The 72089-nt window shown below is 42.9% G+C and overlaps 1 long non-coding RNA gene across 1 annotated transcript; it reads right to left on the bottom strand.

Annotated features, from left to right (window-relative positions):
• Positions 1 to 29710: 29710 nt before the first annotated feature.
• LOC140711765 (uncharacterized) lies at positions 29711 to 63784 on the bottom strand. The gene is made up of 3 exons (XR_012093057.1): positions 63669 to 63784; positions 32401 to 32581; positions 29711 to 31737 (listed from the first exon to the last, which is right to left on the bottom strand). It is a non-coding gene; the product is annotated as an uncharacterized lncRNA (long non-coding RNA).
• Between the last annotated feature and the right edge of the window lie 8305 nt (positions 63785 to 72089).

Genomic DNA, 72089 nt, shown 5'->3' with positions numbered 1-72089 from the left:
TGTGAAACTGCACGTATATAAGCAAATTGAAAAATTCACAACATAATACTTGTATAGTCGATGATGCAATAAGTATCAAAATGATATTGATATGATCAAATAACAAATAATACATGAAAAATGTCCCAAATTAAGAATACAGAAAATAGTCTAGCCCAACCCATACATACTGATTTCGTGACCCACTAACGAGATGTATTCTGAGGTTTGAAAAATACTAAGTCACAACCTGGAGGGATCAGTTTCTTCTTCCAGGTATCTAAAGCACTTAAAAATAACAAAACTGCATTTTAAAAAATCCAAAATTTAGAAACTCTACCCAAATAATGAGGTGCTAGGGAATTTATGAAACAGCTTCAAGCACTTTGGATAAAAAACACACTAGTTATGATGTTTGACAGTTTGGAGCACGATTATGTTTAGAAGCTCACTTACAATTTTCCTGTGCCCCACCACTATTTCCCTGCTACTTACTACATTTCCTCCTTCAGTTTGGATTCAGAGTTATCAAGTGTTATTTTCTCTGTAAAGACGAGAGTCAAACTGACTCTGACCATAAATTGTAGACATAACACTATAATAAACGATTCAGGTTTTCTACCGATGTTCTTTGCCTTTTCTCATGGATGAGTCATTTCTGTAAAATAGGCAGTACCCCTTCTGATGTCACTCATCTCCTCTAGAACCCTACTTAATTTTTAGCCTAACAAACTCCATCCAAACCAGCCACCCTGACCACAAATCTTTCCTTTTTGCCTCCCATGTAAAGTCTCCCTTGTGCCCTTGTGTGCTGTTAGCTGTGCCCACCTGACCGCTCGGGTTTGATTCTTCATTCTGCCCCTCCTGTTGTAAAGTTTATGGGGCCAGAAACAATAACCCCACCTTGACAAATAATACCAGAAATGCTAATAATGATGGTGATACATTGAATTCATGTTGTTCCTTCCTCCAGCACCTTGGGAGGTCCCAAGATGACAAAAATAGTACATACAAAAATTCTCACTATTGTAGACCAGAGGAAGTGGGGGAAGGAATTCTGCATTCTCTAAAATCTGAATTAATAAATTAATGAAACTTTAAAATCTGAACATATATAATAAGTAGTTCTGTTGGGTAAAAATAGTTTCTTTTAAGTATGATTAACAACGAAATTCAGGTTTAAAAATTGTTGAATAGAGCTCCTGAGGGACTTGCTTTCACATAAATAATGCTATATACCTAGCATTTCACTGTTGATTCCGAAACAATTTTCAATGCTTGTTTTTATGAATAGTAATGGAAATAACTAACTTTTATAAGATCAGACTGTTCCCATTTGAGTCTAACAACAGTGCATTATAATTATCCCACTTTACAAAGGAGGCAACTGACATCTTAAGAAGTAATCTGCCCAGAGGTGTACAGCTAATAAATTCTGGGACTCAAACTCTAATGTCAGAGGCACTTCTGTCCTTAACACCACTTCCTAAAGCCTTATTTATGTTATTAACTTGCTTTGAAATCCCTATAAAAGTAAGCTCAATTTCAAACTCTTATGTAAATCACTGGGAATTTGAAAAGAGATTGGTCAGATTTGGTGAAACGTTACCATAATTGCCTTGGGATATTGGAAATAAAGGAAGGAATTGCCAGGAACAGTTCCATCATTTCAGGCTTTGAGAACAATTCCCCTCTGGACCTTTATTTCCAACTCTTATAAATATTGCTGGACCAATTATTTGCAGGAGGCCTCTTGCTCCCACCTCACTTTGACTCAGAGGAGAGTCATTTGCAAAGTTTCAACCAAAGTGGAAGTGCCCTTTCTGAGTTACAGGCCTGAGAAAAATTAACGCGTTTGGGTTTGCTTGGGCATTTTTTGTTTTGTTTTGTTTTTAAAGTCAAGACTTTTTTTTTTTTTTCCCCGCTAGCTCCCCCGTAAGTCACAAATAGCTTTTCTTTCAAAGTTCAACCTTGTCAGGCTGTTAATCTTCCATGAGGAAAAGCACACGTGATAAGTTTATAAAGGTTTAGCTTTAAAATAAGGAAGTTATTAACTTTTCCATTCCTTTTTGGCCCCCTTCTCAATAGTTCTGGAAGTCTCTTGGACTGAAGAGGACAAATGAACCATTTTCTCTGTGACTGTTGGCTCATAGCTCTCTACTTTCTCCAGGAGAAAGTGTGCCCGGGGTATAAGAAGTCACCAGAGAGAGCAGAGCAGGACCGGAAAAGGGCAAACCTCAGAAATGCTGCTCTGAGGCTCACCAGACACCTGGGAGGGAGGTGGACTGGACATAATCTGGTTGGAGACTCTGAGGGGAATGCTACTCATATGGGCTGAAGACATAGTTGAGTCCTCAAATATTCCTTGGGCATATTATCTTTCAGAGGCATCATCCATCAGTTAACTAGGACATTGTAAGAAGTAGACTTTCAAGGCAGCTTCAGAAGGAGTATGAAAAAAGATGGAGGGCTTACATTCAGGAGATCTAATTTTGACTCTCAGCTCCACTTTAGACAGGTCAGCATGCCTGAGCAGGTGTTTTCTCACCTTTAAGAATCCCCACTTCTCAAGATTGTCATGAAAATAATCGCAGCATTGATTGGGTGTCTATTATGTGTCCAGCATTGTGTTGCATGTGTGTTTCTTATTTAATCCTCCCAGCAATCCTAGTAGGCGCCCACTATGATGATCCTCACTTTACAGACGAGGAAGCTGAAGTTTACAGATTAGATAACTGACTTTCAAGAGAACAGAGTTGGTTTTCCAACTGACACAGCTTAGGAGAGTTCCATTCACTTAGCCATGGAATTCACTGCCTCAAAAAAGGTAATGGATATGAAAGCATTTTGTAAATTCTAAGGGACTGCACAATAATGGTTACTTGTGTTGTCTTATCAATATGTGACATCCCGAGTGTAATTCCCAGCTCTCAAAGTGACCTCAAAACAAATCCAGTAGAGAAGGGGGAACCGTTAAACCACCAACTGGTGCAGTTGTTCTCACTTTAGCATGCCTCCAAATCACCTGCAGGAATTGTGGAAACACAAACTACTGAACCCCAAGCCCAAAGTTTATGATGCAGTCAGTCTGGGGTGGGGCCCCCAAATTTGCATTTCTAACACTTTCTCAGATGAAGTCAAGGTTGCTGGCCTGGACCACATTTTGAGAACCACTGGTATAGTGGTGCAAAGCTTCTGAGGGAGCTCAGAAGTCAGGCCTGCCCCTGCTGACTTAATGAGTTTGCTTACATCTTAATTTTTCTCACCTCCAAAATGTAAATACTGTCATTGAGACAGCCAGGTGGGAAGAGTTCCCTCGCAAAACTCCAACTGGCCTGTGGACTGGGGAGCATACCGGGAAGGAGCCACAGAAGTCCGCACCATTTGCGGTGGGGAGGAGCCTGGCCCCTCCTCTTCCTGTGTGGTACCCGGAATTCAATTTGCAAGGTGGGAAGTCTACGGGCAGGAAGCACACTCTCTCGCTCGCTAAGAGTCTCTGTTTCCCTTTTTTTTCCTTTTTGCCCAATAAATCCATTTTTCTCACTCTTCAAATTGTCTGTGAGCCTAAATTTTCATGGCCGTGTGACAAGGACCCCGCCTTTAGTTGAACTAAGGAAAAGTCCCACAACATTAATATCCACCTTGCAGACTTTCCATGAAGATGAATAGTATGACACATGCCAAGTCCGTAGGCTCTTATCTGGAACATGGGAAGCACTGTTGTGGCTGTTTGCATCCTGCTCTCGGCAGGCCCAGCTTTGTTTTCTTAGCAGTTTTCATACCAGATCGTGCAAGAGTTAAATAGACCATCTTAATTTTGCGTCTTTTAAAACCTGTACTTTCATTTTTCATTGAAAAGGCGATGAAGTACCACTAACATGTTGTATCAGTCAGGGTCCCAACAGAAAACAGATGGTATACTCAAAATAGGAACATTCTAGGAAGGTTTATAACAAAGGGACTGTTTACACTGTGTGGGTGTTGGGGGAACCACAAGGGACAGTACAGTAAGCTGGGGCTTAATTGCAGTTAAGCTGATAGCACCCCTAGGCCACAAGGAACAAGGAAGGGAAGAAGCAGTTATTAAGCCTGGTGAGAAAGAATTCTTTAGAGTTGGCTGCCTTGAAAGAAGCAGTGATCTTTAATCAGGGGACACAGCCAGCTCCAGGGTACTTGCCAGGAAGAGAGCCCAGGGTATTAACTCCCTGATCTCACTCTTCTTCCTCCTTCCGTTACCTGCCAGGGCTCCCTACTGACTAACTGCTCAAGCTAAAGGCCGTGGGAACAAGGGATGAATCCAGTATTGGTGTATTTACTTTCATTGTATTGATTGATTCTGACACCAACCCTATACTACAGATGAGGAAAGAGTCAGCCTAAGTTTAAGTAACTTGCCTCATGCCACACTGTTTGGGAATGGGTGGGTAATCAAACTCAGGTAGTTTCATTTCAGAGCCTGTCCACTGAGTGAGCTCAAGAAAGGGAGACCCAGGAGAAAAAGAAAAGAAATTGAGATGCATAATTTTGGTTAATATAACAATATTATCCACTGTGTATGGTGGATATTACACAGTTGTGTGATCTAGGGCCTCAGTGACCTCATCTGTCTTGTTAAGTTTAAAAACAAAAATAAAAGTGAACAATGCTCTCTCATTGCTACCATTACAAGTAGGTAAAACATGCATATGGTAATTGACAACATTGGCTATAATAGGACATTAGGATGATGAATGATATTCTTTTGATTTTCTCCATTTTCCGAAGTTCTAAAATATGGCCAGATTGAACTTATATCTTTTTAGCATAAAAGCAATCAAATAAAATTTTTAAAAATAAAGTAAAATGGAAGGTGAACCAGGCAATCTCCAAGTTTTGATGAATGTTTTATGAGCCTACAATCTTGATGTCAATCTCTCTATCTCCCCTCTTTTAATATTAAATTAATCCTACAAATATGAATAAAGTTTCACAGAATACATGCCAAGCCTGGGAGACTCACGCTTTAAGAAAACTCTGGTGGAGGGAGTGAAATGAGCCAAGTAAAGCACAATTGCAGTGATGCCCTCTGGAGTGGGAACAGTTACTTGTACCCTCCAGTTGCATCTGATCCATCTTCTGTAACATTTCCTTGACCTTTCTGAAGGTCATGGAGGTTTAGAAAGAGGCTGGGCAAAGCTTTGAATATGGGCAGATAATATGCTTTTGAGGCATCCCTGGAGGACATTGCCACTGGAGCATTCTCGAAATGAGAGTTGGAGTGTCCTGTAATGGGTATCCTGCTTGCTAGATGAGCATAAATGTAAATGGCTTAGAAAGAAAACCCTGAGAGGTCAGAGCATGACGTTTCAGAGATGGCCCACAAATAGGTCACAGATCTCCTACAGGCATGAGGTCACCTTTCACAGGAGTGTACTTGCAGGTGGGTCATGGAAAGCCAGACCCACTGCCTCTGTCCTGAAACAGCAAACTGCTCTGTAAGGACCATGTAAAGTCAAGTCTCTGCATTTCCATTTGTGATAACAGATGTCATAATTACAAATATGGAGACTAACATAAGTCTATCAATTCTTAATATAGTTATGGCATCTTTTCCTTACGTTCTAACTTGGACAAGTGACCACCCATGTCCAAAGGGACTTCACGGTATTCTTAGCAGAGAGATGATCTAATCTAGTAAATTACTCAATTTTCACTCAGCATCTCTTCAGGGCACTGAGTCGATGGCCACTCACTGACAATTTACTTTGTAACTCTTCTCAAACCATGTTTGCATAAGAATGCTAAATTCACTAAGGACAAGGAGAGTGTCTTCTACTTTTCAAAACTTGCAGAGTCCCTGGTGTAGGACTCTACATTTGGGGCAGACGGTGGGACTATAACCAGAAGTTACTAAATCTTGAACTTGAGTGAACTTCAGTGCCTCTCGCAAGAATCTATTCCTATGCTCCATAACGGACTTTATGTTTGTAATTTTGCATTTTTAAAAAGAGTCCCCCAAACTGTATAAATTTTAGACATCACATCCATTACACACCGAATCTACCTGGTGTGTAAATCTAAATATTTCAGACTGTTTGTCGGGGTAGGGTTTATATTTCAACTATGTTTAAATAGCAAAAGCCCAGGATATAGGCTCCCTTCATTTATTCAGGCTGATATAACAAAGTCCCCTAGACTGGGTGGCTTATAAACAACAGAAATTTAGTTCTCACACTTCTGGAGGTTGGAAGGCAAAGAATGAAGCACTGGCAGATTTGGTATCTGGTGAGGTCTCACTTACCGTCACAGCTGGTGACTTCTGGCTGGGTCCTCACATGTAGAATGAGTTCCTTTGAGCCTGTTTTATCAGGGCACTAATCTCACTCATGAGTGCAGAGCTTCCCGTATCTTCCCAAAGACCTCACCTCCAAATGCTATTCAATTGAGGGTTAAGTTTCAGCACATGAATCTGGAGAAACACAAACCTTCAGTGCATTGCACAGGCTTCTGCTCCAGATCTGTTTCCTATGCCTTCCCCACAACCTCACCAAGTAGTCAACGAATGGAATGAGAAGAGGAGCTTCGGTTACCTAAACAGTTTAACGCTGAAAACTGCCTATAGCAACAGACTGTCCGTTAGTAAGCAGGTGGGAAATATGGTCCAACTGAGCAGAGACAGTGAAGAATGGGGAGAGAGAAGGGATGCCCACCAGGTCCCGAGTTCAGCCCCGTGAGTGAGCCTAGCACGATGGTGAAGAAAGTGGGCTCTGGTGTGAAACAGCCTTACTCCTTACCAAGTCTGGAACCCTGTGCCTTGTTACTGAAGTCTCAGTTTCCTTATTTTAAAAAATAAGAATGAGAATGCTTACCTCTTGGGGTTTTTACAAAGGTAAAATGAGATAATATGTGTAAAATGCTCAGTGTGGTATCTGGCACATTATAAGTGGTCTATAAACAAGAGCATCTGCAATCATCACTAAACTAGATAAGACAAAAATAAGATCATCTCAGAGAAATGCGACATACCATGTGATATTTTACTTAGCACCTTATATTATATTACTCCTTTGCCCCCAACCCTTCTCATGTCTTTTATCAGTACAGCATAGTTATTATAACCTCATGACTATCTTATAAATAAAATAATATGCCATAGAATTAAGAAAAGAAACAAAAAACATCTTGCCCATGTTGACACAAAAAAACACAAATTATAAAATCAGAATAATAAATTATATTCCTAGGGAGCCCAAATAGTTCACGGTGCCAATAAAACTTATTTCAGCTTCTATTCGTTGAGCACTTATTACATACAAGAACTTTGCTAGACACTATGGGACAGTCAAAGATAAAAGAGATTCCCTACTCTCAAAGACTTTATAATACACTAGAAAAGATTTCCCAGAATGAGTTCTTTCCGTGGAATACTAGTTAAGAGATGTTACATTAAATAGGTATTTCGTGAACAAATTAAATTTCAGAAGCTTCAGATTAAACACAAGTATACAGGTTTTTTCACTATCCAGCCTCTCATAACCGTTGCCGTGCTGACATGCCTTGCAAAGCTCTAAGAAGAGAAAAACGACTACAGCACTTTGCAAATTTGTTTAAATTTCTTTTGTTGTTTTTGTTTGTTTGTTTTTTTGAGATGGAGTCTCGCTCTGTCGCCAGGCTGGAGTGCAGTGGCACGATCTCTGCTCACTGCAACCTCCGTTTCCTGGGTTTAAGTGATTCTCCTGCCTCAGCCTCCCGAGTAGCTGGGATTACAGGCACGTGACACCACCCCCAGTTAATTTTTATATTTTTAGGAGAGACTGGGTTTCACCATGTCAGCCAGGATGGTCCCGATCTCTTGGCTTCATGATCCACCCGCCTCGGCCTCCCAAAGTGCTGGGATTACAGGCGTGAGCCACATCGCCCGGACTTGTTTAAGTTTTGAACTCTACTAGCATCATATCTCATAGGTCTAGGGTTCCAGGAAAACACTTCGGGAAACAATGGAGTACATAACTAAAATAAATACACCAATGACTCTAGGACAGATTGAGTGAAGTTCGGTATGTAATAAGAGCTGAGTAGAAACAGCAAATATCCTAGTTAGTAAGATTCTGGAAAGGTGTCGGGGGAGACATGGTTTGAGATGGGCCTTAACGGATGGATCAAATGTTGTGCTATTGATACCCAGGCATGAGAATGCCTTGTAGCAAGGCTAACACAGACTGGGAGAGGCACAAGGCCAAGAGTGTGGAACAGGGGGTTGGCTCCATCAGACTAACTCAAAATACTTGCAGTCAATATGGGGGAGATAAAGTCTGAGAGAGAGAGTGAGCCATGGTGTGTAACAGCATGAAACCCACAGCAGAGTCGTTGGAAGTAACTGGGAGAGCTGATCAGAACTTTAGGAAGAAAATTCTGACAAAATGGAAAGACTAGATTGGACTGGGGAAAGTTAAGAAGTGAAGAAACCAAGCAAAGATTATGTTAACCTCAGCAAGAAGTCATCTGTCCTGAATCAAAGTGGTGACAGCTACATAATGCGGGCCAAAACATTTCAGAGAGAAATATTTTAGAGATAAAATCTTCAGTGATTTGAAATCTTCTGTACGTTTTATCGTATTGATGACATCTTCTTACAGTTGTAAGTGGTCAAGTTGTACTTACCAAGTTTCGGAGGTTGAACCCAACATATGTTATTCTCTGCCAGCGTGATGTCAACTAAGGGAATCTGATCAAGTTACCCATGGATAGGTATTTAAATTCTTACAATAGAAGACTTCACTGAAAGAGCCAGTGACACTGTCTGATAGATGATGACAGACTCCTCTGATCCCCACAAGGTGATTTATAGGTAAAATTGACCAGAAGGTAGAGCTGAAATTCAATACGCATTTCTCTTTCTTAACACCTTAGGTTGTTCGGACCTGTGAGGAGCACCGAAACATCGGTCACTTAGAATCCAAGGTTCTGCAACACTGAAACCATATTTAAAACTGCTCCCCACACCGTACACAAACAGGCCGTTAGAACAATGCAAGCCCCGGGTCTCTGCTCCCTTGCAGACTAATTGGACAACGTACAGCATGTGGTGTGTGAGTGCAATTGTTCAGAGGGGCAGCAGGCTCTCTCAGGTCTCCTGACCCGGACTGCACAGCCCAGAGGTTGTCACCCACTGCTGCCTCTGCTGAGTACGCGTGAACAGAGAGGCCTCGTACTTCATCCACCAGATGGAAACCTTGCTGCCCCATACTGTGGGTGGCAGATGTTTTCCTGCTTAATTGTTGAAGATTAAGATTTGCAAACCAAAAAGTAAAAATACTTCCCCCAGGCAATTATGGCCAATCAAATCACAGACTTTGGGAAGAAAGATGATGACTACTACAGCAATTCCTCACTTAACTTTGTCGATAAGTTCTCAGAAACTACAACTTTAGGCAAAACACCATCTAACAAAACCAATTTTACTGTAGGCCAATTGATATAAACAAGAGCAAAGTTCCTACGGCATATTTCTAGTCACAAAAACGTCACCGAACTTCTAAATAAAGACCCAAAACACTTCTAATAGTAAACATTGAAATACATGTGATCTATGCATTTCAGAAAGATCAGTACAAACAAGTAAGATACGTATTTACCCACCTTTTGGTGAATCAGTGAGTGTCGGCAGTCATAGTGGTGGTGAGTTAAATCCAGGAATAAATAAATGTTTGCAAACGGGAAATTGTCAGAGAACCTCCTACCATCATGCAGTTCAAAAATGATCAGAAACATGGTGGGCTCACTGAGCACTTTTATACGGCATCGTTTTATTGTCATGTATTTGTATTACTATCATAGACTTTATAAATTTTTATTGTATAATCATCGTATTCATTCATTCGTTCATTCATTCATTCATTTCCCAACCCACCTAGTCCAGTCCATCCAGTCCAAGGCACCAGGTGGGAGCCAGCCCCAGACAGACTGTTGTCCCATGGCAGGGTGTGCACTCACACACACACATGCTGAGACCACGTAGACACACCAGTGAGGCTATCAGGCACATCTCTGGGATTTGAGAGGAAGTCAAAGTACCCAGAGAAAACCCTTGCAGACATGGGGAGAACGTGCCAACTCCACACAGGATGGATTTCAACACTATAACAAAATGATATTGAAAGAACCGGTGTTATTCTAGGATGTGCTGTACATCCTCCCTCTCCTTGTAAGTAAATTGCACTCCCCTGAATTCATTTGGCTACATGTGGATTTGAGTTTCCTTCAGTGTCCATCTTCTTTCCATGTGTCTATTCAAGGAGCTGTGGTGTCAGCCAGAACAGGGAGACTAGGCACTTCTATCCTCAGGAAACTCATTTATTCAAATGTGTGTGTGTGTGTGTGTGTGTGTATATATATATATATAGCAGCTGGGTGTGATGGCTCACGCCTATAATCCCAGCACTTTGGGAGGCCAAGGCAGGTGGATCACTTGAGGTCAGGATTTCAAGACCATCCTGGCCAACATGGTGAGACTCTGTCTCTACTAAAAATACAAAAATTACCTGGGCGTGATGGTGTGCACCTGTAGTCCCAGCTACTCGGGAGTCTGAGGCAGGCGAATTGCTTGAACCTGGGAGGCGGAGGGGCGTTGCAGTGAGCTGAGATCACACCACTGCACTCTAGCCTGGGTGACAGAGCAAGACTCCGTCTCAAAAAATAAAAAACTAAATAAATACAAAATAATAAAAATTATCGTTTTAATGTCCCAATGCAGAGCACTATGCTAGATGCAATGAGAGCTAAAAGTGGAGAGGCAAGTGCTAGAAAGATCCCTTCTAAATGAGAGAAACGAAGGAAGTGATCTTTGAGCTGTGCTTAAAGACTAGGAAGAATTTTAATAGGCAAAGATGAAAAGAGAAGGAGAGAAATAACAGAGGAAAATAGTAGGCAAGCAATTTAAAGTCGTATTTGGGGTTCTGTATAGTAAGCCAGACTGAAGGCTTCGTGTGAGTAATTATACACAGTTAATGCCTGAATTATGTGAATAGATGGATCTTGGATTATTTGCGTGACTGATAAAACAGCAATAAACCTATTTATATTTTACGGAAAATTTGTACCATTTAAAAGGGCTTCAAAGAATTAACTTGGTTGCAGAACAATGCACAAAATCAAATTAGAATTTAAAACACAATCACATATACACACAAACTGTAATTGTCCTATAAAAGGAAAGAATTGATTTATCAGCAATTGTTCCTAATTAGACAAGTCCACTTCGCTGTCTGGCTACCCAGCTGGCAAACATAATAATCTTTACACATGTACACTTTGCAAAAATGAACTACAGTTCATTTTAAATCTCCCAGTTTGTTTTGGAAGCATATGCACACACCCTTCTGGATATAATGAGATACATTCTGAATGATAAATATCAGTTGATTAATGTATGCAGAGCTTCAGTTTAATAACTGTTTCACAAAAAATTATTTGACTATTGTTAAATCTTAATAAATGTTTTAAATAATAAATTGGCCTGTATTAACGGCTAGCTATTAGCTCTTCTACTTGTTATTATCTATTAACGTAACTCTTTCGATTTAATAAGGTGTTTATCATTGTTTATTTTCGCAGTTGTTGCTTAGAACTAGTAATGCATTTTCCTTCCTACAGATTCTCAGAGCTCTTTTCTAATATTAACCATGACTTCTCTCTTTTTCTAAACCTCTGATGACCTCCACCCAAACACAGCTGCACAATTGGGCTTCTTCAAGGAATACTTACTCAAATAAAGAATCTGCTTGCAGAACTCTGCCCAGACTGTCTTTCTAGGCCATGGCTTTGACTTGGTTTCTATTTCAATGACGCCTCGGAACGGGCTGCAACCAGTGACTCCCTGGGAGTGATGGGCACCTGGCAGAGGGACTTCTTGCATGGACTAACCATAGATGTGAATTCCTCTCCCCAGTCCTGTTATAGTAACCAGGAGATTGAAGGCTGCACCTAATGAGAAAGCATCTGAGGCATCTGGGCACAGAAGTGGTCAACAGCATACGTGTCCCACGGTGCCAGGCTGCAGCCCCCTGCTGGCACACCTTTCCCACCTGAACCCTCAGAACAGGTCCTGGCTCCTTTAAGAGCCTCCAGTGAGAATTCAATAATTGTCTCCGTGGAAAGTATGAGTTCCCCCCAGTGCAGCGTGATAAATCATGGATAATAATAGCTCTTTCCAAAATAATCCTTAGGCAGAAGCAAAATCCAACTGAGAAGGTTGTGCAGAGTCAAAACGAGGGACCTAGATCTGTCGTTTATTTAGCTCTATAAATACATTGAGTGTTTCCTTTGTCACCGCTGTTGACATAATGTATTATTATTACTATTCAGCTATTATTCCGTTAATGCCTATATTTTTGTCTCTCTGTTTCCTGCTAGGCCTTCATTCAATGGGTTGACCGTCCACTTTTAACCCTCAGTCTTCTACTGAGCAGATTTCAGTTCTAAGCCTCTCCACTTTTACCACCAAGAGTCAGTACCATACTTTCGGGAGATTTCTAGAAACAACATCCTAGTGTGAGTGGAACAGGTCCAAGATTCTAAATTTTGCTGATTTTCTCTCCATAGTGGCAGGAATATCTAGAGATAGATTTCTTTTTCCCCAGGCATAATCCCCATAATATTTGTTCTGTCATTTTCACAGTGTAAGAACAAATGGAACTTTTTATGTCTATACATGGGGACCCTCAGAATGACTCCCAACGCTGTTCGAAGTGGAACTTGTCATACTGAATTGCCTGGGACTGGTTATAGTGTGATTCAGTTGGCAGAGATAGGACAGTTTTTCCAAAAGAGGAAGTAGACAGTGATTCATTATCCTGTTCACATTCATGATCCTTGGTGGATGCCTTAGCACTTGCTGGAAGACCTGGCAGCCCATCCCGGGCCCCTGCGTCCTCTACATTGCTGCACATAAAATCCCACCTATTATCTCAAGTATAGCTACCCATTGCTGAGTAGGTAAAGTCCCAGCATTGAGTACTTAAAGCTTTAAACCTAGGTTTCCAAGACCCCAGGTTATTACCTCACCCACAAGTTCATGCCTTTCTTCTTTTCGATTTATGGAGAAAGCCCAAATCATAATTCTATTTTAAAAGATCATAAGGCAGATTGTTTCATTTTCCTTCTTTAGAGTGTAATTATTCCTAATTCCACAATTACTTTGCAAAGTGACAGTGCAATGATTAAGAGCACTCTCTTTTAGCAAATTTTTCTTATCACCAAACTCCATAAAAATTTAACTTCCTCCAAAAATTATAATGTTGTTGGGTAGTTTTTATTAGACAATTTTGGGACTTGAAAATTCTTTTTGACTGGTTTTCCTATACTCCAGCACATGTATAATTATAACTAATTGCTTCTCTGCACATTCCCCTTTTCTGTGGAAGGAAAGAAATAGTTTTGGGAAAAATAAGAACAGTGGGAAAAGCAGGGAGGGGCCCTTTTTTTGTTGATTGTACGGGGCTGACTGCATGTCTAGTGTACAGTCAGCATTTCAATCAGCACATCTTTTCAACTTGTGGCTCTGAACAGCTGGAATGTGCTATGAAACATAGGCCAAGATAAAAGGCCATAGTATTGTATAGCTTCAAAACCAGCAATCAATCAATCACATGTGCGCGTGCGCACACGTACACACACTGGGAGGTGGAATTGAACTATCTCAGGGGCTGTCATTATGCTGAATGATATGTGCTTTGAAAGCATGTGAGTTGGCAAACCTATGCTCTCAACCTTCTTCAAATGCCAAGTCAGGTCTGAAATCTAAGTCAGAAAACATCTGGAAAAACGAGTAGCCTGATGGATCAATCAGGTATGTGTCTCCCCGTGACCCCATCATTGATCGTACACACTCACGGTTTGGAAAATCAAGCTGCGAGGTTTCAGTGCCTCACCCAAATGTAAGCCTGTGTTTGAACATCAGAGATAAGGTTCAGGCCTCAAGACATATGTCCAGAGAGTCCATGGCTGTCAGAGGACTAGACTTGCCTGGCCATTAGCTCTCTCCCATTACCACAGTTGAATCAGCCTCTGTTTTGGGGGCAGTTGTTGCAGGTTAAGAACAGAGCTATCCCTGCTTAGCCAATTATAGTGGAAGGCTTACAGAAAAACATACAGCCCGGCATTTGATGGAGACCAGAGAGATGAATAATTCCTTGTACTTGGGTCTCTTAATTATCTGAGATACAATGAACTCTGGTTAACCTTCTCTTCATTATTTCTGACCCCTACTTTCCAACTTTGGACAATAGAATTGGGAACCAAAAACTGAAGGAAGGGCCCGGAGCACATTCTCACAGAAATTCCAGGAGAAAGTGCCGGGAGTTTGTGAAACTTCCACTTTAGCAAGCCTGAGAGGTGGGAATAAGCCTCCCATCATGCGTGTGTGTGTGTATGTGTGTGTGCGTGTGCGTGTGTTAACTGTGCTGAGTTCTTCCTAGACATTAGCTCATGCAGCCTCCCAGTCCCTGGTGAGGCAGGTAAAAAGCTCCGATGCCTATTTCACATGCATCGAATGTCAACAACGGAAGTGTATCCATGCAAACCTCAGAGAAAGTCACAGAACTGAAGGAATCGTTTTCCTTGATACTCTAAGATCTCACTGGCAAATATGGATTAAATTCCAACTGTGTGCATCATTGTTTTGAGTGAAAATGACATACTGGGAAAATGGGAGATACAGTTTTTCTTCTTGAGGATCTAACACTCTTAGGTGGGGAAATAAAGCAATATACATATGTAAAACAATTAGAGAAGAAAATAGGGCAACATAACCCACTGCCACACCTCAATAGAAGGCTGTTGTGATCCTTTTTTGTTAATGCCACAAACACATTTGACAGGTACGGGCTTCTTTAAAGGACTGCTGTCATGACTTCTATGACAGCAAGACTTCCACGGTTTTCTTTTTGAGACTGTGGAACTACTCTCCACACCTGATCTCTGTTGGAGTCCTCCAGCCCAAATACCACAAGGACAAACATATGTCCTAGAAATGGTTGGTGACCCCACAGAGACGCAGTTGGCACCCTGAGATGTTCCCGAGTGGGCAGCTGATGGCCTCCAGTTGGGAGGGCGCATTTCTTCCCGTGAACTTGCTTGCCTCGGTTCTTCCATTAATGAGTCCATGGGTCAAACGAGGGGCGAAGATGAAGCGCGACTCCCCGCCGCTCTCGGCCTCCCGCCTTAGGGTTGCGGAGGGGAGCCCACAGGGCCCAGCTGGGCGGGAAGAGGCGTTCCCCCCTGTCTCTCTGTCAAAAAATAAAATAATAATAATAATAATGTCGATGATGAAAAATCCATTATGGCTTGAGGGTGAAAATAACATTTTCATTCTAACATCCATGTGAGGCATCAAGGCATCTTCTGATAGAAAATGATGAACTTGCACATCAGGAAGTGCAAAGACTATTTAATCAAAGCCTTAAAGAAGATCAAACCTCATCATAAGATGTTAAATATATATATACTGAAAGCAGATAAGAAGAGTTTTGGACTGTGTGACCTGAATCTGAAAATCGGAAAAGAGCCTTTTAGGTTCTTCCACTACAAGGAAAATATGTCATTTTTTTTTTCTCGCTCAGCAATCCAATTTACTCACTGCAGTGGGTACAAGATAGGACTGAAGCAGTATGGCCAGTCGGATAGCCTGGAGAACCAGAGTGCTCTCTTATGTCCCTTGTTCACCACACACTTTGTTATTGACTGTCCCTGTTTTCTTATTTTGATTCATGTTATACATGACTTTTAAATGAGAAAGAGACAATGGGGAAATCCCACAATATGTGAATGAATAGGTGTCATGGAGAGAATAAACAAGGTCTAAGAAGGATATGGGGATCCCTCGTTCTGGCTCCTCAAGTGGTTCCAGGGTTCAAGTCTTTGCTCTTAAGACTGGGCCAGGTTCAGTTTCACAGAAGGTAGCTAGAGGGATGCAGGAGCACATAGAAAGCCTGTAGAGAAATCAGGGGGACAACAACACAATGAGGGCAAGGACAAGAACTCAGGGTGGACCACGGTTTTAATGCCAGTGATGTTTGCATGTGTTACTATCATTAATATGGTAGCGTGATGGCAGGTCATCAATACCATTGCTGGATACTGTGGGTATTGTACAGTGGGGAAATATTAATACTAATAGCTATCATTGAGCATTTACTATACACCAAGGATGTGCTATACAGTTTTGTAGGTTATATATAATTCTCTCAACAACCCCTCAAAATAGGCATTGTTTAAACCCATTTTGCCCGAAGTGTCAGAAAAGTGAAGTAACTTGACTGAAGTCATATAGTTAGAAAGAGCAAGACCTGGAATTCACCTCAAATAAGCATAATTACAGAGGTTTTATTCTTCTTCTTTCTTTCTTTCTTTTTTTTTTTTTTTTTCCTTTTTGAGACGGAGTCTAGCTCTGTCGCCCAAGTTGGAGTGCAGGGGTGCAATCTCGGCTCACTGCAACTTCCACCTCCTGGGTTCAAGCAATTCTCCTGCCTCAGGCTCCCAAGTAGCTGGGATTACAGGTTCCTGCCACCATGCCTGGCTAATTTTTGTATTTTTAGTAGAGACAAGGGTTTTACTGTGTTGGCCAAGGTGGTCTTGAATTCCTGACCTCGTAATCTGCCCGCCTCAGCCTCCCAAAGTGCTGGGATTACAAGCATGAGCCACTGCACCTAGCTTTACTTTTTTACTTACTAAATAATTCTCACTATTATTTTCAAATATAAGCCAAAAAAAAAATCTAGAAATAGCCAAAGAAATCTACAAATTGTGCAGAAAAGTAGTTGCGTTTTCCTGTTTACAGTCTACAGGTAATACTTGGTGTAATACTCAGGCCCCAGTGGCTGCCACCCCTCATCACAAATAACTTATTATCAAATCCATCCCAGAAAAGCCAATGTGAGTAATGGGCAGGGTTTGGCACATTCTGACTCCCACGGCACTTCCTCATAGAGAAGAGGAAGGGTCAACTAGCAAGTAGGCTACAAGCTGTGGCAGCAACCCTGTCCCTCCTGGCATACCTCAAGCTTGTTATTCTTTTGTAATGTCTTTTTCCTGCAACATGTTGCCAGATGACTGTTTTTCTGCTGTTTGCTCTCCAGGCTCCCTTGATGAAGGCAGCCGCTGTTGTTCAATCAGATTTTACCTGTAAAACAAAATCATGGGGTAATTTTCTAGGCCTCTCATATCCTGCTAGGAATGGCTCTATGTATGGTTTAATGGACAGGCAAGCACATACAATCCAATGAGGTATCAGCGCATATAAGGAATACATATATATACACATACACACACACACGTACATATATACATATATATAATACCCATATATGATATGTATTAATAGAACTCATTATTTTAGCATAAAAATGTAAAGATGTGCTAAGGAGATGGAACAATATGGAGGAATGGTAGCCATTCAAAATTATTTGAAGAAGTTTTACCGGTGGAGGAAAACTAGTTATATGCAGATTTTGAAAGGAGGAGAGAAAAAATAAAAAGCACATTCTCACCATGAGAAGTAATCATCAAGTAGTAGTGAATCAGGCTGACTATAGAACATGAGTTTTGGTATGTTTACAATTTATCTGAGGACAATAAATAATCCATGCTTCAAAAAAGAGAACAAAAGTAAAGCAAACAATATAAGACATCCCATAAAATGTACTGCTAAGTTTTGTGTTCTACATGAACTTTTTCTTTCCTACCACCTCCCAGGGGAAAGGACTCCTCTACTGAGGAAGGAAAGAGACCCAGGACAAATGCTGGGCTTCTGCCCTTCTTTGGCTTCCTTATCTGGCTTCTTAGCCCAGGTCAGACCCAGGAAATCCCTACAGGAGATACACGCAGGGCACATCTTTCTAACCTAACACTTCTTTGGAAGTTATCAATGTACTGACTCCCACCTGGAAAAGGGTGAAAGATGAAAGGAAGAAATGTTATAATATCTGCCTATGCTTCTCTCACTCTCCTGCTCCAACCTGTCACCTCTGACGAAGGGAGGGAAAACAGGTAGTGACAACCTTTGGAAGGGGAGGATGGATGCTGACTGGGCTCTGCATTCTGTGAGCAGTGATGTTTGTCCCTGATACCTGGGCTCCCGGGAGGATAGGGATCACTGCAACTTTGGGATAGCTCTTCTCACTCTCCTTGGAAACGACTCCTTTTTTATGATCAGCAGATGTACCTGAGGGCTCACAGAGCTTTAAAACTTTCATCAAGAAGCCTCCCACTACTTGAGGGAAGTTGCCTTTAATCTTCTCATATCACACAAGCATAATCAGACACACTCAGAGATTATGGATCCAAATCCTACGGAAAGCCATTAGCACACTGGTGACCAGAATGGGGAGCTCTGGATACCAGCATATTTAGACACATTTCTTATCTTCCTAGGGCTTCTTGCTACTTCCTCATCTCTGTAGCTAGATTTGGCTTGGAGAGAGAAGGCCACCCAGGTTTTCTGAGTACCTCTCTGTATTAAATCCTTCCATCTTTGTGATCTCACTTAATCCTTACAGCAAGTCTTCAGGGTAGATAATATTATTATCAGCCTTACTTTATCAAGGAAGAAACTACCTTGCCTAAAATCAAACAGCCAATAGGGATTTGAGTCAAGGGCACATCAGTGTGATCCATGCCCCAGACCCCTTCCACCACAGCATGCTGTGAAGACAAAAACTGATGCCAGAACAGAGTTGGCCAAAAGATTGGCATTGCAGATGTCAGGCAGAGCGCTTTGGAAAAGGGATGTCTGGGTAAGTGGGAGTTTGATGAATCAAGCATTCGGCACAGGTCAATTCAGGATTGTGGAGGCAGAACTGGCCCCTGAGCTGAGAGTGTGGCACCGAGTAGAGTGCCCGGCTCCAGCAGGGTCCTAGGAACATTCTGGTGCCCTGTTGAATCACACTGATCCTTCTCTAGCCCAGGGCTCAGGTCTTTGTGCCTTCAGCAAGACAACGAAGCAGGAAAGTTTGACCTTGGTACATCCTTCCACCTGACACGCTACCGTCTCTTTCCCTCTGTTTTCCCCTCCCGTGATTGTTTTAAAGATCCATCCTGAGAAAATCCTTCACCTGTGTGATTTTCATCAACGTTTTATTTTGTTAGACGTACTTAGTCGTTGTTTCTGCTCTTCTCCTAACCTTGGATCTTTTTTGCATCCTTATCATTGCCCCTTTTGCTTTCTGAAATATCCCCCAACTTCTTGCTCTAATTTCCTATCTATTTTTCTCTTCTGAAATACGAAGGAGAACAAAAGAATGGGAGCCATCCTTTGCATCTCCCTGAATGATTCATTATTTGATTTTTTTTCATTACATTCTTTGAATGAGCTTCATAAGATCTATGGTAACTAGATACCCCATTTGTGTCAACTGTTCTTTTGATTTGTTGGCACTGTCTAAATAAGCATTTCAGAGCATCTTCCTTCCCCTGTTTTTGTTTCACAGACCTGGTGGTTGGGTTTCCAGCTAAAGGGAGAAGAAAAGAAAGAAGAGGTTTGCAGAAAGGTCAGACAGGCAGAGAGCAAGCCCTTGTCCAGTCCGCAGGTTACTCAGGCCTTTGTTTTGTTTTTGGTTTGTTTGAGGGGAGGGAGGAATTGGAAAACAATTCACTGTTTTTGTGTACACACACACTTGCACACCCACACGCATTTCAGACTGAGAATATCCGTGTTGGGTAGGCACAAAGTCATATAGACCAGACCATTCATTTCAGTGATGCAGAAACTAAGACCCGGAGAAGCAAAGTAGCTTGTTAAGATCATAAAACCAACCAATGGGTAAACTGGAACTAGAATCCGAGCATCCTGACCCCCCACATTTCGGAATTTTTTCTACTGACCTGTCTAAAGATGGAGCTCTGAATCTTTCTGACTTCCCTTTTAGTGATCATTTTTGGCTCTATTATCCATGAACTTATCTGAAGTCTTCTTGAAGCTATTTCTGTTTTCAGTGTCATGCTCCCAAGCAAGACTCTGAAACCACTGAGATGGAGGAAGATAAGAATGTGAAGGGGTTTATTTTTGTGCATTCTCAGATCCCTGACCTCTTTCCTCCTGAGGGAGTCAGGGGCCTTACAACTTAGGAGAGAGATCTAAAGTGAAGGACTTTGTTTTGGGAGGGGCTTCAGGGCAGGCCCTTTGTTAGCATTTCCCAGGAAATGAACTATCTTCCTCCCACAGGTAGCATTTGGCAGCAGACACGCATCTAAAAGGGACTCTAATCTGACTCTGATCTTGGACGCCTGTCCAGTTCTCACATCGTAACCCTCAGTGAGCTTCGTGTAGAAGAGGCAAGTCAACGGACATTTCAGTCAGAGCCTGGCTTGCTTCCCAATTCTCATTTGCTCATTACTTCCTGGCAGACTTGGGGCCAAACTACCCAACTAGCCCCTAAATATTGTGAGAACAGACAGTAGAAACCAGTCAGTTCCTTCTCCAGGACAAGATCATGAAAGAGTAAGGAACAGAGCCCCAAGGGCCCGGATTCTCAGGCCACCAGAGCAAGCTCTGGCTTTGTTCTGGGAGAGGTTGTCTTTGCCTTAGTCAGCTGCTCAGAACGGAGAGATTTTCAAATGTCTCTTGAAAATCAAAAGTTGGGAAAGGTCTTCTTTTTAATGATCTAGGCCCCCTCCTGTTAATTTCCCAGCAATGTGGCCTTTCATCTTTCCTCGGGTTCAATATAAAAGGGCCCGGATCTGGTGGAGAAATAATAGGAGGAAGGAGATAACCGCAGGACTTGGGGCTGGATTTTTTCCGTTTAAACTAGGAAGATACTAACGGCTTGGAAGATTTGCATAATTAAAGGAGCCTATCGATGCAAAAACTGGGGTGATTGGGGATGAGAAAGGCCACCTAAGGGGTGTTGGGGGGGACAGAAAGAGAAGAGTGCTACAGTAAAAAGAAATGACAGTGGGTGCCATGGGGAAATGAATCAAACTGTTCTCTTTCTTCTTAAGGAAAATTATCATTTCAACTTTGCTCAGTCTTCTCTGTGACCACTTAGAGGAAGGAAGGCTCCCAATCTGCATTTAAATGGAATGATTTCAGGGAGCACCGAACAGAGAGTAGGCTTTTCACCCCACCCCCTTCAGGAGAAGGCCATGAATGCATTAAAATTGACAGCTGTTCTTTGCAAATGCAAAAGGCTACACTCACCCATTTTCAGTGGCCCTGACAGGCCACAGGCTTCTGTGATTTGGTTTTAGGGATGGAGAAGGTCCTTTGCTCAAAGAAAAGGATCAAATGCTGTCTGGAACTCTACCATTGAATGTAATTGAACTTCTTCCAGGTCGCTTTGATCTGTTTTTAAAATACTGATGTCCCAGGAGAAGAGGCAAAGCTCTCAGCTGTTATCAGTCCTCTACATCGAGGTGTGATTGTGAGCTTTGAGAAGAGGTTTTCATTCCTTTAACAAATACTGTAAAAGCAACAGCTGCCAGGCAGGCATCGTGCTTGGTTCTGGGGAGGCCAGAACAAGGAGAAGTCCTGGCCTAAAGAAGTTCACAGTCAGTGGGTTTTGCTGCTCAGGGAAAGGGAAGGGGCACCAAGTGGAGAAACAGAAAATTTGAGCTCTACGGAAGGATGGAAGGAGCAAAAACAGGAAGCAGAAGAGCACCAAAGATACGCTCTCTTTTTTTTCTTTTTTTTTGAGACAAGGTCTTGCTATGTGGCCCAGGCCGGTCTCAAAGCTCTGGGTTCAAGCAATCCTCCCACCTTGGCCTCCCCAAAGTGCTGATATTAAAGGCATAAGCCACCACACCTAGCTGGAAGTTACACTTCTATGACATTTCTGTGCTTTTCCATTTGTGTCGCAAACTGGCCCCATTTCTGACAGATGGCTCCCTGTTTGACTTCCGAGGATATAAAGCACCTCTGTCCTTATCCCTGCTGTCACTTGAGATAGAGAAAGGCAGAAGGGGAAAGAAACTGTTAACATACACCAGGATTTTTTTCCCCTAAATTTCTTACACTCCCACCCCTCAGGGCTGCTTTGCTGCTAAAAGCAGAGTCCTGTCCTTTTAGGAAAATCTCCCCTCCATTTTGCTTGGTCAGCATTAGAAGGACTGAGGACTGTGCCTTTTCATTAAAATTATTTCTATTTCTGACAGGCCCCTAGGTGGGTCACAGGACAGGCGCCTCTGTCCAGGGTTGACTGATGGTCCTCCCACTGCCCATTCTGCCTTCATAATTACTTCTGGAGCTGCCACACAGCAACCTGCACAGCCTGGGAGCCAGGGCACCCCGTGAACCCTCGAAATGTCTGCTGGAAATGCATAGAAAGGCCTTGAAGGCGAGGATGATTGGGGGCTTATGGGGAGAGGCACACGCCTCTCTTTCACAGAGAGGGTCCGTGTGAAAGAACCCTGGGGAGCCTCCCGTTCTGGGCTTCCAGAAGAGATGAATCACGGCCCACAGTGTGTGTGGGAGGAGGGGGCGCCTCAGGTCCTCAACAGTCTGCAAAACTCACCACCACAGCAGCACATCTTAGCTTCTCATGTCACTGCATTGGCCCCATAGGAAAGCTCCTTATTCCATTTCTTCTGAGAGGTGTATTCTGAGTTCTGGCTTTGCTGTACAGGACTTAGAAACTTCCAGAGGTGTTAGAGACTCTTCCATGGGAAAAAGCTCCTTGTCAGGGGATGGCAGAGCGTTGGCATCAGGAGTCCACTTGGAATGTCCCAGGAAGGTTGTTATCCTTTCCCCTGACTGTCTAGTGGGGTATTGCAAGAACTGAGGCATTTGCAAGAACTGAGGAGTTGCCAGGTAGATCAGTAGAATTTTGGAAGGGTCAGCCTTATTTTAGAGCAGCCAACATTTTTGGCACCAGGGACCAGTTTTGTGGAAGACCATTTTTCTATGGACTGGTGTGGTGGTGATGGTTGGTGGGGAGGAGTCAATGGTTTCAGGATGATTCAGCTGCATTGCATTTATCGTGCACTTTATTTCTATCATTGTTACATTGTAACATACAACGAAATAATTATACAACTCATCATAACGTAGAATCAGTGTGAGCCCTGAGCTTGTTTTCCTGCAACTAGATGGTCCCATCTGGGGTGATGGACACAGTGACAGATCATTGGGGATTAGATTCTTATAATGAGCAGGCAACCTAGATCCCTGGCTCTCATGGTTCACAACTGGGCTTGAGCTCCTATGAGAATCTAATGTCTCTGTTGATCTGACAGGAGGCAGAGCTCAGGCAGTAATGTAAATGATAGGGTCCTGCAGTAAATTCAGATGAAGCGTCACTGCTTGCCCACCTGCCCCTCACCTCCTGCTGTGCAGCCTGGTTCCTAACAGGATGGACCAGAACCAGTCCATGGCCCCAAGGGATTGCAGATCCCTGTTTTAGAAGCATAATGGAGCTTCCGAAGCAGCTTTTCTTGGAGAAAGGCATTTTGCAGAGGTAATTCCTCTACAAGTCATCTCTATCTTGATACAGGTGCCAGAAACCCATGGCCATGAGCCAACTGTGTTTACTCACTTATTCATCCATCGGTTTGTGTTGAGCAAGTCTGGGCCAACCATGTGGGTCCAGCAGGGGATGCAGAGATAAACAGGAGAAGACCCTGCCCCTAGAAGTTTACTACCTAACAGAAGCCATGACATCACCGTCTCCCTCCTGGAGCTGATCTTCATAGAGCAAGCTCTGGGCACGGTAGTTCCTGCTTCACCGATATTATGTCCTGACTCCAAGCAGATCACGAGGCAAGGACTGAGTGGCCCAGGGTTGCAAAGTTTGCCAACACTAAGGTTGGAAGCTGGTTCTCTGCCCAAAGAGTTCTTGCTCTTGGCCATCACTGAACACAGACAGTGAGGTAGGAGTGGGATCAGATGTCCACAGAGGGCTGTGCCCATTCAGAGAAAAGACCTGTCACTCATCACTTCTGCTGCCACAGTCTCTGTCAGAGGTCTTTGGAGAGCTGTTTCTGGCTGCTCCACCAAAAGCACCTGGCAGCTTTCCTGGGCCAGCTTACAAACAGGGACAAAAAGACACGCCATTGGGATTGGCCCCTGTGTCCAAGAACAGGACATATTTTTCACTCCCTGGCTTCCCAGATACCCCAAGCTCTCTGCCTCCTAAAGGTGAGATAAACATTTCAACTGGGGGAGGCCTTAGAGAGAACCTAGTCAAGTAATTCACTCCCATCCCCTAGTTCACAGGAAAGGAGATTGAGACTCAAGTGAGCTCACCATGGGCCATAGTCAGAGGCAAGGCAGGACCTCTAGCCCTGGGTCCTGGGCCCCAACCCTTCTTCTCACCAGAGAAGTCTTAATACAAAGCCTGACATCTCAAGAGATGGGAGTGACTGGCTTTTATGTGTGCTATCTACTAAGTCAAACCAGGCAACAAGCAGTGATTCAGGGGTCTGAGCTCTTGTCAATCTTGCCTCTTCCCAAGTCTGACACTTGCTAAAACCAGATTCTGAGAACTCTCACTTAAAGGAAATCTCCCTCGGCTGATTAGCTCTCTGCTTTATCCTAACCAACAGTCTTTATTGAACACACTCTGCTAAGCTGAAGGTCTCCGGAGAATTGATTGTACAATCCTTGCTCTCCTATTCACAGCCTAGGTCTCTGGGAACACCTGGACTGGAATTCCCCTAGATAGTCTGGTTTCCACTTTCCCTCTTTTCAACCCCATCAATGAACATGCAGCAATAAGCACCTGGGCATATTTTGAAACTAGCCGGATCTGGCAATCTAGAGAGCGTGTCTGTAACATGAGCTCCCCACTGCCACCAGCTTCCTGAATGAGGACTCAGGGCCATGCGTAGCTTCGATTTGGAGAGAGTGCCTTACCTAGGGTCATCTTCTTAGCAGGAGAGGTTGTGGAAACAGCAGGCGCCATGACATGACAGGGATGGCTGGGGTGGAGATAACATCCCCGCCTTGAAGAGTAAGCGGGAGATTTACAGGCTTACGAGTCTGGCGCCTGATTCAGCAGAAGCCCTTTGTTTTATTGCACCCTGCGAAATTCAATCATTCCCAGGGAAGGCCTTTGCCTGGGAAGGGGGAGATTTGGGCTCTGGTTAAGTTAGGATTAAGTTGCTGATTTCAGCAAATGGAAACCAATGACCGCTGCTTGTCTCCCACTTGCGGGGGGCACCTACCGAGGTAACTCAGCCTCCCCAGTGTGAGGATGAGGGCTTGGATAAGTTCTTGGGGCAGGAGATGCCATTTGGATGCTTTAGGGCACCTCGCCCTTACTTCGTGGACTCTGACATTTCAAAGGGTGAGTTTCCTGCTGGGGCTTATTTTCTTCCTGAGTCGGCACAGAAAGGAGATGAGGGTTGCAGACTCGAGCTTGGGTGACTCAGGAACTCTCCCCCAGGGCTATCTTGCAGACTTTTGCACAGGTGGCAAATCACGTATCGTGTACATAGGCATCACCATTTTCTTTGAGTAAAGCTTGGAAACATCTCCTGCCACCCGCCCCACTGCAAGGGTTTGTTCAGTCTTTGTTTATTCCTGCTCAGGACAGGGAGGAAGATGGCTGCTCTCCTTAAGGGTGGTATAAATTTTGGTCTTCAGGTTTCTCCATCTGAAATGCAAATACAACTTAGGCCAATGCCTCATCAGGCAACACATTAGCCTGGCTTAATAACAATCAACTGAGACAAAAAATGAAGCTTAGCATCCACAATAATGATATTATCTATCATCTATTGAATAATTACTATGTACCAGGCGCTATGCTAAGCTCTCTACAAACAATATCTTTCTTTCCTTTTTTTCTTTCCTTTTAATCCTCACACAGCTCTGAGGCAGGTATTCCATTTTACATTCAGAAAGGTTTAGCAATGCATCCGGAGTTACACACCAAATAAATGCAGAGTCAGGAGTCCAACCCAGGCAGTCGGCCCCCCTCACCCTTTCCTACAGGTGCTTAGGGTTGCAGCAAAAATTAGGAGAAAGAAACAGAAGAGGAAGGAAGATTTTGCTTCAAAGGGAGATAGGAAGGAACAAAAGATAGCTTGATGTGGTTGAACAATTAATGTCCTTAGAGTCACACAGACCCTGGTTCATACCTCAAATGGAAAAAGTCCTCCCTGCTCTGTGGGAGCTTAGGCTGTAATTCACTTGTCTCTGATTGTCACTTACCTTATCATGGTCCCCTTTTCCCTTAGCACTACGGAGGGTGGCTCAAAAACACTCCCGCTGCTGGTCCCACATCAATGCTGGGAAGCAAATATTATATTATTCCAGTTTTTGAAACAAGGATCCTAAGATTAAGCTGGGATAATGAACAGGCTGATAGTTACCCAGAAAGTGAGGAATAGATTTATCATAATGATAAAATGAATTCAAGACCAGTGTCAAGCAATGGCAGATCTCAATCCACTCTTCCTGGTCTCTCCCTTAGCTTTCTTTCTTTCTTTCTTTCTTTTTGGTCCAGCTTTATTGAGGTATAATTGACACGTAAACCTCTGCGTAAGGGTTGCTTTCTCTCAGAAGCCTCCCTGACCTTTCACCTCTTTTTACTCTCTTCTAAAAAGCTCATGGTGTAGATCACACTGTATTTTAGTATGTACTCAATTGTACCTTTAGAGGCAGGGAATGAGTCTTCTCTACTGTTATGCATTCTGGACCTCATGAACATTGAATGAATGAATGAAAGAATGAATGAATGAGCTTACAATGAGAACTAAAATAACATGGGACACAGAAGACATCCAAGAGATTAGCGCCATTCACTCCCTTGGCAAGAGGTCAGCCTCAATGGAATCACTGCTGAGTGCCTCCCGAAGGTGAAATAACAGCCATCTAGGACAAAGAGACTTTTAAAAGATATTTCCCAGTGTTGGGGACTCTGATTTTTGGTCTAGGGCAGAATTGTGCAGTGACAATGGGGTGCTCAAAATGTTGAGCTTCTCAAAGGCAGCCAGCGTCTTCTTCAGCCTTGCACTTCCCAGTCGTGGGTGAATGGTAAGTTGACCTGAAGAGGTGGCATTCCTCCTTAGTCATTGTACATGCCCACCAGGATGCTAACCTCATTCTGAACCAGTGCTGAGGCCATGGCAGCAGAGGTGAGTGACCACAGCTCAGCTGTGACTAGAATAACTACAGCCCAGCCCGATGGTAAAGAGCAGGTGAGTTTGTGGGAAGCATCTGATTCATGGAGCCATGAGCCCTAGGCCTTGACACTTTCTGAAAAGGGAGAGCCTACAAATAGCACCCCAGGAAGGTATGGGGGAGGTGAGTGGGGATGGAGGGACAGGACAGAGACATGCTCTGTTACCACTGCCCTTATGCAAGAGTCCCTGTTATCTTCACACCAACAGAGTGCAATGGTTAATGCTATGTTTCAGCTTTTTAATTTTAGTGCCAATTATATCAGTTATTATTTATTCAGTCTAACCTTTGCACCTTGCACTACAGCGGGTGACTCAAAAACTTCCAGTGGTAGACCCTGCAGCAATGCCATGAAGCAAATATTTATATTATTCTTTTTTACAAATGAAAATCCTGGGATTAAGCTGGGATGATTAACAGGCTGATGGTTACCCAGAAAGTCAGGAATGGATGCGTCAGAATGATAAAATGAATTCAGGACCAGTGTCAAGCAACGGCAGACCTCTTTCCACTCCTGGTCTCTCCCTTAGCTTTTTTTTAAATGTCCAGCTTTACTGAGGTATATTTGACACAAAAAAATTTGTATATATTCAAAGTGTACAGCATGATGCGTTGATATACATATTCATTGTGTAATTGTTACCACAATCAAATTAATCAATACTTTCATCACAACACATAGTCATCGTGTGTGTGTGTGTATGTGTGTGTGTGTGCGTGTGCACACATAAAAGACACTTAGGAGCTACTCTTTTACCAAGTTTCAAATAAACAGTATTGTATTATTAACTAGAGTCAACATGCTATACACTAGATCCTCAGAAGTTATTCATCTTATAGCTGAAGGTACTTGCCCTTTAACCTACTTCTCCCTATTTCCCCCAAACCCCAAGCCCTAGTGATCACCATTTACTCTCCTTTTGAGGTTCTGACTGTTTTGTTTTTTAGGTTCCTATGTGTTAACTTGGCTAGGCTAAGGAATGCCAAGATAGGAGAAAAAACATTATCTCTGGGTTTACCTGTGACAGTGTTTCTGGAAGAGATTAGCATTTAAATAAACAAACTGAGCAAAGAAGATCTGCCCCCACTAATGTGGGCGAGCATTATCTATTCCTTAAAGGGCCTGAATAGGACAGAAAAGCAAAAGAAGGGTGAGTTTGCTCTCTCCTCCTTCAGCTGGGATGTCCATATTACGCTGCTCCCCAACAGTGGCACTCCTGGCCTTTGGGCTTCGACTGAACTACACCACCAGCTTTCATGGGCCTCCAGTTTGCAGATAACAGGTCATGGGACTTTTCCACCTTCATAATCATGTGAGCCAATCCCTCATAATAAACCTCCTATGGGTGCCATTTCTCTGGAGAACCCTAACTAATCAACAGAACCATCACTTAAGGACCAATTCCTCCTCCTCAACTTCATTTCCCTCCCAAATCACTCCTCCCATCCTCCCAGCTAGTTTATCTCCACATCATATGACCCCCTCAACTACTCCACAAGAAATATGTGGCGGAAATACCAAGAAAATGAATAAAGCAGAGATTGCGATGTGTCACCCACTGATCTGAGCTCTCACCAGAACCATGAGAGGTAGGTACTGTCATTCTCCCCATTTTACAGGTGAGGAAATCGAGACTCACAGAGGTTAAGTAATTTGCCCAAGGCCTTTCAGGTGAGGAAGCCTGGAATCAAACCTAGGCAGTCTGGCTTGAGAGTCTGTGTGCACGAGGGAGAGGAGAGGGCAGGGAAGGGGAAAGGGGATGTTGTGTAAACATGAAAATGAGAATGCTAGTGAGCAGGCAGAGTGGATCCCAGGAAAGGCACTCCTTACCCTCAGCCTGTCATTTGCATACATCTGTTTCTCGCACTAGTTAGTGTGTTGCCTCTTAGGGAGCATGATGTCAGATGTGTTCTCTCCACCTGCAAGGCAGCAAATGACGTACTCTGTTCTCCAGGTAAACATCAAACCTATTCCCCCACCTGCTAAGACCAGTGGGTAGAGATGCTGGCTGCCAGTCTACATATGCGTTCCACAGAGCATGCTGGAAGTGAGCTCAGGCATTGAGCCTCCCAGTCCCCACCTTTCTCCTCCCTATACACACACACACACACACACACACACACACACACACACACCCCTCACCTTATGACTGCCACAAACATCAGCTACTTCCCCTCAGCAGGGAATGGCAAGGGTCACCCTGTGTCACGAGGACAACCTTCCTTCCTACATCTCTTCCTTACCTGCATTGACTTTTGACAACCAGGCAGATATATTTCAAACCACTTTTGTTTTTTACTGAACAAAGAAAAAAAAAGTCCCTGTCATTGTTCACTGTGCTGTTGCTTCCTCCTATTAGCTCTGCTAAGATGCACCCAAAGAAAAGAAAATACAAGTGCATACAATTAGCAATGGAAATTATTAATAGGAGCAAGAGATTCAATCCATTCTACAAGTAATTCTGTAGTGATTTTGGTAATTGATAGTAATTAAACACTAATTAATTCATTTCCTAACTAATGTATTTACTTTATTTATGGGTATTCACTTTAATTACACTTGTTTGCATTCCTTGGGTTAAGTAATACAAATTTACTCTCTTTTCTGAAAATATTTATTTGGGCTTCTTTAAGTCATTCTTTGAGAATGTGTGAGAACAAAGACTAATTGCTTCAAATTGCAGCTAAGCACATTGATTTCTCACTTTGGAATGTGGAGCTAATGAAAAGTGAAGCTTTTCTGACTTCTCAGTTGGGCCTTATCTTCTTTCCCCTCATTCTGGTCCAGCTGTCTGGCAAACAGTCTCTCTGTTTTGTTCAGAAAAGATCTGGGAATAAGTTGCATGTGGACCTGAAACATCAGGGAATAACAGCCCCAGATTTGGGCCTCACTTGCAATAAGCAGGATGAACCCAGAGAGACACGGCAGACATGTGTCTGTTCTTTGGGTTGAGTGGTCACTAGATATCTCAGTAAGACTCCCAGGACTGGAAGCAAAGCGCTGAAGGCCACCCAGCTTTCTTATCTCTCCCTATTGGCCGTGTGGTCTGTCTTCAGACACTGCTCCTGAAGGGCACTCTCTTGATATTTCACCTCTGAGCAGCTCCAGCTCTTAGAAATCCTTCCTCACACTGAGCCTAAATCTATCACTTTAAGATGATCTTCCTCCCTGCCCAGCCCCACCCCGACCTGCTCTACTCATAGGGCCACAGAGACTAAGTCCAATCTCTAATCCAAAGACCAGCCTGTATGACACCTCACAATTTACATGGTGGCACCAGGCACTCCAATTTGTTTAAGTATTCTCATGTAGAACGTTTTATTCCACAGCATCCTGTTTGCTGAAGGAACTCCAGTCTATTTTCATCCTCCCTAAAAGATGTGACGGGTTATGATCTGACTATCACAACGAAAAATAGAAATGACCTCTTTCAGTCAAGACGCTGTATTTCCATTAATGACTGCATTAACTTGGGTTGTTCATATAACAATAACTTATTTGAATTTTTGGCAATAGGCAGTGTGATGAGCATTCCTGAGATGTGTTATGAATGATGGGTAAGTCAAAAGTATAAAAGAGACTCTAGGTTACAGAAAAAGTTTAGAAATTCTAGCTTGGACATCAGCTCTACACAAAGAAGTTTCTCCATTTGGCCCATTTGGCCTTCCTTTTTTTAAAAAAAAATTGAAATATTTAATTGATAAATAAAGATAGATTTTATCCAAGGTGTACAATGTGATGATTTGATATACATATACATTGTGTAAAGAATGCCACCATCAAATTAATTACACATCTCTCATCACCCATACTGTACAGTAGAGTGCCAGAACTTGTTCATCTTATAACTTAAAGTTTGTACCCTTTAAGCAACATCTCCTCAATTATCCCAAGCCCCTGACAACCACTATTCTCCTCTCTGCTTCTATGAGTTTGACTTTTTTAGATTTCACATGTAAGTGAGATGGTGTGGTTTTTGTCTTCCTGTTTCTAGCTTATTTCACTTAGTATGATGTCCTCTGGGTTCATTAATGTCTTCAGAAATGACAAGATTTCCTTCCTTTTTATGTCTGTATAATATTCCACTGTATATATGTACCATGATTCCTTATCCGTTCATTTGTTGATGGACACTTCGATTGCTCACATATCTTGGCTATTACAAAAAATGATGCAAGGAATATGGGGTGCAAATACCTATTTGAGACACTGACTTCATTTCCTTTGATTATGTGTCCAGAAGACCGATTGATGGAACATTTGGCAGTTTTATTTTTAATTTTTTGAAATTCCTTCATAGTGCCTTTTATAATGGCTTTACCAACTTACATTCCCACCAAGAGTTTGCCACTATTGTATTTTCTCCTTACCCTCACCAACACTTCTTTCTTGTCTACTTGATAACAGCCATCCTAAATAGCATGAGGTGATATTTCATTGTGGTTTGGACTCACATTTCCCTGATTATAAGTGAGGTTGAGCATAATTTGTTTTATACAAATTATGTTCCACCTCAGACTGCCCAGGAGCAACATTGGTCAGGGGCCAACAACAGGCAGAAAACCTGCAGGATGAGGGTGGAAAATATGCCTACAGCCACGATGGTTCTTTTGGCAGCAATGTTGTCCTTTCATTGTGCAAGACTCCAATTCTCCCCTTCATCCTGGGAAGAGAAGGAAGACAAGGTAAGAGAGCAGTGACTGAAACAAGAAGGGACAGGAAAATTGGGGTGGGTCTGTCTTCTGGGAAGTCCTGAGATGAATGTCTGTGAAACATACATGACAATGATAAAAGAGGAAATCTCATATGTACTTAATATCTACACCTCAGGGGCCTCCCCATAATGCCAAGTTCACGTGCATCATTTTTTTTTTTCACTATGGAGTAGTGAAAAAAATTGGTCTGGATGAAGAGACAATGAGAAATGAAGGCTCTGCAGCAGGCTCATTGTTCATTCACCAGCCTCTGTAGCCACTGGGGTCCTTCCATCTGATGCCAGAGACTTACCAGAGGAAGGGAGTGGAAGTCCAGGGAAGGCGAAGTCAGAGGCTTGGGCCAGGAACTGTCCAGCCAGGAAAGTGCTGACTCAGCCCTCACCTCTGAGCACCGAGGGTCCATGGAAGTTGCTGCCAGGACCTAACCTCTGGAAATACACCTTTCCAAGGTAGGCAGGAGGTGGTGGAAATAGTCACACAACCAAATTATTACAGAATCATTATTGAAGTTTAACCTGCTAAGAGTTCTGTTGGAGAATGGAGTGGGCCACAGTGATGTAAGAAAGACCCATTCTAGGCCTAGGGAAACACGTGCTCTTGGTAGAGGATACCTGGATACACAAAGGAACAGGATGACAGGAGTGATCATAATTTCCTTCCATGGTTGATGGAGCTTCTTCTCCAGCTCCATTCGGATGATAGCCCTTGACTTCCAATTTCCTTATTATTGTTTGGCCCCATAGAAATTACTTCCATTCTATAAAATAATTCCTGCCTGGCTATCTTTTGAAGCTGCACGAGGAAGGATTTTCTACTATGTAGAAGTGAATGTAGCAGTAATATAGATGTGTCTGCATTTTAATAAAAAATTGTGTGTGTGTGTGCACAGATACACAAATGTGTGTGGTTTGGTCTTATCAGCATTCAGTGTAGAATTTTCATCTGCTAATCAGTTAAGGATCCAGAAAAGTAGTTTTTGATAGAAGAATTCCATTACTAGCCAGCCGTCTGTGAAATACTGTACCTGTTCCATAAAGACAGGCCTGTTTTCATCCCTTACACACACACACACACACACTCTGTCTCTCTCATGTCACCTGGGTATGCCACAAGGGAAATCAGCTAAGAATTCATGACAAAGTCCCTGAAGAGGGAAAAAAATCAAGGTTCTTTGAATTTAGTTTTTTTATGAACTGGAATGAGATTTCAGGACCAGAATCTTTAACATGTTGTTTTATAATTAAAGAAGGAAGGCAGGAAGGCAGGCAAGGTGAGGAGAGGGAGGGAAGGGAAAGGGAGGGAGGAAAAATGGGAGGAAGGGAGGACTCTTGCAGTCACAGAGGAGTGTGCCTCATTCAATAACTGTTAAATGAAAAATAATAATTACGGGAATAAGGTGCGCATGAGCAACACATAAGCCAAATCATCTCATCCTCTTTGCCTCTCTCATCGTCTTTGGAGGAGTGGCATTTAAATATTGACTGGAGTTACATCCCCTGAGCCACTCCTCACTGGGATTGGGTTCTGAGAGTGTAATGTTAACTAAACTTTAAGGAAATGAGAGCCTGAAATAGAAGTGAAATAAAATGCAATATAATGGAGAAAAATGATGAGACACTATTAAGAATTAAGTCCATTATCCTATTTGTTGCTAATGAAGATTCTTTGCCTTGGTTTCTTGTCCCAAATTAGTTCCTCTCCACATTCAGTATGAGTTGTGTATTTGACTAAATTTAGGTAAGGGGATTCCAAACCCAGAAAAATAAGCAGTACACAGCCCATCCTATTTAAAAAGAATAATTCAGATGGGTAATAAAGTGCCATCTCCCCCATTCGGTATAGTATATGCTGGAACAAACTAAATAATCTGACCAGGCTTCTGCTCAAAATGCATTTCATAGTCAAGAGGCTAATTACTAAAAGGCCCTCATTGACATGAGGAAGAACTGGAGCAAAGCAAGTCACCTAGTAACTCCACACCTATTGAAAGACACGAGGCCTAAAATGAAGCAAGATTAGCTAAACACACCACACAGAATCAAATCAAGGTTCAGAATCCAAGTTCAGGGTTTAAGGAATCAAAATAACAATCAAGAAAACGTTTTGTTGGATATCCATTTGTTCTGATATATGATGATTCTTTTTATTGCTGTCTCCTGATTGACAACTTCATCTCATTTCTTTTCTAGTCCCTACTTATATAATACCTTCCCCCTCAAAACACTCAGATATACACCCACAGACATGCATGTGCTTGTGCCCATGTAAACATACCATCTTCATGCACAAAACCAGCTGTTTCTCTTCGTGTATTGCTCTTCTATCCATGTTTGACACTATTAATCATCCTCCCCTCCTTGGTTACTGAGACACTATTGCCCTTCTGTTTTCTTCCAACTGTGTGGAATTGAATACACAGTAATCTTAATATGTGTGAATTTTAGTCTAAATTGTGTGTGTGTGTGTGTGTGTTCGTGCTCAGGCTAGTGAGAGACAATATATAGATGTGTTTCTACCTCTTTGTTCTCTTTCCTCTTTTCCCTCATCCTGAACATAGATATTTAACTCTACCAGTCCTTTAATCCTTCCTCTGTAACTTTTCTCATAACAAGGCATTCACTTTTAAGACTTCCATTAGCCCCTCTATAAATACGATCATCAAATTTAACTTCAGTTCTGAAATCAGTCCCGAGTGCCACTTCCAAATGTTCAATTCTTTGCTGAAGTTTTCCATCTAAATGTTCCCACCAGCACGGTAAATTCAAAGCATGCCAAACTAAAGTCACCTTTCATCCTTTACCCCAATCAAAAAAGAAATAAGCTTTCCAGGCTGTGTTCCTTCTATGTGTCATGACATCTCCATCATCTCAAGCCCCAAACGCTTGTCATCATCTTTCCCTTTTTTGAGCTTTGTCAATGTTGGGTCTTTCATATTTCCTTTGCCTACCTCTGCCACTACCCTAATTCACACAATCCTTAGTCATCATCTGGATTACTGTAATAGCCTCTAAACTGCTTTTGATGCCTTTAGTCTTCTACATCTCTAATTCGTTTTACAGATCCCTACAGAGTGATCTTCCTAAAGCACTACTCTGATTAGCTTATTCATCTATCTCAAAAACGTCCCATCTCCTGTTACTCTAGGTCCAAAATTTAAGCTTCCTGAATTTGAACCCAGAGTTCCCCACAATCTAACATAGACAGATTACATCTCTCACCATCCCTTCACCCAGCCCAGGTGTTTTGGCCAGACTGAACTGCTTGCCATTCACCGTATATCAGCATTTCCAGTTAGGTGCCATTGTCCTTCAGGTTCACTCAACCTGGAAAGTAGTGTCCGTTTCCACAGGTTCAAATCTTTTGCTCAAATTCCATCTACTCTTAGGAGTTATCCCTCATATCCAGCTGAAAGCAAGGTTATATCCCTCTGCTCTCATTGTATTTATTCCTTTCCTGACCCTAATCATTTTCTTGTTTTTTCAACTTTTATTTTAGATTAAGTGGGTACATGTGCAGGTTTTTTACCTGGACATATTGAGTGATGCTGAGGTTTGGGGTACAAATGATCCCATTACCCAGGTACCACGCATAGTACCCACTAGTTAGTTTTTCAACCTTCTGTCCATCTTGCCCTCCCCCTTCTCATAGTCCCCAATTTCTGTTGTTGCCACATTTGTGTCCATGGGTACCCAATGTTTAGCTCCTTCTGATAAGGGAGAATACGTGTATTTGGTTTCCTGTTTCTGCATTAATTCACTTAGGATAATAACCTCCAGTTGCATCCATGTTGCTGCAAAGGATGTGGTTTCATTTTTTATGTCTGCATAGTATTCCATGGTGTGTATGCACCATATTTTCCTTATCCAGTACATCATCGATTGGCTCCTAGGTTGATTTCATGACTTTGCTATTGTGAGTAGTGTGGTGATGAACATATAAGTGCATGTGTCTTTTTGGTATAAATAATTGTATTCTTTTGGATACATACTCAGTAATGGGATTGCTGAGTCAAATGTTTGTTCTGTTTTAAGTTCTTTGAGAAATCTCCAAACTGCTTTTCACCGTGGTTGAACTAATTTACATTCCCACTAACAATGTATAAGCATTCCCTTTTCTCTACTGACTCACCAGGATCTATTGTTTTTAGATCTTTTTTTTTTTTTTTTTTTTTTTGAGATAGATCTTGCTCTGTCACCCAGGCTGAGTGCAGCACCATGAACATGGCTTACTGCAGCCTTGACCCTCCTGGCCTCAAGCAACTTTCCTGTCTCAGTCTCTTGTGTAGCTTGGACTATAGGCATGTGCCACCACACCTGGCTATATTTTTTGGTCAATTTTTATATATTTTTTCTTTTATTGGAAAGATTAAGTCTCATCATGTTGCCAAGGGTGGTTTTGAACTTCTGGAATCAGGTGACCCTCCTGCCTCTGCCTCCCAAAGTGCTGGGTTTATAGGCATGAGCCACTGCACTTGGCCTTGACTTTTCAATAATAGCCATTCTGACTGGTATGAAATAACATCTCATTGTGATTTTGATTTGTGTTCCTCTGATGATTAGTGCTATACAGCACTTTTTTCATATGTTTCTCAACCACTTGCATGTTTTCTTTTGAGAAGTGTCTGTTTATGTCATTTGCCCATTTTTCCATGATGTTATTTCTTTTGTTTTGTTTTGTTTTGTTTTGCTTGTTGAATTAAGTTCCTTATAGATTCAGGATGTTAGACCTTTGTCAGATGCATAGCCTGCAGGTATTTTCTCTCATTCTTTAGGTTGTCTGTTTATTCTGTTAATAGTTTCTCTTGGTGCGCAGAAGTTCTTTTGTTTAATTGGGTACCACTTGTCAATTTTTGTTTTCATTGGAATTACTTTTGAGGACTTAAACTCTTTCCCAAGGCCAATGTCTAGAATGGTGTTTCCTAGGTTTTCTTTTAGGATTCTCATAGTTTGAGGTCTTACGTTTAAATCTTTAATCCATCATGTGTTGATTTTTGTAGATGGTGAAAAGTAAGGGTCCAGTTTCATTTTTTTGTATATGCCTAGCCAGCTATCCCAGCACCATTTATTGAGTGTCTCCTAAAAAAGGAGAGTCTTTTTCTTACTGTTTATTTTTGTTAAAAACAGATTGATGTAGGTGTGTGACTTTATTTCCAAGTTCTCTCTTCTGTTTCATTGGTCTATGTGTCTGTTTTTGTACCAGTGTTATGCTGTTTTAATTACCGTAGCTTTATAGTATAGTTTGAAGTAGACTAATACGATGCCTCTGGCTTTGTTCTTTTTACTCAGGGTTGCTTTGGCTATTCAGGCTCTTTTCTTGGTTCCATATCAATTTTAGGATAGTTTTTTTCTAGTGCTGTAGAAAACAGCATTAGTAGTTTGATAGGAATAGCATTGCATCTGTATTTCACTTTGGGCAGGATGTCCATTTTAATGATACTGATTCTTCCAATTCATGAACATGGAATGTAATGTTTTTCCATTTGTTTGTGTCATCTATGATTTATTTCAGCAGTGTTATGGATATTTTATCTCCTTGATTAGTTACATTTCTAGGTATTTTACTTTTTGTGTGGCTATTGTAAATTACATTGCATTCTTGATTTGGTTTTCATCTTGAATGTTATTGACGTATAGACATGCTACTGATTTTTGTACATGGATTTTGTATCCTGAAACTTTATTGATGGCATTTATTAGTTCCTGGAGGTTTTTGGCAAAGTCTTCAGGGTTTTCCAGGTATAGGATTATATCATCCATGAGGAGAGATAGCTTGACTTCTTTTTCTTATTTGGATGCCTTTTATTTCTTTCTCTTGCCTGATTGCTCTGGCTAGCACTTCCAGTACTATGTTGAATAGGAGTGGTGAAATAGGCATCCTTGTCTTGTTCCAGTTCTCAAGGGGAATGCTTCCAGGTTTTGCCCATTCAGTACAATGTTGGCTGTGGGTTTTTCATTGATGGTTCTTATTATGGTGAGGTAAATTTCTTCAATGTCTCGTTTCTTGAGGGTTTTTATCATGATGGGATGCTGGATTTTATTGAGAGTTTTCTCCATATCTATTGAGATGATCATATGGTTTTTGTTTTTAATTCTGTTTATTTAGTGAATCACACTTATTGATTTATGTTTATTGAACTGACCTTGAATACCAGGAATAAAGCCTACTTGATCATGGTAAATTAACTTCTTGGTATGTTGTTGAATTCAGTTTGCTAGTATTTTGTTGATCATATCTACATCCATGTTCATCAGGGATATTGTAGTTTTTTTTTGTTGTTGTTGTTTCTTTTCCAGGTTTTGGTATCAGGGTGATGTTAGCTTTATAGAATTAGGGTGGAGCACCTCCTTATTGATTTCTTGAAATAGTTGCAGTAGAATTGGTACCAGATTTTCTTTCTATGTCTGGTAGAATTAGGCTATAAATCCATCTGGTCCAAGACTTTTCACTGGTAGGTTTTTAAATACTGATTCAATTTTGGAACTCCATGTTAATCTGTTCAATGTTTTAATTTATTCCTGATTCCATCTTGGGAGAGTATGTGTTTCCAGGAATTTATTGATTTCCTCTAGATTTTTTAATCTATCTGCTTAGAGATGTTCATAGGACTCTCTGAGAATCTTTAGTATGTCCGTAAGATCAGTTGTATTATCACCTTTATGTTTCCAGTTGTGCTTATTTGGATCTTCTCTCCTTTTTTCTTTGTTAATCATTTTCTTTGTTAATCTATTTCTTTGTTAATCTTTTTTCTTTGTTAATCTTTTTTCTTTGTTAGTCTATTAGTCTAGTGGTTTGGCTTATCTTTAAAAAAAAAAAGTAACTTTTGGTTTCACTAATTTTCCTTGCTAGCTTTGGAGTTAGTTTGTTCTTGTTTTTCCAGTGTCTCTAGGTGTGATGTTAGATTGTTAATTTGAGATTTTTCTAGTTTTTTGAAGTAGGCACTTATTCTTCTTTCCAAACTGCATTTGCTGCATCCCAGAGATTTTGGTTTGTTGTGTCTCTGTTTTTATTTATTTCAAAGTTTTTGTAAATTTCTATCTTAATTATATTGTTTACCTAAAAGTTATTCAGGAGTAAGTTGTTTAATTTCCAGATACTTGTATAGTTTTGAGAGATATTCTTGGTATTGGTTTCTATTTTTATTCCACTGTGGTCCACGAGTAGAGTTGGTGTGATTTTTTTATTTTTTGAGACTGCTTTATGGCCAAGCCTGTAGTCAACTTGCAGTATGTTCTGTGTGCAGATGAGAGAAATATATATTCTGTGGTTGATGGGTGGAGTATTCTGTAGGTGTCTATTACGTCCAACTGATCAAGTGTCAAGTTTAGAATTTCTTTGTTAGTTTCTTGTCTCAATAATATGTCTAAAGCTGTCAGCAGGGTGTTGAAGTCTCCCACTATTATTGTGTGGCTATCTAAGTCTTTTCGTAAGTCTATAAGTTTTTTATATTCTATTTTTTATTTCAGTAGTTTTGGGGGAACAGGTGGTGTTTGGTTGCATGAATAAGTTCTTTAGTGGTGATTTCTGAGATTTTCAGGCACCCATCACCCACACAGTGTATACTGTACCCAGTGTGTAGTGTTTTATCTCTTACCCTCTCCTCTCCTTTCCCCGAAGCCCCCAAAGTCCACTGTGTCATTCTTATGCCTTCACGTCCTCAGAGCTTAGCTCCCAATTATGAGTGAGAACATATAATGTTTGGTTTTCCATTCCTGAGTTACGTCACTTAAAATAATAGTCTCTAATTCCATCCATCTTGCCATGAATGCCATTATTTTGTTTCTTTTTTATGGCTGAGTAGTATTTCATGGTGTGTGTGTGTGTGTGTCACATTTTCTTTATCCATGCTTTGATTGATGGGCATTAGGGCTGGTTCCATATTTTTGCAATTGCAAATTGTGCTACTATAAACATGCATGTGCAAGTATCTTTTTCATATAATGACTTCTTTTCCTCTGGTTAAATAGATACCCAGTAGTGGGATTGCTGGATCAAATGGTAGAATTACTTTTGGTTCTTTAAGGAATCTCCACACCATTTTCCACAGTGGTTATACTAGTTTACTTTGACATCAACAGTGTAAAAGTGTTCCTTTTCACCACACACACACCAACATCTACTATTTTTTATTTTTTGATTATGGCCATTCTTGCAGGAGTGAGGTGGTATCGCATTATAGTTTTGATTTGCATTTCCCTTATAATTAGTGATGTTGGGCATTTTTCCATATGCTTCTTGGCCATTTATATATCTTCTTTTGATAATTATTTATTCATGCCCTTAGCCTGCTATTTGGTAGGACCCTTTGGTGTTGTTTCTTGCTAATTTATCTGAGTTCTTTGTAGATCTGGAAATTAGTCCTTCGTTGGATGTATAGATTGTGAAGATTTTTCTCCCACTCTTTGGGTTGTCTGTTAACTCTGCTGATACTTTTGCCGTGCAGGAGCTTTTTAGTTTAATTAAGCTCCACCTATTTATCTTTGTTTTTGTTGCATTTACTTTTGTGATCTTGGTCATGAAGTCTTTACCTAAGCCAATGTCTAGAAGGTTTTTTTTGACGTTATCTTCTAGAATTTTTATGGTTTCAGGTCTTAGATTTAAGTCTTTGATCCAGCTTGAGTTGATTATTGTATAAGTGAGAGATGAGGATCCAGTTTTATTCTTCTATATGTGACTTGCCAACTATCCGAGCACTATTTATTGAATAGGGTGTCCTTTTCCCACTTTATGTTTTTGTTTGCTTTGTCAAAGATTAATTGGCTGTGTTTGGCTTTATTTCTGGGTTCTCTATTCTGTTCCATTGGTCTATGTGCCTGTTTTTATACCAGTACCATGCTGTTTTGGTGACTATGGCCTTATAGTAGAGTTTGAAGTCTGGTAATGTGATGCCTCTAGGTTTTTTTCTTTTTGTTTAGTCTTGTTTTGGCTATGCAGGATTTTTTTGGTTCCATATAAATTTTAGGATTTTTTTCCTAGTTCTGTGAAGAATCATGGTGGTATTTTGATGGGAATTGCATTTAATTTGTAGATTTATTTTGGCAGTACTGTATGGTCCTTTTCACAATATTAATTCTATTCATCCAAGAGCATAGGATGTGTTTCCATTTGTTTGTATTGTCTATGATTTCTTTCAGCAGTGTTTTGTATATTCCTTCTAGAGGTCTTTCACCTCCTTGGTTAGGTATATTCCTAAGCTTTTTTGTTTTTGTTTTTTGGTGGGTTTTTATTTACAACTATTATAAAAGGGGTCAAGTTCTTGATTTGATTCTCAGCTTGGTTGTTAATGGGGTATAGCAGAGCTACTGTTCCGTGTACATTAATTTTGTATCCTAAAACTTTGCTGAATTCATTTACCAGTTCTAGAAGTTTTATGGATGAGTCATTAATATTTTCTGGGTATACAAACATATCATCAGCAAACAGCAACAGTTTGACTTCCTCTTTACTAATTTGGGTACTCTGTATTTCATTCTCTTGTCTGATTGCTCTGGCTAAGTCTTCCAGTAATATATTGAATAGAAGTGGTGAAAGTGAGCATCCTTGTCTTGTCCCAGTTCTCAGGGGGAATGTTTTCAACTTTTCCCTGTTCAGTATAGTGTTGGTTGTGGGTTTGCCACAGATGTCTGTTATTACCTTAAGGTATGTCCCTTCTATGCTGATTTTGCTGAGGGTTTTAATCAGAAAGGGAGGCTAGATTTTGTCAGATTCTTTTTCTGCATCTATTGGGATGATCATGTGATTTTTTGTTTTTAATTCTGCTTATGTGGCATATCATATTTATTGACTTGCAGATGTTAAACCATTCCTGCATCACTGGTATGAAACCCAATTGATCGTGGTGGATTTTCTTTTTGATATGCTGTTGGATTCAGTTAACTAGTATTTTGTTGAGGATTTTGTATCTATGTTCTTTAAAGATATAGGTCTGTAGTTTTCTTTTTTTGTTATGTCCTTCCCTGGTTTTCTCTACCCTATGGAATAGTGTCAATAGGATTGGTACTAATTCTTCTTTGAATGTCTGATAGAATTTAACTGTGAATCCGTCTGGTCCTGGACTTCTTTTGTTGGCAATTTTTTAATTACGATTTCAATTTTGCTGCTTATTGTTGGTCTGTTCCGACTTTTTACATATTCCTGGTTTAATCTAGGATGGTTGTATATTTCCAGGAGTTTATCCATCTCCTCTAGGTTTTGTAGTTCATGTACATAAAGGTGTTCATGGTAGCCTTGAATAATCTTTTGTATTTTGGTGGTATCAGTAGTAATATCTCTTCTTTCATTTTTAATTGAATTTATTTGAGTCTTCTCTCTTCTTTTCTTGGTTAATCTCACTAATAGTCTACCAATTTTATTTATCTTTTCAAAGAACCACCTCTTTGTATTTAAAAAAAAAAAATGTGAATGCTCCAATATTGGGTACATATATATTTGGAATAGTTATGTGTTCTTGTTAAATGTAACCATTTATCATTATGGGTCCCTGATCTCACTGTCCTTTTTTAATGTGGTTGCTTTAAAGGCTGTTTTATCTGATATAAGAATAGACCCCTGGTAATTTTTTTTTTTCTTTTTGCATGATAGAGCTTTCTTCAACCCTTACTTTGAGCCTGTGGGTGTCAGTACTTGTGAAATGGCTGTCCTGAAGACAGCAGATGAACAGGTCATGTTTTTTTAGCCAACTTGCCACTCTGTGCCTTTTGAATTAGGTGTTTAGACCGTTTACCTTCAAGGTTAATGTTGATATGTGAGGTTTTGGTCTTATAAAGTTATTAACTGATTGCTTTGTAGTTTCTGTTGTGTGGTTTCTTTATAGGGTCTGCAAGCTACGCACTAAGTGTGTTTTTGTGGTAGCAGATTTCTTTTCTTTTTATATTTAGAACTCCCTTAGGGATCTCTTGTTAGACTAGTCTAGTGATAACAAATTCCCTTAGTGCTTGCTTGTCTGGATACACTTTTATTTCTCCAAGAATCAAAAATTCTTGATTGGAATTTCTTTTCCTTAGAAAGCTAAAAATAGGCCTCCCATCTCTCCTGACTTGCAAAGTTTCTGTTGAGAAGTCAATTGTTATCCTGCAGGGGTTCTTTTTCCATGTGATCTGACCTTTATCTGTAGTTGCCTTTCAGATTTTTTCCTTTAGCATTAACCTGGTGACTATATGCCTTAGCGATGTTCATTTTGTGTTGCATCTCATAAGTCTTCTCTGGATTTCTTGTATCTAGATGTCTACCTCTCTAGCAAGATTAGGAAAATTTTCTTCAATTATTTTCTCAAATATGTTTTCAAGGTTATTTGCTTTTTCTCCTTCTCTCTCAAAGATTTTGTTTTAAAAAAATTCTCTGTATTTTTGTCTGGCTGAGTTAGTTCAAAAGACTGGTCTTCAAGGTCTGAAATTCTTTCTTCTGCTTAGTCCTTTCTATTGATAAAGCTTTACATTGTATTTCAAAATTCCTTGAGTTTTTCTATTCCAGAAGCTCTGATTGATTTTTCACATGTTTATCTCTTCTTTCCTTTGCTGTATTGCTTTGGAAGTTTCTTTGTGTTGATTTTCAACCTTGTCTTGTATCTCATTGATCTTTCTTGCAATCTATGCTTTGAATTGTTTATCTGTCATTTCTGAATTTCCATTTGGTTTGGGACCATTGCTGGAGAGATAGATAGTGTGATTCTTTGGTGGTGTTACTACATTCAGAGTTTTCATGATGCCCGAATTCTTGCACTGGCTTCTTCTCATCTATAGATACTGGTACTTCTAATTTTTGTAATTATTTTTCTGCAGATAGGATTTTTTTCTTTTTCTTTCTTTCCCTAGAGTATTTTTTTTTTTCCTTCCTTTTCCTTTCCCCCCCTCCTAGGGGGTGTGACTGTAGAGAAGGCTGGGTAGGGTCTTTTGGCTTTGCTTCTATAGCCCTATGTATTTCTTTTGGCAGGTTTTGTATTGGGCTATGCCATTTAGCCTATAAACCAATATACGGCACTTATAGATATGAGCCTGCTATGGCCGATATGACTGGGGATATACTTTATTCTTGTTTTCTGACAGAAGATCTCTGTTGCCTCTGGGCTGTCTCATGGAATGCACAGTGGTCTGAGTCCCCTGCTCAACCCCAGGGAGGGCAGGGACCACAAAAGACAGGGCCAGACTGGGCAGATCCACCTACATCAGGTCTCTTGATGGCAGGCACAAGCACCAGCACTGAGGGAGAATTCAGTGGGTGGCCACCAAGCGCCTAGAGGTGTACCTATGCATGGAGCTGAGAAACCTCCTCAGCACCAAGGTCTCTGCATGGGGATGGGGGCAGCCTAAACCCCATGAGAGTAGGTGATCCAGATGCCTGGAGATCTGCCTGGGCATGGAGCACAGAGGGCCCCTGCAGCAAGATCTCTGCACTGAAGGGTTGGAGCAACTCAGGCTGCTGATGTAGTCAAGCAGATGTTTCAAATGCCTGGAGATCTGCCTGGATGTGGAGCAGAGAGAGACACCCTACCCTATACCAAGATCACCACACAGGAAGGGAAGGATGGGTCAGGCTGCTGTTCTAGGTGAGGGGGTGCTTCAAATGCCTGGAGATCTGCCTGGGCATAGGGCAGAGAAAGTCCTGCTGCACCGTGATCCATGCCCAGGAATGGTAGAGTGGTTCAGGCTGCTGGTCCAAGCAAGTGGGTGCTCCAAATGCCTGGAGATCTGCCTGAGGGTGAGGTGGAGAGGGCCCCATGCACCATGATCTTAGGGGAGTAGGCTGGGACACCTAGCAATGTCACATGCAGACTGGTTCCAGGTTGCCAAACTGGCCCTGGCTGCAAGTCACACCACCCAGGAGAAACTGCAACTCTAGTAGCTCTCCTCCTACCCCCAGTTGCTATAGGAGAAGAGGACAACTCTAGCACCTACTGCTGAAGCACCTTCCACAGTTCTGGCTGTGGAGCCTCCTATCCTACTAAAGAGCAGGTGGTCCGATCTCTGGCCCGAGACTAAAATGCCTGCATGACCATGCTGCTAGGTCACCAAAGAATGACTGACTTGTTATGCTCCTGGATTAAAAATGGCATCCTGCTCTCAGTCCCGCTCTGGAAAAATGCCTGCAGCTTTTCCCAGTGTCTTTCCCTCACAGCCTCTCCAAGCCTCTCCCCAAGTTAGTTCCAGGGCTTGGAAGAAACAAAAGTGCCCCCCCAACCCCTTAGCCTGGGTTCCTTGGATCCCCAGCGGGAAGGTGAGTCACAGACGGAGGCTCTTTTCCTCTCTTGTGTACTAGGCTTCACCCACTTTTATCAGCCAGTCACTTTTATTTTGGGGGCTGTTTGCCAGTGCTCTCCTCCCTGGGATCTGGGATGTCCTTCATGATTCCAGTGGATTCTCATTTTCTGTCTTGAATTAAAGCTCACCTGGCTGATCTTTATGTACTTTCTTGCTATTTCCAAGTGGCTGAGGCATGCTAAAAGCCTCCAAACCACAACCTTGGGAGGAAAAAAACCTCAACTTTGTATGAAAGTTGCATGGTATTATCTCATCCCCTTTAGGAGACTGAACGCCCTTGAAAGCAGAGCCTGTATCTGTATGTGACACACAACACTTGAACACATTAGTGCTTAATATGTACTGAATGAGCACATACTAACGCATGCATGGACTCATATACTTGTATGAATACCATACCTTGCTCACTAAACATACAGGCATTCATGGAGACAAAAGCATAAATAAATCACCATATAAATCAATCACTTAACCATGCATTTACAATGTGCTCATGGTAAGAGCTGTGCATTTGTAACTGCATGCCCATGTGTATTCATGCTTGAAAAAAAAGAAAAATGAACCCTTTGAACAAATGGGCAATGACTCTCTCTCTCTCTCTGAGTGCTTCAAGTCATCCTAACACGGGCGCCTGTATGAAAGAAAATGAAAACCCTGGTGTTGCTCTGAAAAGGCCAGGTCAGATGAAAGAGCTGCTGGGACTGGAAGAAATCCATATGCACTGGCTACATCTGAGGACTGGGGCCAAGACAGGCTGCCACTGATGGGGTAAAGAAACCCAAGCTAAGAATGTGCTTAGAGGAAAGAGATTTAACTACAGACAATTCCAGAATGACTCTAAATGGCAAACATCCTCCCAAATATACAGCAAACAACAGTGACATGGCTGACGTGTACAGCTGTGTGTGTGTGTGTGTGTGTGTGTGTGTGTATTCAGGGTGGAGAGGAATACGAGAATGAATGAATGAATGAATTCAGGGCACCCTGATAAATTCCCCCAGGGATCAAATCCAAAGCATCTGCTTCTAAGAGATAAACAGAAAGCTCTGCTCCTCAGAGGCATGGCCAGTGGCTGAACACAGAGCTAATCTCCTCTGCACTGGGTCCCAGGCACCGCGGCAAATGTGTGTCAAAAAAAAAAAAAAAAAAAAAAAAAATGGAGGGAAAAAAGAGAATCTCACTAAAGGCAGTTATGTGAATTCAAATACTCTTTGCAGTTTGGATGAAAGCAACCAAAATTGATGTTGTTTCAAAAAGACTAGAGGCGCCAGAGCAGAGAAATAGATTAATTTTGGCTGTGGAGATGAAGAGGACTCCCTGGCTAACAGGGTGGGGCCCGGCCAGCTGCCAATGAGCATGAAAATGCTGCGCTTTTTCCAAGTACTATGTGCTCCTCCGTGTGCTTTCCCATTTATTGTGTCGTTTGATCTTCCAAGCACCAAGGTGAGTAAGCAGTACCAGGGTTGTTACTCCTCTGCCATGGAATTTAGCCGGTGCCCAATATCCCCCCAGCCTGGAATCCATCTCCATTATGACCAGTCTGTGACTTCAGGGCAGTGCTTCTCAAGCTTTTATGTAAACATCACCTGGAGTATGCACATATTAAAATTCAGATTCCAACTCCACAAGTGTGGGATAGGGCCTAGGATTCTGCATTCTAACATGCTCCCAAATGAGCCCCTTGTAGGTGTGGAATCATGTAGCTTTGGACACCATATCCATGAGCGCTGGGTTTCCATAAGAGTCAGGTTATAAGCTCTTCATTTGGCCAGACATTTTTTAAGCTACTAAAATCCTAGGCCAGATGTCACAAGTAGATTCCAGTCAGGACTGAGTGGTCTTTAGCTCCCAGATGCATAATCAACTGCAGGAGACACCTTGCCAATCCCAACTTAGGACCCTGGAAAAGTCCCAGCCCCTTTCTGGATTTCCATTTCTCCATTTGTACAAAATCAAAGCACATCCTCTCCTAGGCCCCACATGAAGAAGCCCACAGAGGATTTCTTGTTTGGATTTATTTGGCTGTGATGAAGCCCCCCAAAAGGTCCTGGAACACTGAAACTCCACAGAGAGTTCATTCCCATCAACATACAAGGAAAACGTGAAGAACCTCAACATACTCCATCACCATGTTTGTCCCCCATCCAGGGTGGGAGAACAGGCACGTTACCACCATCCAGTCTTTCCCAAGAATGACGGAATGCCAAAGGAGGATCTTACTCGGCATCCCAGAGCAAGGTAAAGATCAATCCCAATGCCCTGATTTGTGACCCTACACAATAGCATTAAGAGTACAGAGAAGGTCCACTCCAGACCCTGTTTGCCTGGGTATCACTAGGGAAGGCTGCAGAACAGCAAAGCTTTGCTGCCTGATCCTTCCTCTGGAAGCTTCATCCCAGAGGGGCACCCACTAGGTGCCAGCCGGAGCTCTCCTGTATGAGGTGTCTGTCAACCCCTGCTGGGAGGTGTCCCCCAGTCTGGAGGCACAGAGATCGGGGTCTACTTGAGAAGGCAGTCTGTCCCTTAGCAGAGCTCAAGTGCGGTGCTGGGAGATGGGCTCAAAACCACGATGAGATATCATCTCATGCCAGTTAGAATGGCAATCATTAAAAAGTCAGGAAACAACAGATTCTAGAGAGGATGTGGAGAAATAGGAACACTTCTACACTGTTGGTGGGAGTGTAAATTAGTTCAACCCATTGTGGAAGACAGTGTGGTGATTCCTTAAGGATCTAGAACCAGAAATACCAATTGACCCAGCAATCCCATTACTGAGTATATACCCAAAGGATTATACATCATCCTACTATAAAGACACATGGCACATGTATGTTTATTGCAGCACTATTCACAATAGCAAAGGCTTGGAACCAACCCAAATCCCCATCAATGATAGACTGGATAAAGAAAATGTAGTACATATACACCATGAAATACTATGCACCATACAAAATGATTAGTTCATGTCCTTTGCAGGGACATGGATGAAGATAGAAGCCATCATTCGCAGCAAACTAACACAAGAACAGAAAACCAAACACTGCATGTTCTTACTCATAAGTGGGAGTTGAACAATGAGAACACATGGACACAGGGAGGGAAACATCACACACTGGGGCCTGTCAGCTGATGGGGGACTAGGGGAGGGATAGCACTAGGAGAAATGCCTAATATAGATGATAGGTTGATGGGTGCAGCCAACCACGATGGCATGTGTACAGTTGTATAACAAACCTTCATATTATTCACATGTATCCAAGAACTTAAGTATAATTTTTTAAGAAAGAAGAGTACAGAGGAAAGGCCAGTTCCCTTCTAGCCCCCGACTGACTAAGCACAATGCTTGCATTCCACATTAAAGCATGTTCTACTAAGTCCTTTTCACCCTCAGAAATGTCTTTCTCCAACTATACACATTCCTGGGAGGACTGTTTAATACCTTTGAACCTTAATCATTAACAAGATCAAGGGAATTTATGTATTAGATTTCTTGTAACAACCAGCTGACACAAAGGCACTTCCAGAACAGGGTGAGGGACAGGCACAAGCAGTAAGAATGGACCCCTAAAAGCACCCATGAGAAGTCACCAAAGACTACCATTGCCTGCTTCTCTGCTTTGCATAAAACCAGACCTGTTTCTACGTTTCCACCAATACCGCCCGAGAAGCCCTGAGTTTCCGGATGGTCTTCAGAATTCACAAAGGTGCCCTGTCCAGACACAGCCTTTCTTCTGCCCCGCCCCACCCATGATAAGGATGAGCTATGCTTGTTCCAGCTGTGCAGGAGACTCCCTGCTGTTTCAAAGCACGTGGCTTGGGGATGAGGAGATGCAGTTCCCTGATGCCGCGGCTCAGCACTGCACAGGCACCCCTCATGCAGCCTGTTCTCAGCGGGCCCACTGAGAAGACAAAGAAGGAGAACTCCAACATCCTGATTCCCCACTCCAGGGCCCACTGCCTTGGCCTCAGAGCCAGCCCCAGATGCCCTTCAGAGACTGCGAACCTCCAGGAAAAATTAAATCCTCACAAAACACCCTTTAATTTTATCCACTTGCCTTAATGAAGGTTCCGGTATTAATGACCTCGGAGGCTTTTTGTCTGACAGTTCTGCTAGTAACTAAACCCTGTGCTATTTCCCCCGCCCAACAGCCTGAAATCTCAAGCGTCGCCTCTAATCTTATTTTCTATTTCTGGGCTATATTGCATTAGCACCTTTTTATTTCTCCTGGCATGTTTGACAGTGAGTTCAGGCTAGTGAGAATCATCTCTTTGTGCTGGCAAATAGGGATTGCATCGGCTGTTTGAGAATAATGACTTATAGTTAAAATTACCCCCAGGATGTCATAATTACATGGTTGCAGCCTTCTTCTTTGACAAGTTGGAGAGGCGGAGTTCAGGTGGCCTACGGGAAGTTGCTTGGGGTGGAGGAGAAAGATGGATAAACAAAAGTGTACCCAGAGCGCCCAGGAAGCTTGAGGACCTAGAACAGAGGCTGAGGCTGTGGCATGCTGTGAGCAGGCAGGAAGGAGCTATTCAGCCCTATCTGCCCACCTCCTGCACACACACACGCACACACTCGCACACGCACGCACACGCACGCACACGGGTGCACATGCACACACTCACACGCACGCACACACGCACACACACGCACACGCACACACACGCACACACACACTCCTTCTGCCCACCCAGAGTTAAAATGAAAGGGCCACCACACTAGCTTCACTGAGGGTGGCATGATTTTCAGGATCCCCCAGACTCCCCAAAACCATGAACGTCACACCCTATGGGCTTTACTGCAGCATCTGAAATTTACAAATGAAACATCGCTTTGACCTAACTCATTAAACAAAAGGTCTCCGCGAAGCCAAGCATTATTTGGGAGATTTGGGAGGGGTTTCATCATTAACATTAACAGTCGGTTAGGTTAACTCATGGTATTCTGAGACCAGTGTTTTCACGTTGGCTTTTAGGAGTGAAATAAACATTCTTTTCTGTGAACCGCATGGCAGAAGACAGTGGGTACATGGCACTGCGGACGAAACTCTGCCCACTCAGCTCCCACCCCACCCCACCCCACCCCGGGCACTTCCAATGGGGGAGGCTGCTGGGGTTCTGGCCTGACAGCCATGCTGTCTAAGCTTGTAGCAGGGCACGGTGGGAGAGCTATGGAATTGATGAGTTTTGATATCCAGAGACTAGGAAAGGCAAATGTTGAAACACTGATTCCTGTGAAGGTAGGAGGAGGTCAAAGGGCAAGGCCCTGCCACCTGCCAGGATGATGAAGGTTGTGGGCCAACGGGGAAATGGTGAAGGGTCAAGAAGCAACTAGCGATAAGACCAGAAATGAGAGAAGCATACCCTAGGAGGGGACAAATCACACCAAGGGGCCGGGACAGCCTAGTGGCTGTGAACGTGGCCTTTGGCTCCATCACCCGAGTGATGGAATGAGACCGCATCGACCCAAGTGTTGGCGGGCAGATTACTTAACTTCTCTGTGACTTGGTTGCATCATTTCTAAAATGAGAAGGATCTCATCACCTAAATGTGTTAGTACAGGTGAAGTGCTGAAAACAGTGGGGCCCGTGGCTTGCCCTTAATAAGCAAATGATATTAATATTATTTTCATGTAGCTGTTATTGTTAGAACTTTTCCCCCAGACCCCCAATTTTTATCTTGCTCCTCTCCCTTGGAAGTCTCCAAAATGCTGCATCAGCCCCTGAGGAAGGGAGACAGGGGAATATTCCAGGGGAGATAGGGAAGCTGAATTGGTTGAGTGCCAAGGAGCCACCGTGAGGCGTGAATGAGGGGATCCCAGGTATTCATCTGTCAGGAAGGTAAGTAGGAGCCGTGAGGGGCACTAGGAAGTGAGGTGGGGGCACATGGGAAAGAGGATTTTTTTTTTTTTTTTTTTTTTGAGACGGAGTCTCTTCTGTCGCCCAGGCTGGAGTGCAGTGGCCGGATCTCAGCTCACTGCAAGCTCCGCCTCCCGGGTTTGCGCCATTCTCCTGCCTCAGCCTCCCGAGTAGCTGGGATTACAGGCGCCCGCCACCTCGCCCGGCTAGTTTTTTGTATTTTTTAGTAGAGACGGGGTTTCACTGTGTTAGCCAGGATGGTCTCGATCTCCTGACCTCATGATCCGCCTGTCTCGGCCTCCCAAAGTGCTGGGATTACAGGCTTGAGACACCTCGCCTGGCTGGGAAAGAGGATTTTTTAAGCACAACTTCTAATCTGTGTAATTACTGCTGTTGGGCCAAAGCACAAGTCGGGAGGAACCTTGTACCCCATATTTTTCTTCTTGTTGTTGTTTTTGTCTCCATTAGAGAGACCTTGAGACCTCCCTCAGGTTTTGAAACAAAATTACATTTTTTTCCTGCACAGGGCCGACTCAGCATGCAGGAATGAGTCTGCATCACAGCCTCCCAGGATCGTCAATTGAGGCTCCAGCAGACACAAGTGTGCATCAGGCTCTTTTTGCAAATGACACTAATTAATGTGGGGATTGATGAAAAAGCAAATGCACTTCGGCTCCTTGATTAAAATCCTAAATGTTCTCCCAGACAACCCCGTATTTCCACATGGGCTTTGGCAGCCGCTTGTGCTGGGACAGCTGTCTGACAAAAGAAGCACCTCACATGGTCCGCAGTCTCCACGCCAGGCCTGTCACTCCAGCTAACCCATCACCTAAGGACCTGGCCCACATGGTCCGCAGTCTCCACGCCATCCGCAGTCTCCACGCCAGGCCTGTCACTCCAGCTAACCCATCACCTAAGGACCTGGCCCACATGGTCCGCAGTCTCCACGCCATCCGCAGTCTCCACGCCAGGTCTGTCACTCCAGCTAACCCATCACCTAAGGACCTGGCCCACATGGTCCGCAGTCTCCACGCCATCCGCAGTCTCCACGCCAGGTCTGTCACTCCAGCTAACCCGCCACCTAAGGACCTGGCCCACGTTTCAGCTGGTCTCAGATCATGGAGGGTGCAGCTACAATCAGCACAGAGACGGGAGGCAAAGAGGTGGTATGATCTCACGCAGGAATCCAGAAAACACAATCGTAAGGCCAGCTTTATCTTCTACTAGTCAAGGTACCTAAACTGAATGTCCTCCACTGTTATAATAATAAGGACACTGCCCCATGCACCTTACAGGTAATGGGAAGAACTGTGGCAATGGGTGCTGAAGAGTCTTTAAACCCCAAAGCATTGCACAGATGTGATTATTTGGATGGTACTTGGAGACACAGAAGGTGGGGAAAATCGACCCTGCAACGCCATGGAGCCCAGTGGAAGTCTTGGTAGAGTAGAAGGGGAGAGTCTGTGTCTAAAGCGGAAGTCTGGTGAACACTAATTTCTCTAGTGACAGCTATACAAGTGTGGGACTAGAGACAGTCCCAGACCAAGCCAGACTAGCCCTTTTTCCTGACAATGAAGATGCTGTCCCTACAGAGACCTTCCTAAGCTCGCCCTTCCCTGATGCTGCCCTGAGGACCCCAGTCCACAGGGAGCTCTGCCCCACCTCATTGCAAGTGGTCTGTTTTCTTTCTTCTGTGTAGATGTCTTTTTACCTCTCATGTGCAGTAAGATCTCTGAGCCTCTGCCTGCTGTATGCTGTTCATTTCTTCATGTCTGAATGCCCCTGTGACACCAAGCGCATGGCCTGGTGCACATAGTAGGCTAAAACGCAGATATTAGCCAATAGCCTGAGCTGTTCTCCTTCATTCTCGCAGTACCTGACTGTGTAAGGATGCCCTGGCTTCTCCGTTTCCTATGATCTGCTTTGCTGTGGCTCCTTGCCTGCAGAACCTCGTTGAAAGCTTGACCCAATGCCCTTACCAAGATGCCTCTGCTCCATCACTACAAAGGCTGGGCTTGGGGCAGGAGATTGGGCAACGGCTGTACACAGGCACAGAGGTCCTCTTCTCTTGAAGGAAGTGATCCCTTTCCCCCACCCATCCACACCCTCCAGAGAAACAACTAGGACAAAGCTTTGCAGTATGGACACATGAGGAAGTGATCATTGAAAGATGTGGCCTCAGGTCAGCAGACCTGGGTCATCATCTCTTTATCATTATAGATCATTCTCTTCATCTCTCTGAGTCTTAACTTCCTCATCTATAAAATGAAGGATGTGAGCCAGGTGATCCCTGCAGTTCCTCCCACCTCTAAGATTCCTTGACTCACCAAGGAAGACGGGAGGGCAGCCAGAAGTGACATGAACCTGGGTTAAACCTAGTCTGTGCCCACACGTTGAGGCTTTATTTCTGCAGAATTCTCCATCCCAGTCCCTTTCCTAACCATGGGCAAAAACAGCTCAGGCAGCAATGAAGGTGTGACTATAGCTGAGCAGTTGGATTTAAATCCCTCAGAGCCATGGTGCTGGGAAGAGGGGCTGCCCTGGCCAGTCTATCAAAAGACCATTCCAACCAACTGATGTCTTATACATTGGTTTACACACATGCCCTTTATTATGTCAATTACCCATCAGTAACACTGCTGAAATCTGAAAAAGTGTTACTTATGAAGTTGTGCTAAGAGAACATCTGTTTATTATTTATTTTCCATCTTTTTTTTTTTTTTTTTTGAGAAGGAGTCTCGTTGTCACCCAGGCTTGAGTGAAATGGTGTGATCTCAGTTCACTGCAATCTCTGCCACCTAGGTTCAAGCGATTATCTTCCCTCAGCCTCCCAAGTAGCTGGGATTACAGGTGCCCACCACCACTCCTGGCTAATTTTTATATTTTTAATAGAAACAGATTTTACCACATTGGCCAGGCTGCTCTTGAACTCCTGACCTCAGGTGATCTGCCCTCCTCAGCTTCCTAAAGTGCTAGGACTATAGGCGTGAGCCATCACACCTGGCCTTCCCCATCATTTTTGCAATATCACTTTGCTATTTGTATACAGGCCAGAGGAAGGAGAGGATTGTGGAGGAGGCTTTATCTACGCTCACATTCTCTTGCTTCGTTATGGCTGTGAAATAAATTACACGATACTCTGAAAAAAGAGGGTCAACCCCTTTTAGGGTTGGCAACTGGTGTTTAAATCCTGATTTTGCCTCTTTTGAGATGTGTGATTTGGGACAGGTAACAATTGCCCTGATCCTCAGTTTACTCATTTGTTAGTTATTTGTTTATTCATTTGTTAAACTCATTTGTTAGATGACATTTATACCTATCAGATATGGTTGTGGTCTTCACAACCACACACTTGGCCCCCAGCATATTGTAAGTGCTCAGTAAACGGTAGTATAGGGATAAAAGTAGAAGCCAGAATTGCATGTGGAAGTCAGACCAGGGCCACCTTAAGTTTTACCCTCCTTCTGAGTTTCAGCCTGTTTTTGTGAAAAATTTTAGGTCACTTTCTTTTAAATGGAATACATCTTAGAAATTATCCTTCAGGATCAAAATTATCATGGGTGACATATTAGGGTCCAGCATTAGCTAGGCTGGCTCCAAATCTGATATTCACAGACTTCTTTGGGTTGCATTTTTTTTCCCGTAATACAACCTCTTGCTCCATTTTTTCTAAAGTAGGACCTTATACCCTGTGCTCCCTGGCCTTCCATACCATGCTGCCTCCCAGGCCCCAGTTCCAGGCTGTGACCCCTCTATTCCAGGAAAATACAAACAGTCTGCTGTCTTGGCATCTTAAAGTTGTGTCATAACACTCTTGAGATGGCAATTTCTTTTCTGTTGTTCAGTTGAATACATTTTTAAAGAAGATTCCCTTGGCTGCTGGCTCCTTGCTTTTCTTTCTGGTTAGATGCAATAACTACAATCTTTCACGTACTTACAAGTCAATTTTCCTTTAATGATGATTTTACCCGCTTTGAAGCTTATCAGAAGGAGGGTTCATGTACCTCGGGTCTCGGCTTGAAGCTTTCAGTGGGCCGCGGCAGCTGTTCTATAGGCAGTTGCACCTGTTTTGAATGTCATCAATGTAATGCTAATATGCAAAGCGATTTGCGATGCAAGAAGCCAGAACCAACAGTGAAAGAACTGTGTTTAGGATTATAAATCACTTCCTCATCAGCTGCTGAGCTTCCTTTGGGATTCAGCTGAAGAGGTTCTGCAGCCAATGGGACCCTGTGGCATTCCCTCTACTAACTTCTGTTCTCTGAGAGAGGGGTTGAGAGAGACCTTGTTAAATCTGGACAAGAAGGAATTAGAGGTGGTTAAAGTGGAATAGAGACCATAGGTGGAAGGAGGGAGGAAAGGAAGGAGAGCACATATGAGGCATAAGGCCCCAAAGAAACTTGCTGAGATCTGCTTTAGCAATGGCTGATAGCATTTGCAGAGGTTTGAATGGAGAGTTACAGAAGGGCTGCTCTACATCTTCCCAGGAAGAAAGGTTCCATTAGGGTTCATTAGAAATAAAGTCTATAATCCTCATCTCAAGCAAGCCTCCACTTCAAAGTTGCTCTTGTGACTTTGAATTAACCTATTTCCATTAGCAAAACAGGAAGGGTAAAAGTTCAGGGTGCAGAATGAACCGGTGATAGTCTGGCTAGTTCAGAAGCTGAACTTCTTGACTTCTGTGGTCCTCCTAAAATGCAATCGGGGCATGGCTGCCTCAGTGGACAAATCTGTAAAACGGATCCAATCAATTTAATAAGGGGTCAGGCCTGGAGAGTTTCCCTCTAATGAGAGCTTTGCTGTTTATTAGGGCCAAGCTCACCTCCTTTCTTTTTCTGAGGAAGAATGTGGCTGGATACAGCATAAAACAATATACAAGCACAGGACATAGCTCTCAAACAACCACCCTTTATGTCACTTAAGTTGCATGCTCACCACAAATTCAAAATAAGTTTGGAACTAGGCTGGAATACTTTAGGCCCAGGCATAGAATTCACACTGGGTTTGGCAGTGCTGGTAACCCAGAATTTTTTGGAAAGTTGTCAGAGAAGATTTGGGTTTGGTGTGACAGAGACAACAAGCTGAAGAGGGCAGGCAGAGAAACTACCTTATGTCTAAGCTGCTCCTATGCAAGAGTTAAATGATGGTTGCTGTAGTCCATCAGCTTCCTGGGATAAACAAGGTGGGGTTAACTGCTACATGCAAGATGCCCGTCAACATTCTGCCCCCGCAAGAGCTTCTGTAACCATTAAGAGCTAAATAAAAGCATGAGGTGGCTTATCTCAAATGCAAGACATTGGTGCTTGAGTGCTGCAAGATTTGCAGAGAAGAACTTGTAGTGGGGGAGGGAAAGAGGAAGTGAAACCTGATCTGAAATCTGAAATGTAAAGAATTAGAGTGGAAGTAGGGGAGGGCATTTCAGGTAGAAAGAGTGGCATGAACACAGTGTGGCGATAAGAATGAGTGTCACACCTCAGGGAGATATGGGGAGGGCAGTGCAGCCTAGAGTGAGAGAGGCCTTGGTTGTGGGGAAGCAATCAGGGCAGACTACCAAAAGGGTCATGGAGTCACCATGCAACACAAAATTAGAAACCCTAAACCATTGGTATCGGTACTGTGGGCCTGAGACGCAGAGTGGGGTATGGGGTGGGGCATCTACTCACAGATTTACCACCTCAACATGCAAGTCTGTTCCCACAGCTGCAAATAGTCGATTCTAATCAACACTAGAGGGGGTTAGCCGCCAGCATGTGAACCCTCAGGTATCTGCGGCAGGGCAGCTGCCCCAGCGCCACACACTCCCAAGCTGATTCATACTTGTGTCTGGTGACACCTGGGTCTCATCTGTCCTGACAACAACAATGAGAATCACCCAGACAGTCTGTGCAAGAATGTCTCCTAGTCTAATTTCTGGTGTGATTGTTTTCAAAGCTGCAATAGAACTCTAGTCCCCCCTGGATTTCTTGAGGAGAAAATAACAGTTATTTACTTATTGGGTCTATTAAAAATGCACCCATTATCTGAATGCCTCTAGGCAACTGCACAAAAATATATTTTTAAAAAGATGAGAATCCAATTAAGCAGAGATGCAGATGCTCCTGCAGCAAGTAGGCCAACCAGGCTGTTCCCTGAAGGGTGGATGAGAGCCAAGGAGAAGGATACCCTTGCCTGCCAGTCAGTGCACCCAGGTTTCTGTAAGCCAGAAGGGGAGAAGCTGCAGAGATGCAACCGTCCACCCTGTGGTTTCCCATTCTCCTGCTCTGTTTCTTGCCAGCCTTGGACTTCTACAATAGCACTCAGACTGGGCTTAGTGTCTGTGATGAGGTCAGGAGGGAATGCAAGGTAGCTGAGGTAGAAACACCTAGATCGGAGGTTTGGAAAACGCTGTTAATTAGCTGCCTTGTATGTTATCTTGGCTTCTTGCTCAGCCACAATCTGAAACAGTTTTACAGTAGACTGTACTGTTCCTACAGAAATCTTGTGAGATAGGTAGTGATCTTGCCAAAACTCGCATCTGATGATGTCACTCCCTACTGAAACTCTTCCCAGATTCCCAATGCTTTAGGGTCAAGATCCCTCCCTCACATGGCATGTGTGGCACTTGGCAGTCAGACTCCAGGCTAATTCTCCTCACACACCCACCCAACCCTACTCTAGTCACACACAACTACCTGTAGGTCCTCAATCTGTTTCAAACTAGTCTACACATCTAGGTTTTTAAAAGCTATCTTATCTCTATATTATCAGTATCGTAACTTCTGCAACTGGACACTTTTTCCTCACCCTTCAGGTCGGCAGAGGCACCACCTACTCCTGGAAGACTTCCCTGGCCTTCCATTCTGGAACAAGTGCTCCAAGTCCTGAAGAATCTGAGCACTCTGTATTGTAACCTCGTGCTGACATGTCTGTCTCTCTGGTCAGAACATGAGTTACTCAAACAGAAGGTCTTGTCATTCTGCTCAGGAGTCTCCGTGCCTAGCAGAGAGCATCAAAGCTAAAACAAAGTCTTCCTCTAAGACCTAGTACTGAACCTTGAGTTCTTGAAACCTCAGGCTTTCCTCTCCTGTAAAATAGACATTATAATATTAACTGCTGCCTCATTTAAAAAACTGTGAAGATGTAGTGAGACATTACATAGAGACAACAAACCTGAGCATCTTGTGCCTGGTACGTGACCATTGTTGACAAAACAGAAGGAACAGGTACATAGCATATGTCATTGACTTTTTCCGAAGAAGAGACTGAGCTCAGAGAAGCGAGCTAACTTGCCTGGAGTTGCACAGTAGATAGGAAAATGGAAGAACTAGAATACAAACCTGGCCTTAGCTGGCTTCAAAACCCTTCTCATTTTCTGTGCCATTCACAAGCTCTGCAGACCAGACATACAACTCACTAGCTGATCTCTGCTCAAATGGCAAACCCAAGGCAAAGGCACCTCCTCTACAGGAAAACTTAGACTTTTGGGTCCTGCTGGCTGAAGAATTCAGAAATCTTTTTTCACCTTGATTATCTATGGCAGTGATTCCCGAAAACATTTGTTTGTTTCTGGAGACATCTTTGTTTATATCTGGGAAACAGTTTTGTTTACTGGAATAAGCAATGGACTGGGAGTCAGCTACTACCCAATAAAATGGCATTATTTAATCAATACTTTCCTGACGCTTCCTTTTCCCCATTGCAAAATGAAGATTTTGGAATGAATCACTTCTATGGTCCCATCCATCTCTAAACATCTGTTACATATGTGAAATAAGACAGCTAATGCATCCCAAAACCAAATTGGTCTTGAATTGCCCATTCTACCAAATAGCACACATTTCTGCTTCCCTCCTTGAGTTTCGATTATCAGCAGCTATGAGTTTGTTGCTGCTCTCCACCAAGGTGAGGTCACAGTGGTGAGGTCAGCTAGGGAGAAAACATTCGTGTCAAATACAGATGGTTCAAGCCTCCCTAAGCTCCTCAGTCTCCTGGGGAGGGAGAAGCAGGTGCAGGACATGTAACCTGCACTTTTCCCCAGCACCCTGCTCAGAGGCCAGCTCTTCTCTGCTCCTCAGGTCCAGTGAGGGGATTATCCTGGAAAAGGAAAGACTTAAGAGAACTGACACCTCCCATCAGCTACACTGCACAACATTGATTCGACTGTGGGCCCAGCAATTGCTACTAAGAGACCATTCTCCATGGGGATAGCAGCTGTGGTTGCATTAACTGTCTAGGGGGACCTGCCCTCCCCAGGGGCTCCCGCATGCACTCAGCCCCACAGCCCCACTCAGAGAGAGCTTCACTTTCAAGGAAAGCAGCATGTTTACCACCTATGTGTTCATGCACAGGGAGCCTGAGACCTGAATCATCAGTGCAATCATTCACAGAGGGACTGACTTTGCTGCAGCTGCGAATATCATTGTCATAAACTTTTCTTTCTGGACTAGATCATGGAGAGTCATCAGATAACCCTCCTTACTTGTTGTTAGAGTCAGGGAGCTACCATTGAGATCTCACATCTACTCTAGGCTGCCCTTTATTTACTGAAGAGAAGGTCCCTGTTTGCCGGCACCATCATTGTGGCTGGGCTCAGACAATGCTCAGATTGCTCTGTCTACCATCACATCATCAGCATTTCTTCTATTCATCTGGATAGGTTTGTAATGGGGATTAAATAAATTAATACCCGCAAAGCTCCTACAACAGTGTCTGGTACATAGTAAGTGGTATAAAAGTATTAGTTGTTATTTTTATTTATTCACTGCAATGAGTATGTAGGGAGCACTTACAAAGTGTTGGGAAATGTACCAGGCATTGAATATGTAACAGTGGACAATGGCGGCCTGCTTCCTCCTAGCCCTCAAGGAGCTTAGACTCTGTGGGAAGAATCTGTGGGCATTCACAGAGACTTCCCCAGAGGATAAAAGCCTGCCCTGTGAAGTGAGAAGAGCAGTCATTCAATTTCCCACTTCCCGAGTTGAGAGGTTAGCTCAAACTAACCTGCTGCTTGAGAGGCAGGGGAAGGGAGGCACCCTCTGAGCCTCCCTTTGAGCTTACCGAGGCAACTAGACGTCAAAGCTGGTCCCCTAGACTAAAAGCCTGTCCCACGTTTTTTCAACCTCGTGTTTATCTACGGAAAAACCATTTTTGTAAGACCCCCGGATTTGTCTCCTAGCAGAGTCTTTCCAGTTGGAATTAATCCCCAAAACGACCCTTTCAGCAAAATTGTCCGTAAGAGTTAGTATTGTCAACTTTATTGGATTGAAGGATGAAAAGTATTGTTTCTAGGTGTTGCCAGAGGAGATTAACATTTGAGTCAGTGGACTGGAAGAGACAGACCCACCCTCAATGTGGGTGGGCACCATCCAATCAGCTGCCAGTGTGGCTAGAAAAAGCAAGCAGAAGAAGGTGGAAGGGGCAGACTTGCAGAGTCTTCCAGCCTTCATCTTTCTCTGGTGCTAGATGTCGAACATCAGACTCCAAGTTCTTTGGCTTTTGGACTCATGGACTTATACCAGTGGCTTGCCAGGAGCTCTCAGGGGTTTGGCCAGAGACTGAAGCCTGCACTGTCAGCTTCCCTACTTTTGAGGTTTTGGGGCTTGGACTGGCTTCTAAACCGATACTGGTTTTCTTGCTCCTCAGCTTGTAGACAGGCTATTGTGGGACTTGACCTTGTGATCGTGTGAGTCAATTTTTCTTAACAAATTCTCTTTCATTTATACGTATATCCTGTTAGTTCTGTCCCTCTAGAGAACCCTAATACATTGTCCTTTGTCCCTAAAAAAAATCGAGAAAATGATCCCATGGCCACTCTCAGTCACCTCATTTTTGGTACCCCATAAAATCTTATTATTAGGTGATGCCTGATGCTAAAAGATCAGTCTCTCCACTGCAGCTAAAACATTTCACCATCTCCTTTTCATAATACATGGAGAATAGTCACTCAACCCCCTCCAGTGAATACCCCTGGGAGGAGTGCCCAGACTTCTGAAATGCCAACCATACATCGCCTCAAGAAAGTCTGGAATTCCTCTTAGGAATTGATTTTAATTGATTCAGCATTCAACAAATATTGAGTACATAGTATATGCTAGGCACTAGGGGATGAAAAAAATAATAAACATTTCTTCAAGTAGCTCACATTCCTGAAGGGAAGACAAATGTAGACAACTTACAATACAGTTGAATGAGTTTGATAATAGAAATAGGCATCTAGTGGCTCCTTGTTGCAGGGTAATTTGTTTAAAATGTTATCCCATTGTTGACAGGCTTTTCATCCTCAACTACTGCTGCTGCCCATCTTCTCTGGCAATTCCCTGGTTATGCCACATTGGTTAATTCCTTCACCTGCCATGCCCTTCTCTACTGCTCCTTGTCCATATAGCAAACTCCTATTCATCCTTTAAAACCCTTTTCAGACTATTCCAACCTTTTTTTTTTTCAGATGGATTCTGACTCTGTTGCCCAGGCTGGAAGGCAATGGCACAATCTTGGCTTACTGCAACCTCTGCCTCCTGGGTTCAAGTGATTCTCCTGCCTCAGGTTCCTGAGTAGCTGGGACTACAGGCTTGCACCACCATGCCCAGCTAAATTTTTTGTACTTTTAGTAGAGACGGGGTTTCACCATTTTGGCCAGGATGGTTTTGATCTCTTGAACTCATTATCCACCCATCTAGGCCTCCCAAAGTGCTGAGATTACAGGTGTGAGCCACCATGCCCAGTTGACTATTCCAACCATTTTAAGCATTCTCTTTTCTATACTATTGATTTACTTTTCCATATTTCTATTTTCACACATGATGTTCTATAAGCTAATGAATTATTTGTGTATCCACATTCTTTACCACACCATATGTTTCTTTAGGGCCTAATACAGTACCTAACCTATAATAGATATTCTTAAATGTTCATTGATGTGTATAAGATACAATAGTAATATTACTATGACCACCACTAATAACTACTATTTTTGGAATTTTCATTAGCCAGGCATTATGATAAGTGCCTCATGTGTATTTCTTCAGTTTTTCCTGAAAACAATGTGGAAGTATCATAGATGTCATCTCTAGTCAGTTATCTTTCTCAGATAATGTATTGTATAAATTATTACTCTCTTCCACTTCTCTCTCTCTCTGTCTCGTACACATCCATGCAATCTTATAAGTCATCTCGGAACCTCATTTACTATTTTTAGGGGTTCGTAATCTGACTTAGCTATCTCACTTCTGTATTCCCACTGTACCCTGCATATGTCCATGTAAGTGCATCTTAGTCTAGTATAACTATTGATTTAGTTGTTTGCTTCCTTCTTTAGAAATTCCTTGAAGTCAGGCATGGCCCCTTCCCTTTTTTATCCCAAATGACTTTCATGGTGCCTATATAATAAGTGTTAAATAAATATGTATGGTAAAAGGAAAGAAGAAAGGAAGAATGGAAGAGAGGAAATAAGAGAGAAAGAGCAATATTTTCCATGGACCAGGTGAGTTGGTTCATGGAAAACAGCCAAGCAAAGGAAAAACAGCAAGATCAGTGGGCATATTTGTGTCTTTATAGGTAGCTTCTAATAAATCTGGACATTTATAACTAGTGAGTTATCAATCACTTGCTATATGACAATCATCCTCATTTTACAGAGAAAAAAACTAGGGAATCTTAGTGAAACAACCATCATATTCTCAGTTGACCTTAGACAAAGAACTCTTTTACTTCTATCCTATTGCTTTAATTCTTGGATACAATACTTCTCACTGACAGTCCCGCTAATCTCTTGCATGCTTTATCTCTCCAAGCAAAAGTGGGTAGGACCAATGGAAATTGTGCATGTATCTATTTATTTAATAACATTTCTTACTATCAATGCTGTTCCAGGTCCTCTACCAGGCACTGGGGACACAGAGTGCAGTCCTGTAAGAGCTTTACAGAAAGGCAATTATACACCATTTTCGTGCAGCCTACGGTTCAGACCATCCAAAGTTAGCACATGGTGTTAATGGTGGAAACACCTGTGTGCTCAGGTAGCCAATAAAGCTTTTAAACCTACTTAAGAAGCAAGGAAAGAGAAAGAATAAACGCCTGAAATTGAATTGGCCTGGGATTTTAGCCTGTGATTTGGAGTGACTTTGGGGGAAAACAAGTTAGGCATAGACAAATAAATGTAACACGTGTCCACATGATTTTTCCCAGGTCATATTAAACAATCATTTTATCTATGATAAATGCATTTCCAGAGAAAATCTCCAGATTTATTAGAAGTCATTTACAAAAACCAGGCAACTTGCAGTTCCTACTTTCCACATTTTGTTATCTGACTTGTAACCAACCTCCTGCCGATCCCAAAACTCATCATGTCCTTAAGACACAGAAGGAGAGGTGGGCGGTACTCACAACTCCCCATGGAGAATACTCAGAGGGGTCCTGCAGTCCTCTCTGGATCTCTTTCTCCATCTTTTCCACTAATAGTACAATGCAACAGGTGTATCACCCTCCTCCCAGTTCCCAACTTCCACACGAGGCCATTCCTCACGGTTGGTCTAGTCCCCAAAGAGGCACTCGCTAACTCTCAGCTGGTTAGTTTTATAGGATCAGCCAAGTTCCCACTTAGGCTGAGGAGAAGGAAATCCAGCTCCTTTGGGTTTAGAAGCAAGCCCTTTCCGCCCCCGACCCCGCCGCCCCATGTAGAGGCACTGCTTCTTTTACCCTTCACCCTGTGACCTCTCAGACACCTGTGGGAAGGTCCCAGGCAAGTATCAAGGGATCACCCAGTACCTGATACCCAAAGCGCTCCCCACCCACCTGGGCTCCTCAGACAGCAGGAAGGGGATTATAACCTGTAATTTCTCATCTCGGTTAGCAGGTGACAGGCTCCCATAACGTGGCATCCATATGGCGTCACCCCTTCTGTTGAGCACAATTTTAGGGCAAGATTCATACTGCTTCTCTCTGTGCTCAAAATAGATGCCCAAAATTGGGATAGAATTTACATAAGTTGGCTGAAGAGACTGTGTTCAATTAAAAAGCTTTTGTTGCCAAGGAATTTTTTTAGTTGATACATATGCTCCTTTATTGCAGTCCTTTGGGGGGAAAGATTGTGGCACTCTCTCTTCTCTCTCTCTGTCTTCCTCCTGCTCTGCCTCCCCAACTTAGTAAATAAGGAGGGGGGTGGATATCTCCCCGGAAGCCTGAGTGAGCAGCAAATGAAGAAACCACCCATATGGAAATAACAGGAACCCTGGCCCATGAGAAGTAGAAGCCAGTGATGCCCTCTTGCCTAGCCTGGGGCAGTGCAAGCCAAAAACCTCTTCTCTGTGTGTATTCTGGCCTCTGCCCCAGAAAGAATGGGTCCTCCCACTTGCAGTCACCGTAAATCCAATGGGATGTGTTTTCCATTGCACTGACACGGAAGTATGTATTTAAAAATATTGAGTGTGTTTTTTCAATCATGAAATGATGCTGTTCTTGTGCAAAAATTTGGGAAGAACAAATTTTTGTGGAAAAGTGGAAAGGAAGAAAAAATTCACTGGCAATTTTACCATTCAGAGAACTCTTAACACCAAAGAGTATTTCCTTCCAGCCTTTAGTGAAACTGTGTATATTCACACAAATCTGGGATCGTCAAATATAAATACTTTTGCATCTTGGCATTTTTGTGGAACATTGTATCATAATTTCCTGAACATTTTTCTATATCAAGTACATTTTAGGAACAGCACTTTTAATAGCAAAAAACTATAAGGTATTTAACCATTTCTCTATTTGGGATATTTATGTTATTTCCAATATTTTATTGCTATCTATATTTAAATATTGCTGCGTTTAACAGCCTTGACTCTTGGTATGCATCTGAGATTACTTCTTTAGGATAAGTATGCATGGGTTGTGACATTCCATAGAGAAGACAAGGTGCCCTGAGCTTTTTACATGCTGCAGGATTGGTTCATCTTATGATTAATGTGTGCATTTTTTACAATGCCTGTTTAGCTTCAGAAGTGATGTCAGTGTTAAAGAAAGTAGTTTGTGGAATATTTTCCCATGAAAAGCTAAATAACCCTGGGTGAGATATCTGTTGTTCTTGCCTGCTCAGCCTCCATCCCCCTCATTTCTGTTTAAGAGTGTACACTTCGGCAGGGCGCAGTGGCTCACGCCTGTAATTCCAGCACTTTGGGAGGCCTAGGTGGGCGGATCACGAGGTCAGGAGTTCAAGACCAGCCTGACCAACATGGTGAAACCCCGTCTCTACTAAAAATACAAAATTAGCTGGGCGTGGTGACACACACTGTAATCCCAGCTACTCAGGAGGCTGAGTCAGGAGAATCGCTTAAACCCGGGAGGCAGACGTTGCAATGAGCTGAGATTGTGCCACTGCACTCCAGCCTGGGTGACATAGTGAGACTCTGTCTCAAAAAAAAAAAAAAAAAAAAAAGAGTGTACACCTCTCCCCACTCTGCATTCTTGCAGTTCCAGTGGAGTCTAATGAGCCCTCACCTTTGTGTAAGGAAGTAGCTAATCAGGTCACAGTGAAGGGTGGGCCTTGGAATTTTGTCGAGAATAGGACAGAGGCTCTCTTTCCTCTGAGATTATTAATCAGGTGAAACATACGCCCAGCAATGCTGGGAACCATCTCTGCCCCCACATATAAAGAGTCTACACAAGAACCAAATCAGCCTCGACAAAAGCAGAGCTAACAAATGGAGATAAATAGACTCCTCACAACTTTTATAAACTCTGGTTTACCTGTGCCTAAAGCTAGCAAAACTACCCCCACAGATTTTGCAGTTATGTGACCCATGGAATCCCTGTTATTACTTGAAATGATTTGAATTTGATTTCCATTTGGTGCAATCAAAAATGTCCACCTAACACAGACCAGCTTCAAGGATCAGAGGTTTGGGTTTGTCATAGCTGTGTCATCCACAAATAGGCTATGGACAAACTATGTGATCATCTAACACCTGCTGTGAGTGGGGTTGCTGTGAGTGGGGTTCTATGCTAAAATGTGCTAGTGAAACTTCAGCAATTCCAGCTCCAAGCTTCTAGAAGTGTAAAGTCTGGCAAGGTGACAGGGAAAGAACACAGAAAACAAGCTAGTGCAGAACATGGGACCGTGACGGGGGAACCACTGGATGTTCCTCGGGATGGGCAAGTCCTGTTGTACTGAAAAATCATTTTGTTACGGTGGGATTTAATTTAAGCCTTGACATGTTGGTGGAGTTTCCATGAGTGAAAGTAGCGAATGAAGGAATAGCATGCCAACTAAACAAAGCAGGAGCAAAAAGGCAGAAGCTGGAAAGTACTACTGGTAAGCTAACACTGAGTGTGGAACTCAAACAGGATTTTGTCTCTCTCTTGCAAAATGTCAATAAGCCATTAACTGAAGAGGGGGCTAACCATTACCTGGAGTGTTATTATTATGAGATTATAACTGCCTGAATTACATCTTTCAATGACATATTTCAATTATTTTCTCACCTACTGAAAAGAAGGCTTCTTGAGGTTAGGCATAGCCTTTACTCTGTACCCCCAGCTCTTGGCATATTGTCCTGTATTCTGCGGATATTCCCAAAAGACTCATTGACCACAAAGTAGCTTAAAGCTCATTGCAGTGTTCAACTGAACACAATCTAATAGACGTTGCAAGACAACAACCTCATCTTGTGTCAGAACCTTTTCTTGGAAGTAGAGCAGGCAAGTGAGCACATTAGTTGTTCTCAACCACTAAATGCTCTTTGGCTCTGATAAGTGTCTTATTTTCCAAGATGATACTCCTGACTCACCATGCAAGACCTAACAAGGCAACTTGCTTGTAAATAAGAATGTAATACCAATGTTGCAAATTAAATTAACAAGCCATGGACTTTGCTTTGTTTGTTCTTTTAGTTCTTCGAGCTAGCCACACTCTTTTCCCACTTCCTGTCATGACCTTACTAGATGTTTCTGTATAGCTGTTCTAATATCTGACCAGGTGAAAGTTGATTGATGAGTTTTCTGGGCAGAATTTTCTGGCCCAGGGTTTCCTAGACATTCCTGATCATGAGAATCACCTGGGGAGCCTGGTAAACATGCAGATTACTGAGTCCCACCTTTGGAAATCCTGATTCAGTAGGCTTGGATGGGGGCCCAGAAATCAGAGTTCGAAACAAGCACCCAAAGTGACGCTTTGCGTAAGTTTAGAGAACCCTGCAACTGAACAGAGCTATTCTGGCTATAACATGTTAATTAACCCCAATCATGAGCAAGTAGTTAATGTGTGTAAAAGTAGTCCCATAACATGGAAAGACAACTGTCAAGAGAATTAGATGTCATAAACTCAGATCCTGACTCTAATACTCACCGGCTGGGTGACTTTGAGCAAATTACGTAACCCCTGTGAACTTGTACTTCTGCCTGTGTCAAATGAGGAAGGTATTACTTGCCTCTTTCCCTCCAAGGAATCTAATTAGAAGATGCATGTAAAAGTGTATCATCTATGGGAGGAATTGTCAGTGTTCAGTAGTCTTGGCTGCCAGCAGAAGCCATACGATGATGTGTTTGGTGAAAGAGATGAGATAAGCCTCCCCACAGTTGCCAGGGATTTGTAAATATTAGCTCCACAGAACCACTCATTGCACACTTGTCCAATTTTGTGCCAACACAACAAAGCTGGAAGGTCATCTCCATAAATAACAGTTAGCATTTATTGAGCACTTACTCTACAACAGGAATGATTCTAGATTGGTTATTCAGATTCATCAATTTCATCCTCATATAAGCTCTGTGAAGGAAAAGTACTACTTTCACTGCCATTTCACAATTGGTGAAACTAAGCTGTAACTTGGGTGCAGTTAAATAACCTGCCTGAGGCAAAACTGAGGCATAGCTCAACGACCTATGAGAGGCTGCACAGCTGTCAAGGAGCAAAGTGAGGCTTTGAACCCAGTCTGGCACCAGAGCCCCTATTTCAGTCCCACGAAACCAAGGTGATTTCTCAAGGTGATGGATACTCCCCACAAGGATGGGTAGAATGTCCAAGGTCTCCAATCATCTCTTTCATTACTCCTCTAAAAAAATGCAAAAGGTGGTAATTTCCTATAGACTACCAATTCATATCCATTTGCCTTCTCTGGAGTTCAGTTTTTCTCCCAAGTGTAACTTAGTAGCTATTACAGAATATTGAATCTTGGCCGGGCATGGTGGCTCACATCTATAATCCTAACACTTTGGGAGGCCGAGGCAGGTAGATCACAAGGTCAGGAGTTCAAGACCAGCCTGGCGAAGATGGTGAAACCTCGTCTCTATTAAAAATACAAAAATTATCCAGGCGTGATGGTGGGTGCCTGTAATCCCAGCTACTCTGGAGGCTGAAGCAGAGAACTGCTTGAACCTGGGAGGCGGAGGTTGCAATGAGCAGAGTTCGTGCCACTGCACTCCAGCCTGGATGACAGAGCGAGACTCCATCTCAAAAAAAAAAAAAAAAAAAAATTGAATCTTAATGGAATGTTAGCAAATATTTAGTCTTGGTGGGTCTCAAACTAGAGTCCCATGTACCAAACGTGCTCCTACAAATTGGTACAGCTCTTGTTTTTAGAATAGCACCTGCCTTTCAGAAAAGCACACACTATGTACTGTGGCATTTTCTACACCTGGACATTTCACACTTGTCTGGCTCCTAAACATACTTGAATGTGCTCCTTTAATCTAGTTGCACCCCTCAAAGAGGAAACAAAGAGCTCAGACAAATGAGAAGGATTGCCCAATTTCAAAGCAAATTAATGGCTGAATCTGCAATAGATCCCAGTCTCCCAACTCTTAGATCCGTGTTCTTCCAAACCATGACGGGGGAAATCATGGCAGTTTCCTGGCCATCCCCCCAAAAACAGGAAGCACAGCAAGAAAGTGTGATGAGAGCTGAAGACGGGACAGGGAGCATTTCCTGGTCCCCAGTGAGTAAACTTTTGTTCACTCTGACCGATGACAGGAGAGGACAGGAGCCCAGAGAGCAGCCACTTGCCCCAGACAGTGCCCGGTAATGGTAATGGTGCAGCTGGGGGTCATTATTGTCTGCCTGGAAAGTGGGAGCACTTAGGAAGGGCCCCCCAGCAGCCCAAGGAGGCAGGAGAGTCGAGGCTGCCAATGCAATTGTGGCATTTTAATTGAAGCCTGCAAGGAAGCATGCAAGAGACTGGCCGCCTTCTCTTTGGCCTCGCAAAGAAAGGAGCAGGAGGAGGAAAGTGGCACAAAGCCGCCGCTCTCCGGGCTGTGTTCAGGTTGCCATCTCAGAGCGGCTTGTAGCTCTGGAGAACTTTTAATAGAATTCTGCCGAATGAAATGGGCTACAGCTGTTTGCCTTGATAAATATATTTTATGCTACATGCCTCAGCCGCCATCTGTTTGCTGATATGAGCACTTCTTCGTGGCAACTAAGGAGAAGTCATCAAAAGGCATAACAGCAGACGGGTTTGGGAGCAGGTAGGGAGGGTGAGGAGGATGGGACAGGGGAATTGTCTTCAAGCCAGAAGGAGATGGCCTGGGATAAAGAAGATGGGGGCAGGCTCAGAATAGGGAAGTGCACTGGGCAAAGCAGATAATCCACCTCTCATGCACTCTCCAGTAAGCTTTCAGCATACCCTCATTGTCTTCAGTCTCTCCTCCCTCCACCACCCACCTTTGGCCTCTAAAATTTAAACTAAGATGATGAAAAGAAGTATAACGATGCCACCTCCCAGCCAGCACTGGCCCGTGGCTAGCATGCCCAGTGCCCCCTGGTAAGAGCAGCTGCTCACCTAAATCAGTCCCAGCCAACAAGGGGTCTCGGTTCCCTGCACCTGATTCCACTGTTCACTGAGCAACAGCCTCCAGCTCCTCTGCTTGTGGCTGAATGCCCAACAAATATGAACAGGGCAGAAGCTAATGCCCCTGCAGGTAATGCAACCTAGTCAGGAGCCAAAGCAAATCAAGGAGAAGTTTTGGAGCTCTTCTGCCAAGCCTTGTGGCCACACAGCTACCCAGCCCTGTGTGGACTGGAGAGATGGTTCACATATGCTTAGAATGGATTTGAGGCGGGAAGCAGGTGAGGGATGAAAAATTACCTATTGAGTAAAATGTACACGATTTGGGTGATGGTTACACTAAAAGCCCATGCAATATATCCACGCAAGGAGACTGCACTTGTAGTCACTAAATCTTTAAAAATAAAAAATAATAAAAATAAATGGGGCAATGTATAAGACAAATCACATCGCATGCTTCTGTCTCCAAAGCTGCCTAATTTTTTAACAGGCAAATTCTGGTTATTATAAACATTGAGGGCATCCTGAAAGAAAAAACAAAAGGAATCACAATAGCCCTTGAACAATATGGGAGTTAGGTGCATTGAATCCCTGTTCAGTCAACAATTCACTTATAACTTGACTTTCCTAACACTTCGCTGCTAATAGGATACTACTGACCGGAAGCCTTACTAATAACATAAGCACATGACTTTGGCCTCTAAAATTAAAACCAAGATGAAGAAAAGAATTATAACAGTGCTACCTCTCAGCCAGCACTGGCCCACAGCACTGGTATACACACATTTTGTATGTTATATGTGTTATATACTACATTCTTACAATAAAGTCAGCTAGAGAAAATATGATGTGATTAAGAAAATTTTTTGAAAACAAGAATGGCTATGAAGGAGGAAAGATGTACCCATTATGGGACTCTAAAATGTTTTCATGCAAGACAACAGATTTGCTCACTCCTGAACCATCAAATCAAGAAAACACAGGGATTACCTTAAGAGAAACCAGCATCCTTGGGGAATGGCTAAGATATTTAGATATTTCTGCTTTCTGAGTGCACAGTCTACATGAACTTGCCTCCCCTCCCTACACTTAGGGAAAAATGTGAGAGGCTGGTGTGACTCACGGCTGTCCTGAGTGTTTCCTATTTCTGGCATCCCATGGCATCACCTACCCATCTCTGTCTCCCACGTGCCAGCCCCTCTGCTGTTCCACTCAGAGAAGCTCAGCCTACCCGGAAATGGAGTAAGTGTGTATGGATCCCACATAGCACCACCCAGGAGCAAACCAAACTCCCAGTGTGTCTCCCTGTTCCCTTCTCCTTCCTCTGTCCCTAGCTGAGTCATGGGATTAGGGAAGCTACCACTCAGATTCCTCCTGTGGGCAACACAGAGACAGAGTATCCCTATAGCTCCATCCCATACCCTCCTTCTATACCCCATTGAGGCTGTGAGCCTCTAAAACAACTGGCTGGGGAGCAGGTTTTTGATGCTGGAGGTTAGAGAGGTTATTATTCCTGGCTGTGAAGAATAAACAGACAGCTCAGAGACACGCAAAGCAAAAGGAAAACTGGGTAGCCGAAGAGGGGGTATAAGATTCCAAAAACACATTAGTCACAAACAAACTGGACCGCGCACCCGCTGCTCAGTGCCACCTCCTCCCGAGGACGTGGGCAGGGTGAGTGCTGGTGACATGCTCTGAGAAGCTCTGACAGAAGGCACTAAATCACTGTGTACTGAGCATTGTGATTTTGGGTCCAAGAAACCAAGTACTTTGGATGAGCTTCAGAACTGCTGGCTGTTCATTGGAGCCAGAGCAAGCCTCCGGCTCCATCGAAGCACCAGCCCCTGGTATTAATAAGTGTTTCCATGGCACTTGATATTTTGCAATTATCTTTTCTAACACGTCTGCCTTAGCAGAAGAAGCAGGCCAAATGCGAATCCTTCTGCCCTCCCTTCTTCCTGCCAGCTTTTGAGGAAGGCATCCTGGTTCCCTGGCACACTGTAAGAGGGGATGAGTAGGGGCCACCACTGGAAAGAGCACTGAATCTGCAGCCTCCTCCATCCCCATTCACTGGCTGGCTCCACATCCACCTCTTCTTCCGCTCTTTCAAGGCCAGCTGAAACCAGACTCCCTCCAATCAGGCATCTATTTATTCATTCAGCAAATACCTGTGGAGCACTTACTGTACGCCAGGCACTGCTTCAGGCATCAAAGATACAGCAGTGGAAAAAAAAAAAAATCTCTGTCCTCATGTAACTCACATTCAATTAGGAGGTAGATCATAGGCAGTTAAATATTTAATGCTATGAGTAAAAATAAATATGGGTAAGGGGTAGAGAGGGATAATATTGTAGAGCTAGAGGTCAGAGGGCTTGAGATCTGAGCAGAAATCTGAATAAAATGAGGTAGCAAGATAAGCAGGAGACCAGGGTCTCTTTGCATAAAGACCCTG

The sequence above is a fragment of the Chlorocebus sabaeus genome, chromosome 1 (genome assembly GCF_047675955.1).
Source record: "Chlorocebus sabaeus isolate Y175 chromosome 1, mChlSab1.0.hap1, whole genome shotgun sequence".
Lineage (NCBI taxonomy): Eukaryota > Metazoa > Chordata > Mammalia > Primates > Cercopithecidae > Chlorocebus > Chlorocebus sabaeus.
The sequence above is the reverse complement of the archived record's forward strand: the minus strand, read 5'-3'. Positions and strand labels throughout refer to the sequence as shown.